At 41.4% G+C, this 70,753-nt stretch overlaps 6 protein-coding genes, 2 long non-coding RNA genes and 1 other non-coding gene across 12 annotated transcripts in view; 7 read left to right on the forward strand and 2 right to left on the reverse strand.

Moving 5' to 3' along the window:
• Positions 1–4,111: 4,111 nt before the first annotated feature.
• Positions 4,112–5,115, forward strand: LOC115668862 (transcription repressor OFP8). Its single transcript, XM_030590225.2, has one exon. The coding sequence runs from the start codon at positions 4,145–4,147 to the stop codon at positions 4,955–4,957; it is 813 nt and encodes a 270-aa protein (XP_030446085.2). The 5' UTR covers positions 4,112–4,144; the 3' UTR covers positions 4,958–5,115.
• A 9,766-nt stretch (positions 5,116–14,881) lies between these two features.
• Positions 14,882–16,176, forward strand: LOC115690457 (disease resistance protein RPV1-like; the record flags this gene model as incomplete). The annotated part of the gene is made up of 2 exons (XM_030616796.2): positions 14,882–15,240; positions 15,449–16,176. Coding segments are annotated over 2 exons (531 nt in total), but the record flags the coding sequence as incomplete, so codon positions are not given.
• A 1,507-nt stretch (positions 16,177–17,683) lies between these two features.
• LOC130137069 (uncharacterized) lies at positions 17,684–18,264 on the forward strand. The gene is made up of 2 exons (XR_008815734.1): positions 17,684–17,853; positions 18,039–18,264. It is a non-coding gene; the product is annotated as an uncharacterized LOC130137069 (long non-coding RNA).
• Positions 18,265–23,496: 5,232 nt separating this feature from the next.
• LOC115690469 (heat stress transcription factor C-1-like) lies at positions 23,497–25,206 on the reverse strand. 2 transcript variants are annotated; one of them, XM_056307729.1, is made up of 2 exons: positions 24,882–25,206; positions 23,497–24,382 (listed from the first exon to the last, which is right to left on the reverse strand). In XM_056307729.1, the coding sequence occupies exons 1-2, from the start codon at positions 25,086–25,088 to the stop codon at positions 23,666–23,668; spliced, it is 924 nt and encodes a 307-aa protein (XP_056163704.1). In that variant the 5' UTR covers positions 25,089–25,206; the 3' UTR covers positions 23,497–23,665. The 2 variants fall into 2 exon arrangements, with proteins under 2 accessions (XP_056163704.1, XP_030472667.2); XM_030616807.2 differs by having other exon boundaries at positions 23,497–24,508; positions 24,882–25,200.
• Positions 25,207–30,805: 5,599 nt separating this feature from the next.
• On the reverse strand, positions 30,806–35,974 carry LOC115690460 (kinesin-like protein KIN-13B). Of its 2 annotated transcripts, none has more exons than XM_030616798.2 (12): positions 35,731–35,974; positions 35,463–35,648; positions 34,060–34,245; positions 33,762–33,869; positions 33,504–33,581; positions 33,335–33,416; positions 33,018–33,177; positions 32,646–32,948; positions 32,028–32,246; positions 31,453–31,954; positions 31,302–31,367; positions 30,806–31,219 (listed from the first exon to the last, which is right to left on the reverse strand). In XM_030616798.2, the coding sequence occupies exons 1-12, from the start codon at positions 35,857–35,859 to the stop codon at positions 31,043–31,045; spliced, it is 2,196 nt and encodes a 731-aa protein (XP_030472658.1). In that variant the 5' UTR covers positions 35,860–35,974; the 3' UTR covers positions 30,806–31,042. The 2 variants fall into 2 exon arrangements, with proteins under 2 accessions (XP_030472658.1, XP_056163773.1); XM_056307798.1 differs by having other exon boundaries at positions 33,018–33,173; positions 33,331–33,416; positions 35,731–35,973.
• A 3,020-nt stretch (positions 35,975–38,994) lies between these two features.
• On the forward strand, positions 38,995–39,075 carry TRNAL-AAG (transfer RNA leucine (anticodon AAG)). Its single transcript has one exon. It is a non-coding gene; the product is annotated as a tRNA-Leu (tRNA).
• A 530-nt stretch (positions 39,076–39,605) lies between these two features.
• On the forward strand, positions 39,606–42,939 carry LOC115690420 (uncharacterized). Of its 2 annotated transcripts, XM_030616754.2 has the most exons (6): positions 39,606–39,843; positions 39,955–40,024; positions 40,131–40,236; positions 40,962–41,060; positions 41,146–41,280; positions 41,529–42,939. In XM_030616754.2, exons 1-6 carry the CDS (start codon positions 39,696–39,698, stop codon positions 42,696–42,698), a joined length of 1,728 nt encoding a protein of 575 aa, XP_030472614.2. In that variant the 5' UTR covers positions 39,606–39,695; the 3' UTR covers positions 42,699–42,939. The 2 variants fall into 2 exon arrangements, with proteins under 2 accessions (XP_030472614.2, XP_030472613.2); XM_030616753.2 differs by having other exon boundaries at positions 39,606–40,024.
• A 1,252-nt stretch (positions 42,940–44,191) lies between these two features.
• LOC115690481 (uncharacterized) lies at positions 44,192–49,967 on the forward strand. The gene is made up of 3 exons (XR_004006847.2): positions 44,192–45,342; positions 45,439–48,691; positions 48,915–49,967. It is a non-coding gene; the product is annotated as an uncharacterized LOC115690481 (long non-coding RNA).
• Positions 49,968–70,554: 20,587 nt separating this feature from the next.
• The window catches only part of LOC115690451 (uncharacterized), a 3,117-nt gene continuing 2,918 nt past the window's right edge, over positions 70,555–70,753 (forward strand). Inside the window, exon 1 of the mRNA XM_030616787.2 lies at positions 70,555–70,753. This exon is cut by the window's right edge and continues 413 nt beyond it. Within this exon, the coding sequence (XP_030472647.2) occupies positions 70,585–70,753 (169 nt within the window). The 5' untranslated portion in view covers positions 70,555–70,584.

The following is a 70,753-nucleotide window of genomic DNA, read 5'->3' on the forward strand; positions in this document are numbered from 1 at the left end:
TTATATCTTCCTTTTATATTAAATTAACCATGAAAGTAATCAAAGCTAATGGCGCATAAACAATCGATATACCCGGCTCATCATTTGAGATAAGCAAGCCATTAATGTATGACTGAACCATGGATGATTTGCTTGATAGACTGCTTTTCTATAGTACTAACTTAGATTTAGATGACTAATTAGTTATTGGGGAGTGTTTAATTTAGGACATTAATTTTGGCTTCTAGATGATAATAACATGACTAAGTCTATTTCGAGACCATATTAACTTGCGCATTACATTATAAAATAAAGCGGGTTGATTGCATATTAAAAATTCGGTCAAGCAAATTGGTTATGAAACCGAAACCTGTATTGACCTTTACTTCAAAAGAATATGGACATGGACGTGTCGGTCTAGATAAATAATAGTTCTAGCCGTGATTGATTCTGTTCGCAACGTTGGTACCGATATTTTTCTCCTATTTTCAACGAAACATCAAAAAGAATACTCGGGATGTGTATGTCGATGTAGACGGCACAGGAACCCTAGTTGATTAGCCTTTCAATACACCTGATGATTAGAGACAGAGAAAATAGGAGCCCGCTACCCTTGATGCTTTGAAGACTTTCCTTGGATCCTTGGTGTTCGGTTAGTAACCTCACTAAAAGGAATGTTAATGAGCTTATTTTTCCTCATCAGGACGTGAAGAGCGAATTCCTTAGGCTTAGGGAATACAGATAAAATAACAAGCAAATCACACATTTTCTCAAACCCCAATTTCCTTTTGTATCTTTTTCTTCCCCGGGTAGGGAATACTGTTAAGGAAAATTCCCAATAGTTTTTGAAGTTGACAAACTGCCCATGAGTGTTTTGTAAGTCGATAAATGCTTTGAAGTATTTTGATTCGGGAAGTTTTTTTTGGAAGAAAAGCATATGTCAATCTTGATCTAGTTCGTGTTCAGATTGTGAAAGAACTTCAAGCAAAAGAGATTCGGACTCGAGCGAGAAGTTCGGACTCGTAACGAGAAGTTCGGACTCGAACGAGAAAGTTCGGACGAGAATTTCTTCGAGGACGCAAATTCTTAAGATGCAGTGCGCTGAAATTATTGACTTGTACGCACTGAAATTATTCGGACGCTTGACGCTAAAATTATTCGGACTGATTCGAACGAAACATAACGGTAGTGATCTCGGTATGGATTTCACGAAGGAAAGTTTTGATTGTCTCAATCTAAGGCTATAATTGATTGACAATCAAACATTATGACAAGTATACATTACAACGGATAAAGCTCTACTTATGGAAACCAAGATTCGATTGTATGGGCGGCCGAGAATCGAGCGGGATTGATTTTATCAACCAACGGCTACTCAATCCATTTTATACAAATCTGTCCAAAGGTGAATATTGGAAGATGATCCTGCGAAGGCGTCCAACGGCTAGTTTGGAAGTGGAGGAGTATAAAGGAGATCAACGAGGAGCGGAGAAGGTAGAGAACGAAATCAAGAATCAACAAGTCCAAAGTTTGAGCATACTCCGATTCAATCTCTTGTCTTTCGTGAGCTTAAACGTGTAATCATTTGAGAGGTGTAGACAGGTGTTATAGTGTGTGTGCTTAGGTGTGAGATAGTGTGATCTATCGGCTTGGTATAAGCAGCACCAACTTCGGGAGAAGTGCTTGGGTTTAAGCGGCACAACTGCACAACTTAACAGAATCTCTCATTGATTTGATTAGTGGAATCCGGCCGGGTAAGCATGGCGTGGGAGAGTGGACGTAGGCTTGCTATAAGCCGAACCACTATAAACTTGTGTGCGGATTCTCTATCCCTTATCTCTTACTTTACATTCGCACATCAAGAGCCATGTCTATATAATACATGTCTTGAATCTGAATTTTATTCAGACTCTTCTGCGATTTATTTTGTTTCCGCATAAATTATTAAAACTTGTTTTAGATCACCTATTCACCCCCCTCTAGGTGATCCTTGCTAGCTACATCAAATACCTCATAGAAGTTTTACTTTCCAGTGATCTCGAGATCCGAACGAGAACGGAGATGAAGCCTTTTTAGGACATGCTTAGGTCCGATTGGCCTTTTAATACAGCTGATGATTAGAGACAGAAAAAACGGGAGCTCGTGACCCTTGAGACTTTGAAGACTTTATTAATTTGCACATCTATCTAAGACGATGCAAGGCAGGCATCATCTTCTCCAAGCTTTGATTGAAGAGTAGCTAGAAAAATACACCAGAAAGTAGACAAAAGAGCCCACAACAAAATAAGACATTAAACAATTTTACTTTGTAATTGGGAAATGGGCATTATGAGGATGAAAGTGATGTCTCTGATCCAAGATTCTCCTGTGCAAAAGGTCTCCTCCTACAGACGTTTTCTTTTCATTCGGGACAAGGAAGAAGACGACAAGAAGCTAGGGCAAACGAAAAAGATAAGTTGGTGGTCTCGCCATGGATCTTCATTACTCTTTCTTGTAAGTTGAAAGTAAACGCGCAGGGAAAAAGTTAATAAAGAAATTAGTGGAATATTGTATGATTGGGATGCTATAGAATGTATTTCTCATGTACTCTTAACGGGTTTAAGGGTTTAAAAGATTATAGCGATGTCCACATCTATGAATTAGTATCAAAATCAGAGATTTTCAATTCGATTTTTCACGTCTAATTTCACCTATCTATGGGGGATGAGTTTCATCCAAACTTTCCTACACATGTCGAGTGTGTTCGTTATCTTTTTGGGACTTTGAGCTTCTATCTAGCATAGCAAGAGGAATAGTCGAAGCAATAATAGTTTTCACCCTTCTCACTAATAAAGTGCCCTTTCTCTTTACATGACTCGACAAGATTCAGGCGTCGATAATCACGTTTATATAGTGTACGTACGTAGTGGCACCGTTGCCTACACCGTAGGTTTTATATAGGAAACCTGACAAATTTCCTAGAATCCCACTTAATGGCCCACCAAGTGGTCTCCTATAAATTAAACCTGTGGAGACTTGCTCCGTGGCCATCATTCCCACTTGGGAATAGGAAGGTTGGGAGTTTATAACTTCCCTCTTGCGAATAAGGGGTTATGGGTTTATGGAGTCTCCCGCCAAACTCCTCGTAGATGAACTCCTCGTAGATGACCTCCCCCGACCTCGCCCGAACCCTCGTAGATGAGCTCCAAAGTCGAAAAATATTCTTGGCGGACAATAAAAACGCAATAAATCAGAAACCCAAAAAAAAAGTGACAAAAAAAAAAAAAATTAAAATATTATTTAATTTGTTTACCAGAAACATCATCATTATAAAATCATCGAAATTCGGTCATTCAATGTCAAAATGACTAAATTGGCACAAAAACAAAGTTTAAACGTCAATTTAAAAGGTTTACTAGACAAAAAAATGTAGAATTTCAAAAGTTTAGAATTGGCATCAAAACCTTTTGTTTGATGCACTTTTCCCGTAGAATTTCTATTAGTTACCTCTTCAATATAAAGCATTTTTCGCACTTGCAGTCGCGAAAGAAAAAATATTCGTCATTTAACAAAATTAATACAATTGTCAAAATTAAAACACGAATACCCTAATTCACACAACTTAAAAGCATCGATAAATTCTACTCAAGTCATGGAAAACCCAGTTAACTCGAAAATCAAACTGGCAATCATCTCGTGACTAGCCAAAATTGAAATTTATTTAATATTTATAAGTATATTGAATTTGTTTGAATAAAATTATTTACCTCGCTACTCTTTTCTTTTCGTACAACTTCACTTTTTCATCGTGCTATCCAACTTTCGAATTTTTCTCCCTTGTTCGGTAATACTTTGAACATCATTAAATTTAGGTTAAAATACATGCGCAGTTACTAATTCGACTTTCATGGTATCTATAATCGGTAAAAATGTTCTCGAGAGTACAATACAAAAGAAATTGAGTTTTAAATTTAAGTAGTTATACAAAGTGTCAAAAAGTTCGCAAGCATAAAGTATACTTCCTTCTTGTTGGTTTCATTTTGTTTATTTTTTGCAAAAACTAATGTTTTGTCAAGATTTCTTTCTAAATCAGCATGGTCCACCCTCTCTTTATAAAATCCAGCAACCCAAAAAATAGAAGTCTTTCCTCTCCATCTCTCTCTCTCTCCGTCTCCCTCTCTAAACAATGAATTTGCGAGCGAAGAAGCTGCGGTTCTCGCGCATGTTCCGGCCCTCCTTCGCCGCCTCCTGCAGCTCGCGCACCATCGCCCAAGTCATCCACCGGTCCGTCCCCGTTCGCCGACCGCCCTCCTCGCCGCCCGATTCCACCCGGACCATCTTCAGCGACTCCGACACCGTCTCCCCCTCGACCTCGAACGACTCCCGGTTCCCGCGCCGAACCTCGTCCGAGCGGTATCCGCCGTCCGTCCTCAGGGACGACGACCACCTCGGCCGCCGGTGCCCTCCTTCGACGCCTATCACTCCATTTGTCAGACGACTACCCCGGCCGCCGGTGCCCTCCGTCGGAGAAATTAATAACAGAAGTCGAGTCGAACACACCGAGAAGAAGGCGACGAAGGAGGAGGAGAAAGAGAAGTGCCCGTACAGCTCGTCGACCACGTCGCGGGAGGACTGGTTCAGCAGCGACGACGAGAGCGACGCGCGCCTCTCCTCCTCCCGCTCCCTCTCGTCGGACTCCTCCGAGACCCGCCGCCGGCGCCGGCGCCGGAGAAGGAGCGGCGCGGCCGGGGCCGGGGCGCCGCGGCTGGCCGGCAGGGAAATCGAGGACAGCTTCGCGGTGGTGAAGCGGTCGAGTGACCCGCGGGGGGACTTCCGGCAGTCGATGGTGGAGATGATAGTGGAGAAGGAGATGTTCGGGGCGGAGGAGCTGCAGAAGCTGCTCGAGTGCTTCCTGGCGCTGAACTCGCACCACCACCACCGGGTGATCCTGCAGGTGTTCGCCGAGATATGGGAGGTGCTGTTCTCGAGCCGGTCGTGAGGCCTGCAATTTCTCTTTCGCATGTTTCGTTTGTCGGGTGCTGTCGTGTGTAGAGATATGTAGTTAGTGTCCCAACTTGCATTGACCCGATTGATCCAGCAGGATCATCATCGTAGTTTTGCTTGTATATTCCTATCATCATCTTTCCGATTCTCGTAGTTTTCGTGTTTTCATTTTCTTTTCGGCGGATGATTGGCCAAATTGGAAAGTTTCTCTTAGCTTTACCCATCGTCATCGTCGTCGACTCAAATGGTCTAAATCACGAGTTGCGATTCCCAGCGCACAATACCCAAGCACCTCTTAAATGAAAATTTTGGAAAAATTTCGAAAACTTATCTGACATTTCACCCAACGATCACTTACTAGAGGAACGTTAACGGCATTGGCAAAACTAGAGATACGTAAATGGTTATTGGGTCAAAAGAGAACTATACTTTCGTCATAATTCCGAACCAAGCTTAGCGTTCTATTGAAACGAAATGATTGACAAAACACTTACTTTTGTGATAACTTTCACATGCTTTACGCGCTTAAAAGATTCGAGATTTTGTACAAGAGATTTTTTTAGGTACTTTCCAAACGAGAGATTCCCATCCATACAATTCATTGGCTGCATCACCCTTTTAAGTCATAGAAAGAAGATTGGCACATTTTGTTAAATGACTTTGAGCAACCCTTAACAAGATAAACTTTCCCAAAAGGTCCTTTCAGAGACGTGGATCTTCCCATCTGGGTCGGTACCTTGTCCCCCTGTGTTAGCAATTGACATTGTTGATGCAGGAGATAAAAGAATGTCATGGGAGACTTTCAAAGTTCAAATCGAACTTAAGCATGCTATGGCTGGCAGCACACTAATTGCATTTTGCTTCCTCTCTTGTACCAACTCTAAACGAACAAAACACACACACATCTATATAATTATGTGCATAAATTTGTATGTATGTGTGTATATTTATATTGAAAAGTCAAGACAAATGAAAGTCTATTGAGGCGCAGTGAATATAGAAATAAGGGCACGTCCCAGCACCACCGAACCCTATGCAAGTGAAGACAAAAGCCTGCATGGTCTGACAAATGATTTAAACTGCTGTCTTCCCATCTTATTTAAAATGCATTCCTATGCTTAGGCCTTCCCCGACAAACTTATCAGCATTTGACACAAGATAATCCTAAGTATACAAATAAAGGAAGCAAATTCTCACCATGAGTCATTTACTATGAGTTGCGAGAGAACAAAAACCCTCGTTGAACTTCATATAAAAGGCCAATTAATCTATAGCTGGATTCCATTCGTATGGAGATTGGACACACACAATTTATTTAATTCTTTAGTATATGTCAATTTTAGTGTCGGCAGATATGAGATCTTCTCTTTCCGTTTGAGTGCAGATGAGATCCAATGATGGAAGCACAGCCTCTAAAATAAGTCGTTCGTGAATCACGGGATAGATAATTCAGATTACATATAGACCAAGAAAATAAAACATTTTGTGGGATCCATGCCGACTGTTTTGAAACTTTAAACTGATAGATGAAAACTTTGTTTAGAATTTAAGATATTATGATGCTCCCATGGAAGTATATAATAAGAGAAGCAAACAAGGTATGTGGAAAGATTAGAACTCGGAACCTCCTGCTCTAATACTATGTAAAAATCCAATGAGATCACGCTCAACTGTTTTAACAACTTAAATTGATAAATGAAGGCATGGTTTATGATTTAAATGTTCTAACACAAAACGGGTCAACGTAGCCTTTGGCTACAGACTCAATTATCTTACGCACGCGACAAAGGATCGGTTTGAATCTCTTTCCGTCTTTCGCAAGAACCGCTTACCGATTTTTTAAACCTAATTTGAGTTTCTCAATACGCTACCTCTACCTTCAGCTGTACCCAACATCGCCCCATTAATATATGCAGAACCCAATCACCGAACTGGTGCATCGTTGGGATCCAAAGCGTACCAGCTGCTACTAATTTTAGACGTAAATGTTATGCATCAAGACCTTATTTATTCAATACCAACATGTCGTACGGTTCCCAACTTCTTTTCTTAATATTTGTCTCCACAGTCCAGAATGGGGTACAGATTATGAGTAAAAACTATTGTTATGTCGACCCAAATGATCATTTTCGGCCGTCGGATCTTGATTCTTCTTCTTCCCTGGGGCTGAGAAAACCGTTGATTCGAGAAGGCGTCAACGACATGATTAGCGTAATGGATGGAGACAAGAGAACCAACTCTGAGTCTTTCTTGCGGCGTTGCGGGTGGAGCGAAGAGACAAAACGTGTTATCGTGGCGTGTTAGGTGCACCTCCGAGTTCGATAGCATTGCGAATTAAGTTAAGACCAAGCCGAACCGCCCTTGCCACCACCTGTTAAGGAAAATTCCCAATAGATTTTGAAGTTGACAAAACTGTCCATGAGTGTTTTGTAAGTCGATAAATGCTTTGAAGTATTTTGATTCGGGAAGTTGTTTTTGGAAGAAAAGCATATGTCAATCTTGATCTAGTTCGTGTTCGATTGTGAAAGAACTTCAAGCAAAGATTGACTCGAACGGAAGTTCGACTCGAACGAGAAAGTTCGGACGCGAATTTCTTGTTGGCGCTGAAATTATTCACGACGCCGAAATTATTCGAGCGCAGCTAAAATTATTTGAACGAAACATAACCTAGTGATCGGTATGGATTTCACGGAATGAAAGTTTTGATTGTCTAAATCTAAGGCTATAATTGATTGACAATCAAACATTACGACAAGTATACATTACAACGGATAAAGCTCTACTTATGGAAACCAAGATTCGATTGTATGGGCGACCGAGAATCGTGGGATTCGATTTTATCAACCAATGGCTACTCAATCCATTTTATACAAATCTGTCCAAAGGTGAATATTGGAAGATGATCCTCGAAGGTGTCCAACGGCTAGTTTGGAAGTGGAGGAGTATAAAAGAAGATCAACGAGAAGCGAGGAAGGTAGAGAACGAAATCAAGAATCAACAAGTCCAAAGTCCGAGCATACTCCGATTCAATCTCTTGTCTTTCGTGAGCTTAAACGTGTAATCATTTGAGAGGTGTAGACAGTGTTATAAGTGTGTGCTTAGGTGTGAGATAGTGTGATCTATCGACTTGGTATAAGCAAGACCGGCCGGGGAGAAGTGCTTGGGTTTAAGCGGACAACTTGTCGTAACTTCTCATTGATTTGATTAGTGGAATCCGGCAGGTAGGTGTAAGCGTGGGAGAGTGGACGTAGGCTTGCTTTATAAAGCCGAACCACTATAAACTTGTGTGCTGGATTCTCTATCCCTTATCTCTTACTTTTACATTCTCGACATCAAGAGCCTGGTCTATATAATTGTCTTGAATCGAATTTTATTCGACTCTTCTGCGATTTATTTTGTTTCCGCATAAATTATTGAAACTTGTTTTAGATCACCTATTCACCCCCCTCTAGGTGATCCTTGCTAGCTACATCACCACCCACCAGCATTTGAGCAAAGAGCAGCTTCGTGCTTGGTACCTTTATGAGGATCAGGCCAGACCTCCGTGATTTACCACCAGACACCAACATGGGGATGTCTTGTCGTGCTTGTAGGATGATCAATCAATCTGTCATGTGTATATGACTGACCTCTGGGTGCCTTATTGGATGTGTGAAGGCTATAATGTTGCCTAAGGCCATAACCCCAATTTTATGAATTCGAATAGGATAAAGTACGTTGGGTAACACTACAATGTTGCGAAGCCATGGAAGTGGCCGGAGACAGAGATGTGCCTGCCGAATTAGCGCTAGTGGTCGGATAGGTGGTTACTTGTAAAAGTAGAATGGTAAAATGAGGTGAATTTCAAGAAATAGTTCTTCATTGTGAATGAAATGTGAGATTTTATGGGATCATTGTCAATTGTTTTAAAAGTTTAAATTGTTTTATGAAGGTGTAGTTTGATATCCTAATATGAAAAAATTTCCTTTTATTTATTTAATTTCGCAATATACATCAATGATCTAGAACGAGGAACCTACCATTGGTAAGGTGTTTGAAGTACATCAATTTTTATTTGTGATAAGTGACAACATTGCAATTGAACTACATTAACCAAATTAATTAGTCAATAACATTAAGGGTGGGCATCAGTCCCGGAATAGGAATGAATTGGTTGGTTTAAGGCCGATTCCTGGTCTCGAAAATTTGGAACCAGCCTTGACTGATCCAATTTTTGGTTCAGGTCCTGCACCGTCGATTCTACTCAGGAACCTGGACCGAACCAGTCCAATACACAACCTGAGTTTAAGTTTCTCACATTCGGCTTTCTCGTTTTTCACTTTCTCACTTCAAATCTGGCTCTGTCTACTCTCTAGCATTTCAAATTTGGCTCCTCTCTCCAGAGGTGCCATTCGATCTTTCTCTCTCTTATTTTTGCTTGATTGTCTTAGATCCTCATAGTAGAGTTCTTTGTGCACATTGAAATCCAAGGCCCCGTTCCACTCCTCGAACCCCAGCTCGATGAAAGCATGCTTCGCCCTGGCGTCATCGATTCAGAGCATAGAGTTGTGGGTGGACAAAGCAGGCGACGAAGAGCTCACCAAAGCCTGGACCCTTGAGGTGGATCTCACAACGGTCCTTGCAAGTAGGGGTGTGCAATTGGACTAGGTTTACCCGAGAACCAAATCGGACCACTCGAAAAACAGGTCTGAGAACCAGTTCCATTTTTTGGGAACCGGTTGGAATCGGTTCGATTCTAGGTTCCAAGTGAAGACCCACCCTAGAACTGGACTAACCTGACTTGTTTTGAAACCGGTTTTTAGCTTGTGTTAAAAAAAAAACTTAAATCATACTATTACTATATTTTGGATTGTTGTTTTTGGTGGATAGTAATTTGTATTGCTCATCTTAGGGATTGTTGCTTTTGGCATATAGTGATTTTTACTATTGATTTTTAATTTGAACCGTTTTATTGTTACCCATATTATTTTGCTGGAAAAAATGAAACCGGGAAAAGGAACAAAAGAAAAACAAGTTCTTGTGTGCACCTGGAACCAAACCGGAAAAACATGTAGGTTCCAAAACAGGTTTCAGGGAAAACATGACAGGTTCCAAGTTCCAAAAATTAGGAACCCATTATAAGTTATAACAAGATAGGTTCCAGGTTCCAAGTTTAGAACCTACCCATCCTGGAACCGATCACCCCTACTTGCAAGAGAAGATACGGAGGCGATCGAACTAGAACTTGGTGACGAAATTGAGGCATTGGATCGCCAAATCTTGATCTGTGACGCCCTCTAAATCGTCGAGAATGTTGCGCAAGTAGTCTTAGATTCGCTTTGCCTTCGGCGAGCTAACATTCGAGTTGGCATAATCGAGATGTGGTTTGAGTCACAGGATTGGTTTCCAATTTTATGTGGAGAACCTATGCATCCGGAGAGCCAATCACCCCAAGATGACGTAGTTTATAATCCCACACAATAATTTGGCCTTGTACTATGAAGTATCTCAATTTCTATCCACACCCTTTATGCGTGAACGTATAGTTGGAGACCTCGATACTACAAAAACAACTGCTTTGTGCGGGCCTAAATGAAGTGACCTCTCTATTGTCAGGCCCAGGTTTCAGTCGGGAGACCATTTCTTCTCCACATGACCATTTCTTGTCCACATGAAAGATTGTTTCTTCCTATTCGGAGCAAAATATAGGAGGAGAGAGTGTAAACCCCAGGTAAAAAAATCAGAACTAAACCATGAATTTCGATTTCGATCCCTCAATTGTTCTATACTTTTTGCCCTTTCGCCCGAAAGTTCAGCCAAATTTTTAACGAATTGTGGACGTGGCGGACCCAAGGGTGCATTTTTACAATTGCAAAGCACAAATGTTTAATACGTTGAGTGATTAAAATCAAAATTTCGTGACTAGATTGCCGGTCCGCTAAAATTTAGAGCACGCCAAAGTGAATTCAAGTCCAAGCCCATTAATATATCCAGTTGGATCCACATTCACTCAAAAACTTAAGTTGTTAGATTAATACATGGTTTAATATTTAATCACTCTAACCCAGTGACCATATGTCGAGTTTACTTGTTTCAAGCTTTCAGTCCTACAAATAACCTTTACCCAATGGAGGATATAATGTGACCTTTAATATGTTATTATTAGGATATTTTCTTATATAATACTTATAATGCCACGAATTGATTTCCATTAAATATGTATGAGCAAATTCTTACAGGAAAAATTCGCATATGATTTCAGAACTAGCACTATTTCTCGGGCGATAATCTTCAAACTTGTCACTTATGCAATCAAGACCTTGAATTTGTAGAGCTTTCCAATCAGATCTCCCAATTTATAATGATGGAACGAAGGTTGATGTATCTGTCAACACCATCCAAAAGTTTTATGAACCCATGCCCTCATGAAAAAACCAATTCGAATCAAACATACTATAAAAATTCTAATTCAAACATAACTGAATCTAAATGTAGACGATGTTCATACTAATCACCCATTAATTAAAAGTATTATCAGAAGAAGATATAGCCCACAATAGAAAGAGTTCCACGAGGAAGACATGCATATATAATCATATTGTATCCGAACGTTAAAATGTCTATGTGAACAATGTCGAGTTTCAAGTGGTTATCGCCTAGAAGAGATCAACTTTCATGCATGGTTGTCCCAAGTCCTACGGTCTATTGATGTGACCGGAACTTATTAAGAACATTCAATAATGAGTACACACCAAGAGTCTATTCTCGGATAAGCCCTCCAACTAAGGGTGATCAATTCCATTGTAGATTAGGAATTGGAACCTACTCTGTCAGAGTCCGTATTTCAGTTTTTGGAATAGGAAATTGGCTTATTGTTTCTTTCCATTTCTTTTTTTATTTAGTTGCTCAACCATATGAAAATTGCCTATGCGGACATCCCAAATGGCCTTCTCATGTTGGAATGACATGGGGTGATCAGTTCCCCGCCCGGTCCGAACCGATCACACCAAGAAATTAGAAATTGGACCAAAAGAACTGATTCCTAATTTTTGGAACCGAGAATGGGACTGGAGGAACTGGTTGCAACTTAAGAAAGACCGAGGGTTAACGACGAAGACAGAGAGATGGAGTGAATGGCAACAAATGAAGAGGGACAGAGTGCAAGCGAGAGGGACGGGAAAGAACGAGAGGTAAAGGAATGATAGGAGAAACTGGAAAGAGGGGGTAGGGGTGTCAAAACCAAACAGTATACCCAAACCGGAACACAAACCGACCCGACCCGATCCGAAATTTTGGGTATTTTCGGGCCGAGTCAACTTCATGCTCGGGTATTAGCTAAGCAAATGGGTATCTCAATGGTTTCGGTTCGGTTCGTGTTTAGAACACGAACCGAATCGAAACACCTATATTTTTATTTTTATTTTTTATTTTTAGAATCGAAACACATTTCACTTTGTAGCACTGTCGTTCAACTTGTCCTTCTCCAGAACGTGAAATCGCCCGCCGTCGTCAACTTCGTCCTCCTCGGCGACTCTGCCTCCGTCCTCCTCATCTACTCTGCCGCCGTCATCCGGTCCAAAGAGCTCACAAGTCACCATAGTCCATCTCGAAGTGGTGTCACTAGATCAACGATTCAACCGGCAAAATTTCAAGTCTTCATCTGCGTTTGTGTCTTTGGTAGATAACTTGATAAGTACATCAAGCAAAGATGCATACTTGCATCAAATCCGATAACTTTCAAGCAAATGACGGGACAACATGATGTAATTCCCGGGCAAATCCATGACAGAATCGGTAAAAAGCATGGTTTCGGAGCATCCTGACCCGCATTAAGCAGAAACCAAAACGTGAGAACGGAGACGAGAGGTAATCAAAATCCCCGAATTCAGAGGCAATCGAGGGCGACGAAAATCGGGGATACATGGGAAGCGTCAATTTAGATAAAACAAACACCAACCTTCGAAACAATTGTAACATCGTCAAATATTAGCTTGAACCCAAAAAGACCCGAAATCGGACCTGGCCCGGCCCGACCCGATTTTTGCGTTTCGGGTCATGTTCGGTTCGGGTCAAGAGTCCACATATCATTTATGATTTGGGTCGAGTCGGGTAGCGTGGAGACTAGACCCAACCTGACCCATTGACACACCTAGGTGTAACTTAATCTTAATTTATAATAAAAATCTAAAACACGAACCCGAACCAACCCGACCCAAACCGGCCCAATCGTGCGGCTATATCATGTTCGGGTCTTGTTTCGGGTCGGGCCAAGCACACATATTCATTGTTTCGGATCGGGTTGAATATCATGAAAATCCGATCTGACCCGACCCATTGACACCCCTAAGGGGGGAAAGAGCCAAGAGGGAAGAGAGGGGAAAAAGCATGAGAGGGCAACTGGAAAGAGAGGGACGGGAGGGGAAGGAGACGAGAAGGAAGACTAAAGAGAGGGAAAGACTTGACTTGTGAGAGGGGAAAGGGAAAGTGGAAAGAGATGGAAAAGATTAAAGAGCATTAGGGTTTCTTTCTTTAAAGATTTTAAGAAATAATAATAATAATAACAATCACTTTGGTTCGGGTGGACACTTCCAACCCCGAAATTGGGAATTGGATCGAAAATCACCTGTTCAAAATTTATGAAATCAAGAACCAGACTGATATGCCTAGAACTGCCTAAAATCGACCGGTTTGGTCCGACTCGGGCAATTCCTCGTTCAGTGGAATCCCATTGCTCACCCCCTAGGAATGATCGATCCTATCAATTTTATTTTTTCAGCAGTACTCGATTTGTGGTTTCGCTTTGAGCCGGTTCGGCTCACAAAATTTTTTACTAGGAACCGAACCGGGATTTCATGTGAACCGGCTTAAAATGGGGCCCGGTAATGGGCCGTTCGGGCACAACACCCGACCCGTTGCGTGCTCCTAGGGTTTACCGGATCCTCTATTTAAAACCGTGGAGCGAGCTCGCTCGATGTCCGCCGTCTTCCTCTTCTCCGCATCCTCCCGAGATTTGCGATGGACTGTGCAAATCTCTGCGCTCTCTGTTCAGATGTTCTTTCCATTCTCTCCGACTGATTCGATGTGGGATCTTCGTCAAGATCAAACAGGTATGCGCCTCCCCTATTGCTCGGTGTTCTTTTCTTGAGTGTCCCTTTTGGTCGCCGCCGCCGCTGCCGGTTCCTCGTCGGCGGCCCCGAACCTCCAGCTACGGCGGCTGCCGCGACCTCAGATCCGAGGCCGCGAACTCTTAATCTGAATCTGAGGTCGGACGCCTCCGGTTAGTCAGGCTGCATCGGTGCGAAGGGGGGTGGAGGGCCGAAGGCGAGACGCCGGCGGCGGGCGGATGGTGCTGAGAGGCTGGCTGGCCGGCGACGATGGTGTTGATGTCGCGAAGGGAACGTAATAAGCTAATTAGATGCCATTCGCGTGGTGAGCTATCGTTGTCGTGCTAATGCTGTATTGAAATGGCCGAACAGGAATGTGGTCCAGTAGCACCATACATGTCTAGAAATGGAGAAAAATGTCATTAAGGGAAGTTTTTAAACATTTGAAATCATGGCGCAATTACCTAGCAAAAGGAGAACGAGATCATCCTGCAATCATGTCGTATATATTCAGTTTTAGTCGATCGAAACTTGTTCGAAAAAAGTAGAACCAGGTCCTACAGTTAGAATTTTAGTTGCCAGACAATGCCACATTACTTGATACAATGCATTGCACTCAATCTGATATAGTAGAGTATGGAACTTCTTGAAGGATTATCGTCGTCCCTTTTTGTCTAAGAGCGGAGCAAACCCAGTGGTAGTTTCTAAGGAGAAATTAAGGGCGGGGTCAGATAAAAGGAGAAATGCGTTGTCCAATATCCTTGCCTTGTTTTGTAGCCATCGTGCACTAATTCTTCTTGTCTCTGTGCTACATCTTGCAGAAGACGAGAACATGAATTCCTGGCTTGTCTAGTTGGTTGGTCTTTGAAGGCAAGCAGATTGACCCGGATAATCTCCAAGCTGTTAAAAAGAGTAACGTCTTGATCATTATTCTCTCTCGGAACTATGCTTCTAGCAGATGGTGTCTTGGTGAATTGGTTCCGATGATGGAGTGCAAGAATAGCAGAGGACATGTAGTCTTGCCTATACTTTACGAAGTGGAACCAAAGGATGTGAAGCACCAATTAGGGTTGTTGGGAGAGAGATTTTGGTCGCGTAAGAAGTGTGTTGATGAAAAGGTTGTGGATGAATGGGAGAAAGCGCTCACAGAAATTAGGTCCCTGAAAGGATGGGATTCCAAGAAAGATGTCGATAGGTATTGTTTTACTTGAACCTTCTTACTTTCTGTGCATTGACTATTTGCTTTTCGATATATTATAACACATGATAATATAGAGGTGAGAAGTAGACGACTTCAATAATCTGGGGCAATCTGTTCCAAAGTTAGTTTGTTGATGTGCTATAATGAGATTTACTATACAATTATTATTACCCTAAACTTGGTCTCCAATTCTATTTGGCAGATACGAAGGTGACTTGGTAAATTTGGTTGTCATAAAGGTTTTGATTGAGTTAAAGAAGGCATTTGAAGTGGTTTTTACCGACCACCGTATAGAGAATGTCATGATACTTGTATATCATAATTCTAGCACTACATTATGGGATGGGTGGTATTGGCAAGATAGCTTGTGCTAAGGTCATCTTCAACAAACTTGCTGATCAATATGATGGTTCATCTTACCATATTTAAGGGTAAGAAAGTCCTCATTCTTCTTGATGATGTGAATGATAACGATCACTTGAAGGTTTCAGTTGGAGATCATAAGTGGTTTGGGTTAGGAAGTAGGATTATCATTACTACGAGAAGCAATATTGTTCTTGATGACACTAGGTGGACTTCAAGTATAAACATGAGGTAGATGACTTCCCTTAGCTCTTGAGGTGATGGATTCAAATTTGGAAAAAAAGTTCTCATTATTCTTGATGACTTCCTTTAGCTCTCGAGGTTATGGGTTCAAATTTGGAAAAAAAGTCATCATTGTTCTTGATGACTTAACTTAGCTTTGAGGTTATGGGTTCAAATTTGAAAAAAAGTCCTCATTGTTCTTGATGATGTGGATGGTAATGATGAGTTGAAGCTTTGGGTGGAGATTATGAGTGTTGTGGTCTGGAAGTAAGATTATCATTGCCACTAGAATCAAGATTAGAAGCAAGATTGTTTATGATGACGTTGGGTGGGAAAGTTTGACAATTATGATGTCGTTGAGTGAGAAAGTTTGACAATTATGATGTCATTGAGTGGGAAAGTTTGACAACCCTTGTAAAACTCTATGGGAGAGTATTTAGAATCAACGTTGGGCGAATGCACTAAATTTGAACTAACTTCTCTCTAGTTGGAGCAATTTTGATGTTGTATTTGTATTGTTGAATGAAGGCCTCCACCATATTCTTCCATTTCTCGATCTTGTCAGGCCCTGGTCCAGTGAGGATTTCTAGAAAAGTTTGGATCAATAGAGGCAAAGTATGAATATTAGATAATGGATCGGTATTTGATCTTATTTAGCATGCATCTCTCCTCCAACTAAATTTGAGTTTCTCTCTCATGAAGTGGTATCCACTTCAGGATGGTGCCCTTTAGCTCTTGAGGTCATAGTTACAAATTTTGTTCGGAAAAAATATACTGTTTAGAAAGAAGTTGAAGATAAGCTACAAAGCATTAGATTATGAGCGATCAACCGAGAGATCTTGGTAGAGAAATTGTTCGTCGAGAAGATTACAACAAACCTCAAAGCCATAGCAGGGAGGTTGGTCTACTACAAACCCTTGAAAGTGCTAGAGAACAAGGTAACTGTTATCTCTGTCTTTCTTTTGCTTCACCGGTTTAAGTTATCTTTTTTCAAATGAATATTAATCTTTTTGATTAATGCAACTCTTAATGAAAAGAATGCTCGAACAGAAAGTAGGAGTTTTATCTTAGCAATTAACAGAATATAGTAAATTAGCAAGCGGATACTTGAATATTTGCGTTTTGCATCTTGCTTGACTGATATAAAAACTTTGGGTTCTTATAGTGGCACAATGACACTAAAGAGTATAATTAAGATTATTGGAATCTTTAATTTGTTCGGTGAACTTTCCCGGTTCGAAAAGACACCCAAAATCAGTTGTTTTTATAGTATTCAAACTTAACATTTACAAAATCACTTTTAAGAATGTTAAGAATTGATGGCCAGGCCATTGCTTGAATGGCATAAAGTGAATTTTGTTAGACATTTATTTGTGAATTTTGTTGGTAAATTACAAACATATTTTGAGTACTCAAAATTGAATTTGTATTCAAAACAGTTATCAGTAGTTGCTTGGGCAAGGGTGCTGGGTGGTCCCAGTCGGGAGAATTTATGTGGGCGAATTGTGATTTTTAAGTATCCAATTTATCTCGATCTCTTATATTTTTTAGATTCTAATATGAACTCCTATCATCTTTAGACCATATAAATTCGACTTTCTAACGGAATTCAAATCTCTAGAACTCTCTCTATGAGCATTCGGCTATAACTTCGTTTATTTAGCTAAAAAGAATTATACCTTCACTTACTCGGTCTTTATAAATAGTGATTCATGTTAACAGTAAGCAAAGTGATATTAATAAATTACCTGTTGGCTAGATAGAATATTTTTAATTTTGGTGATTACTTGTAGGGAACCGAAAGGAGGACAAAGGTGGCTCCGAGAGGTCAAGCTGGGACAAAACAGAAGGAACACTTTGTGAGAGAAGTGAGCATTGTGAGTTTGAGTTGGGTTGAAAGTGTTTTGAGGAGATATTCCAGCACAATTACTCGTTTGTCAATCCAAAATAGTTCAAAATGTGTTTGTCTCATACAATTGACAGAAAAGTCTTCTCTGCCGGCCAGTGAGGTTCTGAATTGAAGTCTTTCTTGCAGGCAGGGAAGTCTTCTCTATCAATTGATTGGCATGAACACATGGTGAACTATTTCAGCAAATACTTGATTGTCAATCCAAAATAGTTCACAATGTGTTTATATCATACAATTGACAGAAAAGTCTTCTCTACCAGCCAGTGAGGTTCTGAACTGAAGTCTTTCTTGCGGACAGGGAAGTCTTCGCTAGCAATTGATTGGCATGAACACATGGTCAACTATTTCGGATTTGCCGACTTAAGGGACAACAGAGTCGTTGTGCTAAGATTATCTCCGCGAAACACTTTTTGTCGCTGGTAATTGGTATCTATCATTTTCAAATTTGGAAACTAGAAACTGGATGTATGATACTAGACCTTTTCTAAGAGCCACTTCAAAGAATAAAATTGTCTTTTCTTTTCTTTGGTGGGCCTATTCATCTGTGTAATCTGTGCAGAAGTTTTCTAATGCCGCTGGATGCTAAACAAACGATCCAATGGCATCTTAAATTAGAGCCCTTTGAATTTAGCATGACACATGCTTATGCAATCAGCACCACCTGTGTAACTATTTTTTACGTAATTTACCTACCGAACTAAATCCCCTCTTCTCCTCATCACACTTTCACCATAATCCATCGTATTTGCATCCGAGTGAACCTGCATTTTCGAGCTTATTACCCGTAAACTGTAATCCCACGTTGCTTAAGTACATGGTTAAAACGAGTCTTGCATGCATGTAGTTTTTCTCCCACCTAATGGTTTAGGCTTTTAAATTTGAGCATCCTAACATGATAGCAGAGCACAGATCAGGGTTCAAATCCTAGCAATCCGCTGTCAAACTCAGCTCAAGGTGGGTTTACAACAGCCGGGCTTACATAAAATAGGTCTCGCGCCTATTTCACAAAAAAACCGAGATGAGTCGTACACTTGTAAGCGGTCAACTTATATGCGAGGGCGGGTATCACTTAAACGTTGTGATTACAATGCGCTTCATATGCATATAGTTTTCCTCCTGGCTTGAATTGTCATGTTTGGCATTCTAAGTTTCTGCGAAGGCATTATTAGGTCCACAACAGGTAGAGGCATCGATCACATAATGTAAGCATTGGGCTACAAACCTGCGTGTAAATTTCTTTCTTCTTTGTTTTTGGGCCTTGGACTTTGCTTCAGGAGCCGTACCATTTTGGTGTGGAACTTACCTGCATTTATCGTTAACTCAAAGTTCTCACATCATTATGAAAAACAAATCAAAGCGAGAATGATTATTTAGTGAATATACGGTGACTCGCTGACCATTGATCAAGAGTAAAAAATGATCATGATGCATCGTGTTATAAAAGATTATTAGGACGGAACAGACTCATCCAACAATGGATATAATAGCGCTTTATTTATGACGTCGCATGCGATAATATTCTCCGGCTTTAATCAGAGAAAATAGAAAAGGAGAGCGAAGGGAACTCGTCGTGGCCCTCGTGGTGGCTGCTCTTAAAGACTTATTCTACAAAAATATACACTTTATGATTATTTGCAAACACGACACCGTATACACCTATACATATAAGCATAAATATTCCTTAAAGACTCGCCCTCGAGTTGGAGCGTATATGTTTATATGTACCCAAGTAACTTGCACGAGGACCAGGAAGGGGGCTTTGATCATACGAGTTTCATTAACCCGATCCCAAGGCAAATGGGCCTCGGACCATAAGAGGTCCTGTAATAACTGAGGAGGATTAGTGAGCCAATTACGAGGAAGGGCCTTAACTCGATGAATTTCTCACGATCCAATCTGCGACTTGGTTGGCCTCTCTTAGATGGTGGACTACTTGAATATCTTGGTATTCGCCTAACAGAGCTTTGCATTCGGTGATAAGAGGAACCACATCACATGGTGGCGTTTCGTCCTTTGTGGGGTAGCTTATCAAAGACAAGCCATTGGGAATTGGAAATCGATCGTGCCGAATTGTGATGTTTAGACGTTGCATAAACTAGCAGCGTATGCTCGATCAATCCTTTGCTTAACAGCCCCAATCAATACATGAATTGGAGTTGAAGTGGTGCATTGCGTAATTCTGATGTTTTCTATCATCGACTTCATTCAACCTAAAAGAAGTATCCTAAAAAGTAGAGTATTTGCTAGATTTTGGAACTTCTGTCTTCTATCTTTTTTTTTCGAATTCTGTCTTCCATCTTGGGCGTTGGACTTTTCTTCATTAGCCGTACCAAAATTATAGGTGGAAAGATTAAGTTTTACACAAGTAACAAAAATCAAAGCGATCCTGTTTTGAACGATGATTATTTACTAAATTCATGGTGACTCGACTCATTATTTATTGATAATATATAATGATCATGACGCTCACGTCATAAAATAGTCTTACGATGGAACAAGCTCATAGAACGATGGATATATAGCGCTTCATTTATGAGGTCATTTGCGATAACATTTTATGACTTCATCAGAATACGGTATGACCCCATTTACGATATACTGATACAAAAGAATTTGATATCGCGATAATGAAAATCAATAACATATTCGAAAAATTACCATGATCTATCTACCAATCACGATACTTGGTCCGTGATTTAAGTCATGAACCTCTCTATTTTTCATTTGCATTGGACACACATAAGATCACGTTATCACACAGTTTGGTGAATTTTTCATTTATATGATGGGATAGCTAATTGAGAGATTATGTCAAACTCTCACTATTCACCAAGGTATAAATGTAAGACAAAAGAGAACAAAATGAGATTGAATGGTTGGGATTTTCCGAGCCCCTTTTCTAATTATAATATTCGCTGCAACTTATGAGATCGCTTGTTCCTCAAGACTCTCCTTCAAGTTGGAGCATACATGTTATATATGTCCCCAAGTTGTCACCAATATAACTCACATGAGGACCACAAAGGGAGTCGGCAAACAAGTCGACGAGTCGATCATTCCCGTTCACAAACGCTGTTGCAATTTCCCCCCAATAAAGTGACAATTGATCTCGATATATCTAGTTGTTCCTAGGAGACAAAGTTTTTCTCTAGCAAATACACGGTATCCAGTTGTAGATTGTTGTCTATTTAACGGAGAACCGGCCTAAACTGCATCTATATATCCGACGACACCATTATATCAATGATCAGAAATAGCATCCCCCTCATCTGGAGTTAGCTTCATGTCAGGGTCCAAAGGAGTATCAACTAGTCTTGACCCAAGCATGCTCATCTCTTCCGACAAATCCAAGGCATATTTTCTCTGACAAACATGTACCCCCTGTCGAGAACGCGCAACCTCGATCCAAGTAAAAAGTATCGCGACTGACCCAAATCCTCAGTTTAAAATTATCGACGCATACGTGCCTTCAACCGAGCAATGCCATTCGCATCATCTCTAGCAAATTCATCTACGTCTCTAATCCATCCAGTGGAGAATATTAATATATGCTTTTATACCAACTGCGTAACCTAATAAAAAAGAGGGTCCTTTTCAATCAAATTTATTTGGCATATATATATTTTTTTTGGTCAAATATTTGGCATATTGAAAAATGAACTCATGCTTAGCATAGTTCAAGAGGTGTCAAATAATCAAAATTAACAAAATGAAAAAGAAATGATTGCGGGCATGAATTATTGCCGCGACTCGACCAATAAATAGTTCGGAGACCAACTTGCCCTACAGACAAGTACCTAAATCACATCCATCTGACCGAATAGGATGCCGACACGTGTCCCACCAAAGGCTCGCACGTGGTCACGCGAGCCGAGGATTGGTCCCCCCTACTTCGGTCCTCCAATCCCAACATGAGTCACGTGCGTTGCACGGACACGTGTCTTGATTAACCCAAAAGAAGGTCGGGAGGGCCCCACACGGGCAGTGTCTCTTTCACGTTTACCTTAAGCCTGACCCGACCCAACGTGGAAGGAGGAGAGTAGGGTTTTTTTCTTTTTACCACGTTTACAAGTGATTTTCACAACCAAAATTTGTAAATTTTTAAAAGGAAAAGATCAATGATTTCGTCGTTTTAGTGCGATTATGTTTACACATCCTTATTCAATTTACCCACTTTTACTTAATTGGGCAAAGCTAGAATGCTATATCATCCTTCGCATTTTTTATGTGCAGTTAACGGCACTCTTCTTTTGCTGGTTGAAAAAGAAAACGAATGTCAGTGTGTGTTTGTTTCGTGCGAAAGCTATTTTTCGGGAAAATGCTTTCGGACTTTACATGTGTTTGAACATGGGAAAATGAATCAATCGGCGGAAAGTCTTTTCTCTTGAGCGAAACTCTTCGGTTAAAAAGCTAGAAAAGTGGGGGGAAATACTAAAAGAATACTAAATCTATTGCATTTGTGTCAATTCAATCATAAATATTTTAATTTGATCAAATTAATCCTAAACCTTTTGACAATTTGCCGATGCAGTCCATCCGACCAATTTTGACTGAAAATCGCTAACGTGAACGCCGATCGTTTTATGTGTCACTGTTAAACACTGACATTGACAACTCCTTAATATTTTTTTTGAATTTTTGAATTTTATTTATTTATTGTGACCGACGAGGGCCTATAAGCTCTCGTCAACCGTTGGTGAGGGTCGTGACCCTTGCCAAACCCTCTCCACCTATTGCCTGTGGCCGGTCTCCAACCATCGCCTATGACTAGCCACTGGCAAAAAAGAAAGAAAAAACATAAAAAGGAAAAGAAAGGGAAAAAAGAAAAAAATCAGAAAATTTTTAAAAATTTGTCCACATCATTGTCGGCCATGCCACTTAAGACGACCGACACCAAACAATTTGTTTTATAGGAAAACAATTTACCTAATAAAATATTTTTTAGCGACAAGGACTTTTCAGTGAAATAAACAGACCAAATTATTCTCTCGGAGCCAATTAGATTGAGTACTTATGAACTACCCTTGCATATAGAAATGCACATCCCCCCATTGGGATTCTCTCAATCTAGAGAGATTAACTGATTCAATTTACCCTCTCGATATCATTAAACTCACTATAAATGCTTCTGAAGTCCACTGCTAGTACATGTTCTTCAAAATAATGTGTCAACATGAAAGATCACTTCATTAATTAAATTCGGCAAATACTTTCATATGAATCTGCATAACACGAATTATCCACGTAGCAGTTCGTCACGATATATGAAGTTTTCATGAGCAAGCATGCAACATAATCTTTAAAACTGGCTAATTATGTTATTTTACAAACTTGATTAATTTGCTAAACGGCCTCTACACTCTCCCATGATAGTTTGAATGGACTTGCTTTTATCAAACTCGAACTAATTATTTTTTTTCGGGCCAGCAAAACATCTACTAATTGTTGAAATGATTATGCATGAGATGGTAGTTTAAATAAATAAAGAACGATTACACAATTTCGGACGTCGAAAATCATCAATAATCAAATTAACATGTCTGTAATTTTTTTCATTATATATCAATTCTGAAGTCAAAATAAAACAATGTTCGAAAAAATATGGTCATGTTTTGGAGGCCTACTAATGCTTTATTGATATGACATATTTACTGAGAATTTTATATTTGATTTCAATGGATCATTAAATGAATAAATCACTTCAGAAAATATCTTTTGATATAGTTAAAGACCATTCTAGCTGGAGAGATAACCAATTTCAAACCCTAAAACTTTAAACATGATAATGAATACATGAGTAGTTTGGATTTTTCTTTTTCTTTTTTGTTATCAAGAAAAATAACAAAAGGCTGGAAAAATAATAAATACGTAGGATAAATTATGGGAATTGACCTCCTAAGAAAAGAAAATATTTCTCATCGTCACTTAGTGGAAGAACAAAGAAAATGGATAAGGCGGCGGCGGTGGCCCCTCCCCTAATGGCACGGCCGCGTCTCCGATGTACCCCGACTCCCAACCACTATCGATGCCACCGCCAAATTCGCTCGAGCCAAGTTGATGGGGCAACACTGCCCCAGCTCCGTCATCTCCGCCACCTGCTCCGGCAGCCGGCGGAAGCGACCAATTAGCCATTTTAGGCTCGCATGCCACGCCAGCAACTCGACCCGCGCTCACGACCTCCCACCTCGGCACCCCTAGACTTGCATTAGCACCGTGCCAGTTGGGCACAATAATGTTGGTATCCTGCGGTGGCCGTAAATGGGTCCGCCTGTCATCCTTCTCTTCTTCATCCATGATAGAATTGGACATATCCGGTGCCCTAGAGAAGGAAGAAAACGACGATGGCGACGCCGACGGCGATGGCGATAAGTTAGAGGAAGAGGATGATTTCAACAATCTCCTCTTCTTCTCACACAGCAGTTGCCTCGTCCTATCTTTCTCAAGCATCATCCTTGGAATCAACTGTGGGTCCTCCACAATCTTGTGCAAGAACTCCATCATTTGGTGTGGCCTCCTCTCTGTGGCCTCTAGCCTCTTGCTCATGCCTTCAAGCTCCTGCTCCAATGTCCTTTGCTCTTGTCTCAACCTGCTTATCTCCATGGCCACGTCTTCATCTTCCACTTCTCCATTACTGTTCACAGTCTCCGGATGAGCAGTGTTTATGGGGTTATTCTTCCTCCTCGCTATCTTGCTCAAAAGATGAGTTTGGCCCCGGAGAAAGTGTTCATTGGCAAACTCCCACTTGTCCGGATCGACCTTCTTAAAACCCTAAATCGCGTAATCGGGTAAATGACCGATTAATGAACGACTATTCATTTACAGTAGACACGTTTCTAATTTAATGGAACATTTTCTTGCAAGAAACACACTGATAATGTACACAAACATGTATCTTGACCGCAAGAGACAGCTGATGAAGGATAATACGATTCATCATCGATATTTAGGTCAACCATTCAACCCGAAAATGATAAAACAATCAAGCACGCGATGTGCTTCACTCACTTCAACAACTAAATGGCAAGTCCTTATCAGAATTGCAAGCACGACCCAAAATCGATTCCGGCCGACATACAAACTAAAACTCAATCTAGCGACCGATAAATCTTGTCGTGTGACAGTTCGTCGAGCGAGCGCTTACATAGGTGTTAAGTTGGCGAACGAAGCTCGAGAAATTGCCGTGCTTGAAGTAAGCGGGCAAGATCCTGAGGGAGAACCCAAGAGGGTCCGTCACGATGAAGCTGTTGTTGGCCCTGCCCCACCTGACCAGATCGTCCGTCGTCGGGTCGCTGACCATGTGGTAGGTCTTCGCGACGAACGGCGCCACCGCGTTGTCCCCGCTCTCCATCTATCAAGCTGCCAAACACAACTAGAAACAAAAGAAGAAGAAGAAGAAGAAGAAAGGAAAATACGTTGTTTCAGTTGCTATGAATCAAGGCAAAGTTTTCTTTGAAACGGTGAAGCTCCGCTGGGAGTATTTATAGAGAGCAAAGATGCAGTCCCCAGTTGCTGCTGGAGGAGGAGGAGGAGGAGGAGATAACGGTGGCTCGGATCTGGACGGCTCTGATTTTGTCGCGATCACATAGGACCCACGTGGCGGGAACCCTTTTGCTCCCCCCCTTCCTTTATCAACGCCATCGTCACTGTCCAGCGCTCAGATATTTTGCATCTTGGAAAAACTTCCCCCACGCGCAGATTCTTACGTTTTGGAAGCCGTTCTAATATCAATACAAGAAAAGGATATTCTCCAAGTAACAGGTAAGTAATTAACCAATTTCGCAATCCCAATCAATAATTTATCAAGCTCATTAGTAATTTCGCTCCAAGAAAAAGCAACATCACCCTCATTTTTCTCCTAAACATCCTTCTTTCAGAGTACGGGAGTAGACTCAATTCGTTTGGTTAATTCTGCGAAAATATATGTTGGTAACATTGATTATCTATCGCAATGAACAGATACGAGGAAAGTTGTTCCATACCTGGAGGATTTTTTTGAATCACCCAACACTCGAAATATATTGCCCCAAAGTCCTTAATTTGTCCCCCACCAGAACATGTTAGAAAAACTATAACATCGGCAATGATAGGATGTTTGAGCCAATCTATGAGCATTCATTGCTATTTGGAGTAAAAGAGAAATGCGACTTTTGACGTGTCGCAAGGATCAAGATTCTTGGCACTGCACTAAGTTGGGTCACGGGGCTAATTAAATATTTGAAGCTAAGAAGATATTTTCTCAAAGTTAAGCTTTGTTTATTAAAAGTGCCCAATTTCTAATCAGGGGAAAAGGGATGAGGACAAAGAGGTGGCAATCTATGTATGGCTGCTTTCTTAGAGTGTTCTTATAGGACATCTTTAGGTGTAATTAACACTATCACATTGGTTTTTAGCAACAAAAATAAAAACACTTTCACATTGGTTTTTGGAAAACTTTTTGAAAAGGCACATATAGTTTGTCCTACGTTGACGCCAAACACCCATTATTCATATGACAATGAAAGGCAAAGAATAGAGAAGGAACGCGGTGCGAACGTGCTTCGTACTCGTTTTGAGAATGGCTAGGGTTTCGGAAGAATGTGCCACTCGTTCAATGAGAAATGGAAAGGAATATAAATAAATTACCTAAAGCCAAGTACCTGCTTTCGAGGTAGGAGGAAGAAGAGCATCGATTGGAGTTGGAGAGTTGGTGCCAAAAAAGAGGATTTCTCGTTTCTTTCATTCACTCAAAACTGTACACGAGACTTTCATCTCACACGACTCTTAAGTGATAAAATAAAAAATGACTCGTCTTCTTTCTTTTTCTATTACCTTTTTCGCGTATGTATAAGCCCATTCTCAAAAGTATTACTAATTCTCAACTTTTCGAGGAATCCTTCAGCAGTGGATGTAAATAACCGATTTGTTTAAAATCTTTTCGATCTTACTGAAAGAAACCCACATAAACACCATATAAGGAGATTGTGAATGTTCCACGTCGTATTGCTTATTTTGTGCGAGTTCACCCCATAATTTCTTTCATCATCGCTACACCTATTCGAACTCTACATCCACTAGTTGATTGTTATCAAAAGGTACCGGGCAAAATTAACTAAGTTTTCCTCGAATTCTCTTAGTACGTATGGGCGTACGTTTGACTAGACTTCATCTTGGCTAGATTTGAAAAAACCCAGAAACCATGTTCGTGATTTTCATTCCATCTATTCCCGAAACTTCTAATCACTTCTTACTTTTCCTTCAAAATTCTAGACAATAACACGACATTTCAAATGTCGAAAGTATTACGGCGGCCATGCTCATTGATGATTGCATGTTTTTATATATGTTAAGCAACCTAAAAATGAAAGACGAATTTCATTTTTGTTTTGGTAAAAATGAGGATGAAAGAACAAAAAAAAATTAAAAGGGTAGGCGTAGGAGGCACGCGCCTGTGAAGAGCGTGGGGTGGGGGGAGTACATGAAGATTAGATATGTTTTCGAAAGAGAGGTAAGTAGTAACCAATCAGAGAACGCAAAAGAGCGGGCCCCGAGCAGTGGCCCTAAGATTCGGGTTTGACATGGGAATCAGATTTGCTTTCTAGGGTCATGCCGACGTGTCGACGCGCCAATTTGCCACGTGGCAGTTCATTTTGGTCCTTTTTTTATCAGAGCGTGGCAGTTCATTTTGATTGGATATGGTCATGCACCAAAGCCGTTTTCTTTCAGTCACAATCTGAGATTTGGTCTAGGTGACACGGTAATTCATGAATCCCCCGAGTGTAAAGATTGGGGATCGAGTTATCGTGATTTCGATCTATCTGCTTTACAAAACGCTAGCAAAAGGCCGGGGGCCCGGATATTCACATGTGAGTTATCTTGTTTGAACTCGACATGCTCGATTTAGCTCGAAAAGATATGAATGATACGGAAAAAAGCACGGAAAACAAGGATGAAGGGTTATTTGGTTTGTCAGGAATATTTCGATGCTCATATTTCGAAATGAATAGTATGTCTGACATTGGGATTCACTTATGAAGTTGACAATCCGATTTATTTTCCCCTGACTTACGCTAAATCGACCATCTTAACTAGAATCGACGAGAAAATACCATTGAAATGATAAAATCAGGCGTATGATGATATCAGTTTACGTTTTCTTGAATTACATAAATCAAATAATTCATGTAAAGCTTACAAAATTGTGTCAGTTCTCTACTATAAAAAAAATTTTAAATTACTCGTCGATTTTTTCTTCCTCTTCTTCCAAATTGCGAACTCGAGTTGAGCCTTGCCCTTGCCCTCGAACCATCTTTTCTCCATGTTCATATTGTCATCTGCTCCGCAATCAAAAGGTCCATTGCACTTTTCTAATTACGTTCAACAGTGCAATTCTGCTGATGCCATTGTGCACATCATTCAAAAGGCCCACACAAAACTTCTGCTGTGCTAGAAAAAGGGTCTTTCCCCAGCACAAAATTCAATTATTTTCTCGCGACAAGTGTCTGGACACCACTGGTCCTTCATTCATTTTAATGACAACCCCAACTGTGCAAGTGTCTTCATCATGCACCCTGGAGAGAAGGCAGCGTTGCTTCTTTTGGCAACTTCAACAAGATTGTGATAATTTGAATCTCAATCTTTCGAGCTGAATTAAATTTGGTATGGTTGGGCAGCCAATGAGATTTGCTTGTGCAAGATTTGGCATGAGATCCTGACCCTATGTTCTTGTCCTTTTCCCACCAATCTAGAAAATGTGGAAGGGAGTGGAACTTTGCATTTGATTGGTTGAATTAGCTAATTAATTATTAGAATTTCATTTGGGGGTCTAGAGTTTGACGAACAACTCCCAAGCAAAATCTCCAAAAAAATTATTAAGAGATGGTCTGACTAATCATCTCTTGTTATCAGCCTGCTCGCCTCTCTGATTGGTCAGTCTTGCAAGATGAACAGTCACAGTCATTGTCAAGGTTAACCGACTTCAATTAGTGAGAGAGAGTTTGTCTCCGAGCTTAGATCCCAAGCTCCCTTTTGGTGAGGGCAACTGTGATGGGACAGAGATGATGGTGTCTTTCCTTTTCATAAATGTGTATGCACATAAAATAACAGAGGAAAGGTCAAATGCAGGTGGAAAAGGATCCGAGTTTGTGAAGGGGGAAATTAGATTTGAAAGAGACTTGAGACTTGAGACTTGAGACTTGAAGATTCATGGGTTTCTTAGCCGTGAAGATTATCCAATCTAATAAGAGAAGATTGCATTTGTTTTTTGTTTTATTATCGCCCACGGCGTGAATGATGCGTCACGTCTCCCAAACTTTGACAATTGCTCTTTCGAGGACGAGACTATCTTCGCATCTAGGGAATTTGGGATTTTTGTTTCGGATGTGGTCGCACGTCGTAGGGAACATCGAACAATTTTGGGTAAAAGTTTGAGTGTTAAGTTCCTTTTGAGTGGTTGAGTCCCTGGCCGATATGGTAGTTGGGTCCACCAAGATAGCGGTCTCGACTTATATATTAAGAGTTTGATTGGAACTTGTCCTCTTAACACCATAAATCACCCGTGAGATATACAGGTAATGTGACATCTTGAATTAACCCGCTGAGGTAATGTCCGCTTTGGTCCATCATATACCGAGCCTGACGGTTTTGTCCTTTGACGTACAAGTGGGCACCTTCTCGGAAGGTCACCTATCTTGAGAGTGCTCTCACCTGAGCACGCTTAATTTTGGAGTTCCAAAACTAAATATTGCCGTCACGTAAAAAAACGTCTTTTTGAGTTAATTCCAGTTTTCACATATATATCTCAAAATCGCTCTCCTCATATTCAATCTCTCCTCATATTCAATGCATGGTTCGGTTCATTCTTACCCCCTACACCATCCTAATAGCTTGTCATGAGCCGTTCTTTGTCTAGGCCCTCTGGCCCCAATGACCACTTTCTGCTCTAGTCGGACCGGGTCGTTACAGGTCCACTAGCTTTCACCTGATTCGTCCCCGAACCACACACCAATTAGAGGGGGTCTCGCTCTGATACCATATTGTAATATACCTTGATTAACTCATTGAGATATTGTTTGCTTTAGCTCGTTCCATACCGACCCTCACAGTTTTGTCCTTTAGCATACAAGTTGGTACCTTCCTAGGAGATCACTCATCCTAGAAGTGCTTCCACTTAAGCACGCTTAGTTCCAAAGCTAAGTATTGCCGTTACGTCAAAAGGTGTCGACTTGAGTTAATTCCAGTTGTCACACACACGCATATTTTAGAATCGCGCTCCCTCTATTCGGTATGTAATTTGGTTCATTCCTACCCTCTTCGCAATCCTAGATGTCTGTTAGGAGCCGCTCCTTATCCAAGCCCTCTGGCTCTGGCGACCACTCTCCGCCTTTATCGGACTGGGTCGTTAACACATAATACGTGCAAAATCGTCATTGGGACTATCATACTTGCCAACCATCAATTGTTGATATAAATAACGTCCTCGTCGGACTGGGTCGTTAATCATCATCGGGACCATCATACTTGCCGACCATCAATTGTTGACATCACTAGAATTGAAAAGGAGACTGTTGAGTTCAATTCCAATCCCATTACACTCTCTCACAACCCAGCAACAAATTCATTCAAGTAGGAGTTGCATCCATTCTTCCTTCTAAAGCGTATTTAGTACTTCTTTATCTGAACGTTTCATCTGTCCATATGCCGACACAAATCCATGCACTTTGGTTCACCTAACTTATAAATCAGGTAAGTCCCGCCGGCTTGCACGTGAGACCCACCAAATTTAATAGTTCAAATGAACTCGGGGTGTATGCACTCAATCCAATCGACAATTTCTACTCCAGATGACGCCGAACTTTATTACGCCAGATTTTTAATCCGTTCATGATTCGAGCTGAACCTCCACTAGCCTTGTCGTGCCGTGTCATTCGCTATCTTTTCCAGTTGTGTGTGGTTGGGACAACATTCACAGAATAGGAGTGGTTCTGCTGAATCCACAGATTTGTATGAATATATATTTTCTCGAGTTCAGTCTCACAAAAGAGATGAACTTCAGCTTATTCGAATGACATTATCATGCCCACAAAGAAATCACCCACAAACTCATCCATTCTATATTTCATTTTCATAGCAAATCAAAGGCACATAATTTACAGAATATGCGAATCAAGCTCCACGTAACTCGCAAGTTGTGACACAATTAAGTTACTAAAAGCACCATAAGGAAGCATAAGACAAAACCGCATACCGACCTCGGACGATGCACCCGACCTGAAACTAATAAACACATGCCAACCAGGACAACTAGCTGTCCTACTTCTGGTGAAGTCACACACCAGAAGATACCAAAACACCGCGTTCATTTAGACGCTTCTGAAATTGGGCCAGGCGCGTCTGTAATTGCAGAATCCCTGCAGCCTTTTCTGAAAGAATGCAACTTAGCTTAGATATGTAGTCATCCACAGGATTTCCTAGTTGATCGGCTTGAACGAGCAAGTTCATCTCCTGCATTAGAGCTTCGATGATAACAAATCTACATGCAGAGAACAAAAAGGAAGAGACGAATAAAAATAACGTAGGGACTCACCTCTCTAACAATCTCTATTGTCTGCTCCACTTGCTGCCGATGAGCTGTCACCAGATCTTCCTCTTCCTGGTATAAAACACAGCAACACTCCACTAAGTAATCGAGTGATGAATACAGTAAAATTGAAAGAGAATGGCTTCTATGAAATCACCTTCAGCAATGCACTTAGATCATCTTCCAAGTGAAGGTTGGTTGCGTCAAATTCTTGCACTTCCCTTCCTTCAAGCTGAATTTCTGCTCTCCGTTTCTCCTCAATATCCGAAATTTGAGATGTCTCTACCTTGTTGATAGACATCCTTGTTGGTTTCTCCAGCACATTGTACTCCGCAGAATAATCAGAATCTTTCAAAATTGGGTCCTGCAGAAATCCTTTCTGTTGTTTATAAGCACCTGAATACAGTGATTCTGCCACGTTTCCTTCACACCATCCGCCATCTGTACCATCCACATTGATGGGTGGAGAGGCTTCACGGTTCATCCGTTTGGGCCGAAGAAAATTTTTCTTTTCATTGGCAGTTTCATCCATGTTATTCTCAAAATTTGACTCGGCCGTTGAAAGTGAACTAAGGGGGAAAGTAGTAGAGTCTCTAATGTTCAAAGATGAAGACATCAGATCCTTTTTGGAACTGTTCCCTTTAGATAGACTCTTCACCCTGGAAAATTCATAAGAGTCAGATAATTCGAGAGACATTTCCCAAAATCCGTTCTTAAATGTCATTCAAGTACCTGTCAGCATATCTCAGAGTATTAAGAGTGTGTTCACATGATCCAGAGCTAGGTGAAATACATGATATCATCACCGTTCGTGAATCACCAACAAATGAATCTCTAAGAACTTCAGTCAGTTTACTCCCTCTAAATGGTATGTGACCCTGGTCGTTATCAAGAGCTCTGATGCATTCTTTCAGGGCGAGTAAGCTTTTGTTGATCTCAGCACCCTCCATTCTGGAGAAAAGTATTGAAGAAAAATTATAATTCAGTTGTTATTTTATTTTTACGATAAAGTTTTAATTAGTTCAGCAAGCTAGCTTTCTCTCCATGTTTCAACCAAGAGGAGAATAGCGCATCTTTGTAGCCCAGAGATCTTCAAAAAATCCTGGGCTCTAAGTTGCAAATAAATCATATTACTAGAAGGAAGCAAAGAAGGTTAATGCCACATCCAACCGCAGGTTCTTTTATATTGTTTGTTCATTGAAATGCTGAAATCATACTCAATATCATGACTCTTTTTTCTCAATGTACATTGCGGCATGGGGCTGAGAAAATGGAATGATTGCACCAAAGGACCTTAAACAAATCCCCTCTCAATTGTTAGGTTAACATATAAATCCAAGCAAAACGCACCTTGTCAGTTTGTCATTGTCAGTAGTATCTGCACCGCGTTCACTTCCTGCAAGGTCTATAAAAGAAAGTTTTCCAATGAGGCGTGCAGGCTTCGATTCCTTGCCATCAGCCGATCTTTTAATAGCAAGCTGAAGAATTGCATGTGACCGAGAGGACTCCTCATTTGCCCCAGTTGTGCCAGTACTTCTGGTAGCATTCCCTAACTCAATGAGCTCTCTGATTGTCTCAACATTTGACACTTTGTATTCTTGCAAACCAACAATGCACACTTGTTGTTTCCCATCCTCCCTCATGCAGAGTTTTCTGCAGAAGATAATATCTAATTACCTTAACTTTTGTCTCATTAAACTACAACAAAATGAAAGAGCATACCTCCGGTCATTGAGAAGGTCAAAAAGCTTCCCTCCATAGATCTCAAAGAAACTGACAAATAATTGAAAACCTTGGTTTTGGTATGTATGATGCATCAGCCGCAATATATCTTGAGATGCTTTAAGGGGCAGTGGTTGCATCGTATATGTTTTTCCACTTCCTAAAACAAATAAGATCGAGTTAATCTCATCAGTAGTAATAAACAGGACGAGAAACAATTGACAAGCCTGAAAGTCAAAAGAATGAATGAAAGAAAACAAACAGGAACAGAATGGTTATAAACAGTTCATTCACTTCAGAAGAGCAAAAGAACTTGCCTGTCTGCCCATATGCAAAGCATGTAGCCTTTGTTCGGTTAAAAATCAAAGGAACTATTGGCTGCACAGTTTCAGAGTACACCTATAGGGACATGAAATGGGCACAGAAAAATTAGGGGCCTATCCTGCAATCTCCATATATGAAGTCTTGCAATATAGATATACTCACTTCATCATTAGAAACACTCTCATTTAGCACAGCGTCAAAGACAAATTCATGTTTCTCCACATATTCTGTCAAGTCAACCTGCACGAAGAGAAGTGTGCTAAAATTAAAATATAATCAGCTCCTCAACTGCATAAGAGACCATATACTGTATTTCTGCCATGGGTAGAGGGTTAGAGCTAACTGCTCAACAATCCAAAGCACAAAAAGAAAAAGAGTAGTGAGAAGAAGCTTTAATCAATACAATGAGCCGAAACTTACCTTAAGTTTAGTTTCATGAACTGTGAGAGAACTCGAATTTGGTTCTATTGTAATAATATCTTGCTCTTTCTTTGCTATTTCTTTTCGATTAAGTGGCCTCTTGCGTACCTGCACGCGAAGAATAATTATTGCGTGTTGGAACAGATGAGTAAAGTAAATAATCAGATGAAAGGTTCCAAATCTCTCTTTACATCTATGCTATATGCATATGAAGACTTGGGAAACAAAATAAAACAGATCAACACACTAGATTGATATTGTGTAATATAGGTCCAGATGGTATCAATAAGAGGCATACCACAACTTTGATCTTGGCAACATTATTGACCCTTTCTTTGTCTGCTACGAAGCTCCTGAGAAGGTTGTTCTCAGGAAGAATATGGTCGTTAAGTTTGTCAAAAGAAACATGAGGCTCAGAGACAAAACTTCCGCCACGAACAGTTTGATGAAGTGAGGAGTACTCATCATATAGGTTGGAGGAGACCTAACAGTAAAACACATGGGAAAGACAGTGAAACATCCGGGTGAAAGTGCCATCCAAGCTAACACAAATTCGCCCATTAAAGATCAACATTCAAGAAATGTAGAGGTCAAAAATGGCAAGTGGAAGCATTGTCTTGAGCGTGTAGCACAACAGAGCAAAATTGAAACTTGAGTTGCTAGACAATCATAATCCAGAACCAACATCAGAATTTTCTCATTTATCTCACCTCCTGAAGGCAAGATAATAGACGCTTCAATTGTGAAAAAGGAGATAACACGAAAAGGAAGAGATCAAAATTTATGAGGATATAGCCTCACATCTATTTCTCCTAAAGCCTCACAGTAGGATTAAATACCATAAAAATTCTATGAAAGAAATGTCTTCTTCCACTATGTTTTCTTCCCGACCTGAAAAAGACATGCTGGCTGTGTGTACTCTGTGAAGAACGGAAGGATATCAAATCTAGAACGACAATTCTCCATTCTCTAGAAATATGGTTGGCAAAGGAGATTAACCATTATTAAAGCTGCATTTACGTGGTTACTCAATCTGTCCAGACAATTTCCTCATGTAGATTTCACGTGATGAGGAGGATGAAGGACAACCAAAACATAAAGAGGAAGCATGCAGCAGAGAGCACATATCCACAGGCAAAAGATTTAAAAAAAAAATAAAAGAAAAAACAGAGTCCTCCTGCTGCGATATACATATCGTTGTCTTACGAGAATGTAGTGGGTGCAGAACGAAGTACTCCTATGAAGCCTTCAGACTTTGAGTAGTAACTCTCATCTCAATAATTACACTCAATAAATAATTCACGACATCCCCAGAAGGTCTATTATTGACTACTGGGACAGTAACATCATCTATGCATTCCCCATATAAACAAGAAAACACGTACGATCCTGACTGAACTCAACCGCAAGTTCTAGTTCGTATCGCAATGCGTGGTCCTGCATAAATACAACTCGCTACACTACCAGCACATGATCGATATCGCCATAAGATGCCCTGATTGTACTGTCCGGCTCTCCAGAACAGAGCCCCAAGCAGGCAAATCATCAAGAAACGTATGCAACCGCGCATGGCGAATGATACAATCCCAATAGAACCCGAAACAAAAAGCACCCGCGATCCGATCACTGGGTAACGACGCCGAAGAAACCGAAAAGATGCGGACTTCGGGGCGATGCTCTAAACAAGAAGGCGCGCATCACCTGAGGCAACAGCTCGGTATCAAAAGAATGGAGATCCAGCAATCCGGAGCCGAGCAGGCCGTGGGACGTTTGATCATCCTCGTTCCTCCTCAAGCTCGAGGACCTCGAGTACACCGGGGGCGTCCCGGGGTTCGACGACAGCAAGCTCCTGCTCGACCGCGAGCCCCGAGCTCCGACTCCAAAATCCTGCACAGCACAGAGCTTTCCTCATTGCCTCGACGGGACACAGAGAGAGTGGGAAATGCGAGAAAGAGAGGGGAAGCGAGACCTGGCTGAGGTTAGCGGACTGGAGCCACTTGCCGTGGAGGGAGGAGTCGAGGAAGTTGTCGGAGTACTGGCGGTGGTGGTGCGCCGCCGTGGAGCCGGACCGCGACATCTGCCTGCCGACGGCGTTCATCTCCTCCTCCTCCTCCTCCGGTCGCCGACCAGCCGCCGATCGGATCAAGCTTCGACCTCCCTCTCTCTCTCTCTCTCTCTGGAAAATCGCCGGCCGTCGACGGGAGTGAAAATGCGAGAGAGGGAGAGGGAGAGAGTGGTGGCGGTTGTTGTTGCGGTCTTGCACGAGAAGAGAGAGATCGAGAGAGAGAGACTTTTATGAACTGATTTTGAAACGAAACGCCCGGGGTGGGGGGTGAGATTCTTCGCTTGACCCTCGTGTCGTGTACATGTGCTAGGCTACGCGCCCTCGAGATTTTTCGAACCACCTTTTTTTATTCGGTTTTGGAATTCCGGGGCCTATCGCCGGCCCGGCGGCGGCAGCTCGCCCGTCGCCCCACCCACCCGCGAATCGGGAGCCCCCGGGTCGATTTTCTCGACCGGTGCGGATTTATAGCGCCATCGAGGTGCGTAATAGCTATCGAGTTTGAGAAATTTAGAATCAGTTCATGGAGTAAATTCTTATTTGGGAGAAATGCTGGCTACATATGAAGCTTACTACCGAGTCAACTCGACATCGTACATTTTCTGGAGCTCGCGAATCGATCGCTCGGGACCAAATGGATGTTGAACTTGCTCGAGCAAAGGTTTTTCGACGGACATGAGCTCGACTTAATACAAAACTTAGTTCCAATGTTAAAGATGCGAGAAAATAGTAGAATGATGTTCACGTGCGTGCGTATATAATAGGGGTGAGCATGGATCCGGAGAAGAACCAGGAACTGGATCAAATCGGCCATCGGAACCGATCTGGTTCCAACTTCTTGCAGTCACTAGTCCGATTCTCGATCTGTGCCGGTCAGTTTCCGGTTCCTAGGTAAAAACCGGATGGGGAGCCAACAAATTGTGGTTATATGTTTTAAACTTTTTATGGATTGTTGCTATTGCGTTCACTTTCACTTTACTTAACTAAAAATGAAACAAAAAAAAAATAAAACAAAATGAAACAAAAGAAAAAGAAATTGGCCACTTTTTTAGTAGACTCTAGAATCAATTGATAGAGTAGGTTCCAAGGTATGTAGAGTAAGTTTTAGGTTTAAAAAGCAAAGAACCGGTTCCAACATGGTCGATCTAGGTTCCATCTAGAACATATCCTAAAATTTGGACCGACCCTAAAACCGCTTACACTTAATATTCAAGGGATCTTCCATGTAGAAGTGCTAGAACTTATAAAAACGTGACCCACTTTGATTTTGCTTAAATTGGCAAGCTGTTCAATGATGGTATCTTCAAGTCGGAGCTCAATCCAAATATCCCCTCCAACCACTCGAGTTCTAATTGTTTAATATACTGAATAGGTGATGTGGCTTCTTGAGGAATTTGTAGTGATTTTTTTCCCTCGAACTCACATTTTACCGCTTTTCACCAAACCCAAATTTACTATAATCATCGAGAAAATATCTAAAAAAATTATATATATTTTTTATTTTACGCCGCAGATATATAATTAAATTAGGCAGAGATGCATAGGAAGATGCTGCTGCCTGTTGCTTTATTAACACGTGAGTTATAATGTAACATGAATTGCAAACCTTTGATGAGCAGAACAGAACTATAAGAAACTAAAAATTTGATTAAGTTGATACATAAATATTGAAAATTTGATTTTTAATGAGTCCGAAACATTCGCTTGCAATTCTGAATATTATATTTAGACCTTCAATCGAATCGTTAGAGAATACTCGAGTACCGAACCAAGTATAATTGACGTTCGAATAAGATTTGCTCCTTTGACAAGTTGATCCATGCGGGACTCATGACATCTGATCTCATTTGATCCTCAAAAGTAACTTGAAACATTCTATCATGAAGTAGATAAATAGATGAGCGTGACATTTATGTAAAATAATTAATAGCACTCATACGGTTATTATCGTCTTGGGCTTGAGTAAAAACGCCTTGAGTGAATTAGAAGAAATAAAATAATTAAGAGCACTCATATGGCTTTTAATAATTTCACATATAATCCGAGGATCTTTACAGATGTTAATATTTAATTTTATTTAGGGTTAATACCACAAAAAATCCAAAATCAGTACACTTGAGATAAATTTATCACAAATTAATTTTTTGATCACTAAAAACCCCAAACTGGTATACCCGCCACAAATTTATCCTAAATTAATTTTGTGACCACCAAAAACTCAAAACTGGTACATTTATAATAAATTTACCCCCTCGTTAAATTATATTAATACCACGAAAAATCACAAACTGATAAATTTATGACAAATAGAGGGGTAAAATTCTAAATTGGCACACTTGTCAACTGCTACGGGTCATCTAACTCAGCAATTTAAAGGTAAAATTTAACGAAAACTAACATAGGATAAATTTATCATAGGTATATCAGTTTATAATTTTTTTTGTGATATTAATCATTTTATTTATTTCAATACGGACATTTTTTTATGTGCAGCGCTGCGAGTGCGAGAGGGGAGCGGTCACGCCTTGTTGGGTTGGCGAAGGGCAGAAAGTCATCGGGGCTGGTCCCTCCCTGTTCTGTTCCCGGTGGCCCACTCCAGTGCGTTGCGGATCTGGTCATGATGGTGGTCGCGACGCCCGGATCGCCGTCCGTTCGGCGCCCATCCGACGGACCGCGTTCCCCCCCGCATCCGACAACTGTCATTCTCTTTGACCGGACAACGAAAGGTGATGGGTCAACGTACGGAAAAGGATTAATTAAAGAAAGGGGCCAGGTGATCAACGCTGCTCTCGATTTCAAAGAGAGATGATTACGGTGGGGGAAAAGGAGGACCATTTCGAAATTGAATTTGCCCCCCCACGCCCCACACTAACTTTAGTCTCCCCTAGCTTTACGGATGGGGTCGGGTCGAGTTTCCGGACCCGTGGGGCTATTGGCGAGGTAACGCGCGGAATCGATTCCTTTACGCCGTGACCGTCGGCTAATTGGGGTTTTTTAGCATCTCGATTGATTAGTCGGGCTGAGTCCTTGGCATTTGGAGCTCGGAAGAAGATGCACGATCAAATACTAAAAATCTTCAATGACGGATTTTCGACGGCAAAGGGTCTGGAATTCATCAAATTCCATGATTTTTTTAATAAGTATATTTGGGGTTGCACTGATGACAACAAGGTTGAGATGGCCGAGTTGGTCTAAGGCGCCAGATTAAGGTTCTGGTCCGAAAGGGCGTGGGTTCAAATCCCACTCTCAACACTATCTTGCTTTTTTCAACTTTTTAATAATCTCTTTAGATTAAAGAAATGGAATATACCACCACAAACCCAAAAATATGATTCAACTTTTAAATTTCTTTTTAGATTAAAGAAATGGAATATACCATCACAAACCCAAAAAAATGTCTGCCGATGCCCAAATTTTTTTTTGTGATAAAAAGTTAAAAAATCAATATCTAAACTTTTTCTATACCACCAAAACTCTTAAAGGAGGAACTCATCTTCTCAATTCAAGAATGCAAATAAATTTCCGTGGACCAATCATCTTCAGCGACCCAAACTCCGTGAAAGTCCATAAAACTAATTAGCGAAAAATTATTTCACTCAAATAACACATCCATTCGACCCAGAAAAAGAGAAAAAAAAACCAAACATACCCGCTATTGTCTTAAACGGATATGGTTTATGATTTTCAGTGGTATTAACTATATGAAAAATAAAATAAAACTCAACAATCGCATCTTGAATTTTGCTTCTTCCCGCGCACTACTTACGATTTTCCGGTCTCTCTCTCTCTCTCTATCTATCGCGCACACAGACACGCAGAGTCACAGGTAGAAGAAGAAGGAAGAAGAAGAAGAAGAAGAAGAAGGAAGGGAGATGGCGCAAGCAGCGAGGCTGAGCCTCCGGATGCAGAAGGAGCTGAAGCTCCTCCTCGCCGACCCTCCTCCCCGCGCTTCCTTCCCCTTCCTCTCCCCGACCTCCTCCTCCGACCACCACCTCTCCTCCCTCTCCACCATCCTCGCCCGTAAGCCCCACCCCCGCGCCTCTTCCCCTCTTGCCGCCCTTCATTTTTCTGTTGTTTTGCCCACTGTATCAACGCTGATCGTGCCGGGTTGTTGTTGTTGTTGGTTTCCAGAAATCGAAGGCCCCGAAGGGTCGGTGTACGCCGACGGCGTCTTCAAGATCAAGATCCAGATTCCCGAGCGGTGCGTTTTCAGTTTTCTATGGTTTCGTTTTCGTTTCTGAGATGGAAAAAAAAGGGATTTTGGTGGTTGGTTGAGTTTGATTCGGGGGGGCTTTGTGGAATCGCAGCTACCCATTTCAGCCTCCGGGCGTGACCTTTCAGACGCCGATCTACCACCCCAACATCGACACCGGAGGCAGGATCTGCCTCGACATTCTCAACCTTCCGCCGAAAGTGAGTCCCTTTTTGGATTGTGCACAAGGACAGCCCAGGGTTTCTTGTTCGAATTGCTTTTGCTGCGATCTGTAGTTCGTGTGTTCCGTCACGTTTCGAATAGATTTTTCCCGCGTTCAACCATTGCTGGTTTTACAAGTAACTGTGTTTGGGGGAGTTGCTTTCTGGGCAGATGCTATATCTTTTGCCGTTGCTCATTAAGGTCGATCCAGACAGGTGCATATTTGAGTTTGCCAGCCTGAATTGGCTTTTCATTTAGTGCAAATTGACTATCTTTCGAACGCATTTCCTTTTCGTATAGATAGTAAAAATGGGGTTTGCAAATTAGCCCTTAAATTTAGCGCCTCATAGTATTCTTCTTGTGCCGATGAACTTGTCATTCTGTTAACTGATCGTTCTTCGCGCTGACTGCAATGTTGCATGTCGTGTTAATTCCAATATTTTGTTTGGATATTCACTATTTGTAGTTAGATCATTGTCTCAGACAAGAATCTGTTACAGGTGCACGGCATAGCACACTTTCTGTACTGAAAAGTCATCTATGCTAACAGTCTTTTGCAATTTGTTATGTACCCATTCAACTGCCAATGCTACTATGTAGCAGTGGCTGGCACAGAGTTACTGCCGTCAAGGATTTACATTGCTGATGGTTGGCATTGAGTTTGTAGGAATGTGTGTTGTATATTGAAATCCTTACTAATACGCTCGTCCTGGTAACCAAACAGGGGGCATGGCAACCATCACTGAACATTTCAACTGTATTAACAAGTATTGGGTTGTTACTCAGTGAGCCAAATCCAGATGATGGTCTTATGTGTGACGCGGTGAGTAAATCTGCTAACAACGTTGGCTGGTTCACCCTATAGGATGAAGTACCTTGAAGCTTGACATATTTGCGTGAATGTGCAGAGCAGGGAATACAAGTATAACAGACAAGCTTTTGATGAGAAGGCAAGATACATGACTCAGAAATATGCCAAGGCTGGAGCTAGTGGAAGTATCTGTGACAATCCATCCATGGAACTAAATTCCAGTCCAAGCTCGGTATCACAAACCTTCAACTTGCTGTCATGGTTGCATTATAAGATATAAGTGTTTTTATAATGAAACCACCTTCTATCTGGGGCATTGGCTGGATTCATACTGTTTTTGCATGTTCTTAGATGTTTTTATGGCTCTAAACAGAAAGAGAAAAACTTCGGGGTTGAATTTGAATTTGCAGCATCGTACTTGGTCAAATTGCTTCTTTATTTATTGACTTATCTTGGCACTTCATTAAATTCGTGCTGCAGATGGAAGGTGACCGGAGTATGAAGGAAACTCAAGATAGAGTCAATGAATTTGAACCTGTCAAAAAGAACCTAAGTGGATTCACTAGGAAGCTCTCATTGATATGCTCAAGCTCAAACCAGAGAAAAGATGGTGATGGGGAAGTGAATGATAAGTGTAATCCCTGGGAGTCTGCCTCTAATAATGAGAACTGTTTGGATGTTGACAAAACAAGAGATGAGCAAGCCGTCCGAGAAGGAAGCAATCACCAAACTCCGGATGGAATGGGCCTGATCCCATTGTTAGCACTACGAGAAGATGTACTCCGGGACAATCACGACCGTGACAAGGAGGGTGTGGCGCCTCACTACCAGTCATTAAGCCCTCATTCGCTTCTTAGGACTTCAGATTCTTTTGTGGTGCAGTCTCAGAAGCATCTAGATCAATCTAATACTTCAGAAAAGGAGATTGTGGATTGTACTTTGGAGAAGCCATTTAGTGAGCAAATGCATCCATCCACAGCTTCAGGTTCGTGCCAGTTAGTCAGTGGTATCGAAGCAGAGATGCTCAAGATGCCTCGGTTATTGCCCTCAATTGTCCTTGATAATTCATTAAAAGGTTCTACTGAAATGCCTCGAAAAGGTAGGCAAGCTGAAGTGGACTCACAGAATGATTTGAGTGGCGATAATTGTGATGGCTCTGCCGGTACGAAACGTAAGAAGCTGTGCCTTGGTGGGAGGCAGCTTTCTCTCGGACTCAAGGGCTCATACCAGAAAGGAGACGCAGAAGCTAAAGAGAATTTTGGTCCAACTGGCAAAGTAGAGCTTTCAGGACCCCATGACCCTTCTATGAAAAGTGTAGCAGGGCAGAAGTCATCGTTAGGTCCTCTAGCTCAACCGCGGGAGAGTGACAAGCGTAATAGTCAGTTCTCTTGCTCTACGGCTGTCTCTAAAGACTGTTTCGACTCAAAGCCCGTGAAGCCAGACCATGGTCGAAGAATGAAGCGGTTAGGTCGAGATCGAAATGTGAAATATGCCGAGGAAATTAACGAGAAGGGGCCAAAAGAATTGCCCACACCAGATTCAGTGATCGTGTTGGATAGCGAAGATAGCGAGGATGAAGGGAAAGCATCATTGATGGGTAAATCCGTGTTAGCACGAAAGCGCATTGCCAAAGCTAAACTCAGGGCATAGCAAGCTGCATGGTTCTTACGCAGGACAGTGACCCGTCGTTGTTTCTTGTGTTCTGATGGTAGTCTGGAAAGTTTTGACAGGCTAAGAGGCCGCTACACTACAGAGACTAAAAAAGGATTTAGGCTTTACTACAGAAGAGGCACAGAAGGAGAAATGTATGTTTATATATGTCGGAACAGAGTCTATGACTACTATTTGCACCATCTCTGATGCTAGTTGCTAATTCAGAATAGTTCTCATCCGCTGTCAGTGTCAAACTGTTGCATGCTAATCGTGGATTAACCTTGATACTGAAGACAATGATATCAAATCTGGCAATCCCACAAACAAGGCTCATGAAATTCAAGATAGATATGTTGTCCCACAGACACGACCCTTCCTTGACCTTAACAAGGGATTGTTTTTAGTCTCTAGAAATCACGAATCTATTCTATAAATATCTCAAGTTTAAGGAGTGCTCTGATCTGTCCATAGATTGGCAAGTGGAGAGCATACTCATGTAATCAATTCACTTCACCAAGCTAACAGTGTCGCTCGACATCTGATGACACCAGACTTTAATGGAGAGAGAAGGGGAAGTGTTTAGAAAGACAGAGGAAACGTGTATGCTATACAGATCTTATCCAAACTCGGTATTATTTTGCAACCGCAGGACAATAAAAGACGAAAGCAATCCATTACTCACATGCATCTTCATAAGATGCTCTGACAAAGCACAGAAGCACACTGGCACATACTTTGGCTGAAACTGGCATATTTATTTCGAGAGTACAATAATGCACAACGAGAGATCCGAAATATCTCGAGGGAACATGTCCATGATTGTTCCCCATCAGAGAGCACCCACAGCATTTCCATGGTTTCGGGTCTGAAGCAAGTTGTAGCCTTTTTATGTCAGCTAATAGCTTATACACTCCTAGACCAGCTAATGCGATTTTAAAAATCCTCCCTTTGAGCTTCAGTGATGGAGTTCCCATACTCTTCTCGACTCTTTCCATGAGCTGAACCATCTGAATTGGTCACGGCCCAAAAAGTTACCGGGCTTGACGATCTGCAGTTTTTGAGGGGCCTTAATACCCTGAAAAACTCGTTTGGGTCTCAATTTTATCATAAATTTTTTTTTCTTATTAAAGATTCTCAACTTTAGGTGCAATTTCAATTCTACCATAAACTTTATTTTATCTCATAAAAATCTCTTAACTTTAGGTTTGGTCCCAATTATACCCTAAACTTTTTTTGTTATATAAAAAACTCCAGTTTTAGGTTCAGTTCCAATTTTACCTTAATTTTTTTATCTCATAAAAAATCACCAACTTTTACTTGAAATAAAATTACCCCTAGTAATCCTTCCATCCAAAATCGCTCTTAGTGATCTTATATGGCATTTCCATTCCAACTTTACGATAATTTTTCCCCAAATTCCAAATTCAAGAAGATATCTTTTGGAGATGAAATTCCATATTAGCGCAAACAACATTTTCTTGGATATGAAATTTGGGTAAAAACGAGAGCAATTAGGGCAGGTTTTCTTCGATTGTTCTTGCTCATGAGAGAGTCTTCTTTTCATCTCGCTCGGGAATCTTCGATTTTGTGCTCGGTATTCAATCTCTTGTGCTCGGGAGTGTTCCATCTCTTGCGGTCATTGAGCTCGAGGCACTCGAGACACTCGGGACGCATGAACAGCTCATGCTCGGGAGCCGGTGGGGGTTAACGGGATAGATTCGAGACTCGAGTAAACCGATTTTTTGATTTGAGATGATTTGGCGCCGGATGCGGGAGCGAGGGAGTTGGTCTGGTGAGTCTCTGGGGTCTCGCCCGTCTTCTCTTCAGTCGCATGTGTGTAGTCGAGGGGCCGCGCTCTCCCGCACAGGGAGGTCTAATGGCGTCGACGTGCCTCCCTGCGTCCGCGGCACCCTCTCCTCCTTCGTCGCCTTCGACTTCCCTTTCGCGACGCCCGCCGTCTCGGCTCCCGCGGATGCCCTGTTCACCGGCGTCGGGGCCGGGTTTTCCGCGCGCGGATCGCGGCGGTCGGAGGAGCAGCAGCGGCAGCAGAAGAGCGCGCGGGCTTGGCTCCGGAGGAAGAGAAAGTTGAGCACGCCCCTCTCCATTCGGATAGCCTATGGGTAATTCTCCACCGTAAATGGTATGGCTGTTGCTCTAGAAGTGGCTCGAGCTGGTGAAGTTGGATCCGTGTTAGGATAGTTTCGAGAAGAGAAATGTGGGTGAAGGTGGAATCAGAAGCCTGGGAAGAAGGGCACAGTTGGGATTGTTCCGGCCGTGATTCATGGAAGAATAGGGCCAAAGCCGTAGGTTAGTGCTGCTTCTTTTTACAGAACTTGGTCCCTGGAAAGGACTTGATCTTGTTTAGTTTTAGTGAAATTGGTCTTATCTGAGGATCGAACTGGCAAAAGTATGTATTTTGCATCGACAGATGATGCCGGGTTCAATCAAAACTTATTGGAATTTGATTCCTAGTGTACGTAGGTCAGCCTCATGCTCAAAGGAATACCGCATTAGTGCCCTGCTGTCGGGAAGGAGGAAGATCATTATCTGCGCTGCCGAAATTCTTTTTAAGCTTACATATGCTGATTCCGGGGAAACATCAGTTGCAGCAGATTGGCGACCGAACCTGAACTTTCATTCAGTTAGGAATTTTTTGTTTCTCCGATAATACTCTAGTGAATTTGCTTCTGATGTTTTGTGATTAGCATCATAAGCAGTATGCTTATAAACATTACAGGAGTGCTTCCCTCGGTTTAGTCCCACGAAGACACCGTTGCCACCACCATTGCCATAGGATCCGGCAGAGGAGGATGAAGAAGAAGAAGGGGAGAATCCTGAGAAGGAAGGGAGGGACTCGCCTGAGAAGCAGTAAGCAGAAGACTCCTCGGTGATCAAACGTTGCTCCACCTTTGGACATTCTTTGCAAGCGATTGCTCAGTATGTCCATTACAAGTAGGTTCGATCTATCCTGCCTACTCAAATACAATGAAAACTGAGAATCTCGAAACACGTTTAGAAATTTCGGTGGATTTTTAGATTCTAGTGTAGGATATTGATTTGTGTACTTCTCAATGTAGTACTGCGATCAATGGACAGTATATCTACTAACTGAGACCTGACCCATGTTTTCATGCATCACTTAATGAGGAACTTCATGATCCCGTTAAAAACTATCAAATTGCAAAAAATTCACAAATATTGCATAGTCGTAGCTCTGTGCCTAGTTGTAATTAGAGGGAGTCACACTGGATATAGCTCAACTTATTCAGGAATGGGAATTATCGGTAGGCCTCATATCATTATAAACAAAATATTTGTCAAGAAAGGAACTGTAAGAATACTAATCTGAAGTATCACGGACTATTTCTATCTCGCTTCCATTATTGTTATAGATACATCATTGATGGAATAAAGATTCGACTTCCCGCTGGATGATTCTCCAGATTCACTTTTGCCTATGCAGTATGCTGCTTGTTTTGGATCTGGTAGGAAAACGTTATCATTTGTAATCATTGAAATAACATCAGACATGGTCGGTCTATCTGTGGCACCCTCTTGAACACAGAGAAGACCAACGTGGATGATTCTGATCAGTTCATTCTTCGGGCACAAGGAACCGAGAGATGGATCCATCAGCTCCAAAATGTCACCTTGACTCCATAGGTCCCATGTCTGCAATAAGTTCAATATTCATAAAAAATGTCAGAATTTGCATCAAATTTGTGAGTGGAATAATCTGATATGTCTGAAGTTTGAACCACATACCTGCTCTATGAGGCCAACAAGAGTAGATGATGTGAAAACAGTATTTTTCCTGCCAGTAACAATCTCCAGAAGTAGAACTCCGAAACTGAAGACATCAGACTTCACCGAGAATATTCCTTTCATGGCATACTCGGGAGACATGTAACCACTGCACATTGTTACCCACCATAACAGGAAAATGTCAGACATGTAAGAACTGTTTACAAGACAAATTTTGAGAGAACTGTGCAAGGTTGCTTAGAGATACTGTGCTTACTATGTTCCGACTACCCTATTGGTGTTAGCTCTGGATTCATTCTGCCCAAAAATCCTGGCCATCCCGAAATCTGATATCTTGGGGTTCATATCATCGTCGAGTAATATGTTGCTTGCTTTTAAATCTCTATGTATCACTTTCAGTCTTGAATATTTGTGGAGATAAAGAAGCCCTTGTGCGACACCTTCGATTATACTCAGGCGCTTATTCCAGTCCAGCAATTTCCTTTTCACTGGATCTGTCATTTTTATATTAAAAAATACAATTGGCAGTCGACAAAAGAATTATTTACGGCAATGGACATCCACTACGAATAACTATTTGAGAACCCAAATTGACCGATCTATCTACTCACCGAAGAGAAACGTGTCCAAGCTTTTGTTTGGCATGTATTCATAGATCAGCATCTTCTCTTCCCCTTGAATGCAGCAACCCAGTAGCTTAACCAGATTTGTGTGTTGAAGCTCAGCGATCAATGTAATTTCATTCACGAACTCCTCCAGCCCTTGTCCTGAATTTCTTGAGAGCCTTTTCACTGCAATTTGTCGTCCATCCAGCAGGATGCCCTATGTATGGTAAACCTGTCAGCACTCGCTGACCATCTATCAGATGGCATTTGGAATCATAGAATAGAGTCTTTTACCTTGTAAACTGGTCCAAAACCTCCCTGTCCCAGCTTGTTAGCAGGTGCAAAGTAATCTGTCGCGGCATCTACCTCAGAAAAGCTATACTGCTGAAAGTCGCTGCGACTCGTTTTACTCCGTTTCAGACCGAATTTCTTAGAGGGCATCATCTGTTGGTTTAGCAATGCATGGTTCTGCTTTGTTTCTGACTCTTCTGCAGATAAAACAGAGAGTATTTAGACTTGTACTCTATGTACCCTACCTGGTGAATATCGTCAAAACAATCTAAAGTCCCGACCATTGTCTTGCAGAAGCATCAGCTTTCTCTTCCTTAAGTATAGAAGATAACCCGATATTAGCACAGCCGCAGCTATGACAGTGGCTGTGAGTAACCATACCCACCACTTGTTTTTCCTTTTGCTCATTGAACCTCCTTCAGCTGGAATCCATAGCAAATGAGAATTACTTTAATGAAAGTCGTTCTACGTGCAATACATTGCGGATAGCTGTATTTAGTCCTATCATGCCCCATTTCACATTTTGCAAGCTGCTGTAACAGGGGGCTCTCAGTTTGTAACTTTGTCGCAATTAGGGTTTTGCATTTAAGTACTAGTTAGAGATCTGACCCTTCAGAAGTAAAGAGCAAAACACAAGGCTAGAGTATATTACAATATGCACAGTGTATTTAGATCTTTTACATACCATTGTCAGCAGTCGAGGTAAGCACGTAGAGAACATCAAAGTTATCATTTGGAATATATGTTCCTCCCCTGTTCCAAAACTCACATCCAGTTCCATCAGTAAAAAGACTCCCAAAAGCTATGCAAGAGCAATTGTTCCAGCACATGGAATGGCAATCACTCAGGGTCAAGCTTGAATTATGGTCAGAATAGAGCAATTCCCCTTTATTATAGTAGCCTCTCTGTTGCACAAACAGCTCCGAGCCATTCCTACAAGCCGACGGCTTTTGATCTACACACACAGCACCCGAGTAATTCCCATTCGAGTTGCACGAACTGGTACTTGAGTAGAGCCAATTAGTACCATCCTTGGCCAGAGTAGACCGTACTATTTGACCCCACAGATTAATTTCCCACCTTGTGATGGTGGAATTGTTCTTCAAAGAGAAAGTGAAGTACTTCTCGTTTTCATCCGACACAAAGCTGAACTCATATGCTGTCTCGTCTCGGGTCAGCTCAGGTGCCATCTGAAAGCCTCCATTTTCCCATGCTCCACTGGTCCAATATATCTCCTCGCGGTGCCAAATCACTAGCTGGTTGGCGCTTCCAGGATCCATGCCTAGACGGAAAGCTCCTGGACCTGGGTCCCGGTCGCTTAGCCATGAGGTGAGTGTCCAGTTAGTCCCGGCTTTTATGTCTAAACCCAGTTTCATTCCTGGAAGTAGAGTGCTCGATGGATGATCAAAACTTTGCCACAAAACCCTTCCCACTGTTCCATCAGAATTCACCTCCCTCAATAGCAAATTCCCGGTATCGAGCAAAGTGAGCGTCACGTTAGTTGTGACCGGATCATTGGAACTCACCACAATCGTCTGGCCACCGTTTGCAGTTATCTTCAACCTTCCATCATTGTCCAAGTTCAGAACTCCAGACGAATTGAAAATAGGGTTGTTTGGATTCGCCACCCAGACAGCTTCGGGATTATGAGGTAGTTTGCTGTACCAGATTCCCAAGTATCGGTAACTCGAGGAGCCTGGGCTGAAGAAGCCTAGTTTGAACGTACCTTTTGGAGCAAGAAGGTGTTCCCAGTCCTTCAGCTGTTGGCCCTGCATCAGCTGGAATACAATTTCTGCTCTGGAGGTGAACGAGAACAAGAGAACAAGGAGGAGGGTTTCGAGTTTCGCCATCTTCTTCTGCAAGAAAGATGACTATTGATATCTTGCAGGAGTTCTTTGCTTTAGGCTCTCATCTGGTGCAAGAATGCGAAATTGTCTTGGACAAGAGGCAAAGACAATGGCCTAGGAGTTTTCTTATTGGGGCTATTGCAAGATCTTTTTTCTGTATCTTCTCTTGTTAGACTAATCTACACATATCTTTTGTAAATTTGGTGCTCAAATTTCCAACGTGGGGACACCTGAAAAGTCATACTATAGTACATTAGGTGCTTAAAAATTCTTTAGTGGTTTGACTTTTCTCCCCATTAACACCCTTTCTGATTAGGATATCATTTAGTGTCATCCTCACACTTTAAACGATGAAATCAAAACTGTAGACATCGTACGTGCGTTTACTTTGAAAAACAGGAGCATGAGGGGCCCTGCAAAGTATTCTAGAAGATTGCATGTTCATCTACTTATTGCAGTAATGCGTATAGACAGAATCCAGTGGTTGCAGCTGAATTAGTGGACTCATTCTTGCACGGTTGTCTTTTGATGATCCAACTTGAGATTAAAAGATGGGATATTCCAAGATTATGAGAAAAAACACGTCTTTTTTTTATTAATAAAATTAATGTGAGATTAATTATTTTTTGCTGCTCTTTTGCATCATTTTGTTGGTGTGGAGGACTAGCTAGGACTGTAGGACTGGGGATTGTATATAATGGGTTGTAACTTGCAAGCAGACAGGATTGACCTAATCAAAATGTTGCCTTTTCTTCTTCTATGCAAGTCCAAAGTGCATCCTTAACTTGACTGAGTAGTCTTCAGATGATGCAGTATACTGGAGGTAAAAGTTGACTTCTTCTGGCCTGTTAGGCTAGTATATATTTGGTTTGATCCCTTGGTCAATGTTAACAGATCAGTTTGATGTATGCAATGACTAACGGTGTATACTTTCAGGGAATTATTTCTGAGAATACAACTATCTCGAAGTTTTAGCAACTTGATGAAGATGTAAATAGTCCCCGAGAACTTGCCCGAAACATGCCTGTTTCTATTTTAAAGCAGTTGCATTGGCTTCATGCTTTTCGTTCTCGTATTAGTTTTGGATCATCTTAGTTCATGTCCAAAAGTATGTGTAATTCCGTGAGAAAATCACTAGCCCTAGATGCACCGACATCTGCTTGGTTTTTCAAAGTAGCTTTCACTATAGGACAGGAATGGGTTTGCTCCTAAGAGAGATCCGTGTGAAACCCTTATGACCAATGATTATGATTAATCTCCCCGCAATTATTGGCCCACTTTTTTTGGGTTTTGTTAGCCATTATCATTACGTGATGAAGAGATGTCCCGAGGAGAATTCCGATCAAGATTTGGAGGAAATGTGTGGAAAAGAGAGGAGCCGCCAGAGAGAACGAAGCATTTTCAAGTTGTCCGCTTTTTTTGAAAACTAGTGCCAAAATGTGAAAACTTGTGCGTCTGCTGATCCTCTTCTGGTGGAGAAGAATCTTGGTTTTAGTTCAACCTTCCAAATCATGTGAAAGATTCACACCATAACTGGTGGGAAATGTGAACTGACACATAACATGTTTACATGCTCTATGATGTACTCCAACATGTTTTTTCTTCGTACAGCGGTCAGGTAGTATTCTAGGCCGAACTAAGTTCACACCGTGGCATGTTTGGCCACAGAGAAGCATTCCAGTTCAAAGTGATTTATTGGGTTGGAATTGAACTTGATAGAGAAATCTTCACTATGCTGTTCAAAAGAGGACATGGAACATTAATGTGTCCCTACTCAAACTTTCTCAGTCCCTTTTGGACACCTTGATTTAATCGAGGCAAGTACTTGCATAAAGAACAAGACCTGGTCAGCGCTTTGAAAATTCCTGAGCAGGTGAAATGAAGCTTTTAATAAACGATGAGCACTGTTGAAGTATCAATAGGAAGTGCTGTGTGTATGACAAAATGACTTGGCTTGATGCAAGATCACTCATTATGGGAGGGCCGGGCTACTCAGATTCTTAAACCTTGGCAGACAGCCGTGACTTGAGCTTTGCACATGCAATGAGTTACCTTGGGCCTTGAGGCCTCAGCCTCTTGATAACTTTTCACTCCATGGATCAGGATATCCCAGGTTCTCGTCTTGTTCCGCTCATAAACCACTTGCTATTGAGAAGGTACTCAGTACAAATGGTTGTTAATAGTTTGTTTTTAACAAACAAAGAGCAGTCTTGTCTTACATAGAAAAGATGTGAGTGTGTGGATCAATATATTAGCATGAAATTTTTATAGCCTTACAATTGAAGACCACGAGCTAAGTGGCCAATATACAATACATGTGTGCGGGTGGGCGAATAATTGTGCGATTTTAGCTCGATTATTAGGCGTGGTTAGCACTTTTACGGTGGCGGCGAACTAACAACAATGTGCTTCATGGGGTTGGACCAATCAGTGTGGTTGGCATGCTTGACCAAGTCGGTCGGGTTGACGAAGACGTCGTGGTAGAGGCGCATGATGAAGATATGCCCACCCTTGCCCTATTTGTAGAGGAACCCATCCAACTTCTTACCCTTTGGCCCATCTCCTGTGGTAGTGATAGTTAGCAACTGCTTCTTTCCTCTCACTCCATTGTTGTTGCTATTTTTTTGATAAGCATTGTTGTTTTGAATATCATTTGGAAGCTTGAGTCTCTTGATCTGCTTGTTATGAGAGATGTTCTCAAGTATGATGGCTGACTTCCCAGAGATAGCCTTCGCAGTAGGCTTTCCCGTTCGAATTTGATTGGTGAAATTAGTTGATAGTTTGGTTGTAAAACAAACAAAGAGATCCTGTCCCACAGAGAAAAGATTTAAGTGATTGGGCCAATATATAAGTGTGGAAGTCTTCTAGCTTTACAGTTGAATATCATAAGCTAAGTGGCCAACATACAATACCCGCGTGTGAGTGCATGAATAATTGCGCGATTATTAGGCACAGTTAGCACTTTGCACGACGGCGGTGAATCGACGTTGATGTGCTTCATGGGATCGGACCAAACAAGGTGGTTGGCGTACTTGACAAAGTCGGTTGGGCTGTGGAAGACGTCGTGGCAGAGGCACATGATGAAGATATGGTCGCTGTTGTCGTACTTGTTGAGGAACCCGTCCACTTTTTTGACCTTAGGCCCATCTCCTGTGGTGGTCACAACCAGCAAATGTCACTCCCCTCAGTCTATTATCGTTGCTATTTTTCTGATGAGCATTATTTTTTTGAACAGCGGTTGGAAGCCTAGGTCTTTTGATCTGCTCGTCCCGAGAGATGTTCTCAATCATGATAGCCGACTTCCCATAGTTCACCTTCGTAGGGTAGGCTTTTGCGTCTGAGTTTGGTTGGTGAGATGTGTTGATAGTTTGTTTGTAAAACAAACAAAGATGTGTCTTGTGCCACATAGAAAAGATGTAAGTTTGCGGGCCAATATATAATTGCGGAAGTTTTCTAGCTTTACAATTGAAGACCGAGGGCTAAGTGGCCAATATATAGTACATGCTTGTGGGGGCATTGCGTGATTTTGGTGCGATTATTAGGCGCACTTAGAACTCTACATGACGGCGGCGAACCGACGACAATGTGCTTCATGGGGTTGGACTAATCAGCATGGTTAGCATACTTGATGAAGTCTGTTGGTCTAAGGAAGACGCTTCGGCAAAAGCACACAATGAAGATGCGGCCAATCCTGCCGTACAAGTAGAGGACACTTTCGCCTTCTTGCCCTCTAGCCCATCTCCTGTGATAGTCACAGTCAGCAACTGCTTCATTCCTCTCACTCCATTGTCGTTGCTATTTTTCTGATGAGCATTGCTATTTTGAACAACATTTGGAAGCCTAGGTCTCTTGATATACTCGTTGTGAGAGATGTTCTCAATCATGACAGTTAACTTCCCATTGATCGCCTTCCTAATGTAAGCTTTTGTGTTCGAGTTTGGTTCATAAGACGTGTTGATAATTTATTTATAAAACAAGCAAAGAGCTGTCTTGTCCTACATAGAAAAGAAGTGAGTGTGTGGGTCAATATACAAGAGTGGAAGTCTTCTAACCTTACAATTGAAGACCATGGGCTAAGTGGAAGTCTTCTGGCCTTACAATTGAAGACCATGGGCTAAGTGGCCAAAATATACGTGAATAATGTCGCGATTATTAGGCGCACTTAGCATTTTGCATGGCGGCGACGACAGTGTACTTGTTGGAGATGGACCAATCATTGTGGTTGGCGTGCTCGATGAAGTCAGTTGAACTGAGGAAGATGCCATGGCTGAGGCACATGAAGATGTGGCCACCCTGCCGTACTTGTAGAGGAACCTGTTCGCCTTCTTGCCCTCTAGTGTATCTCCTTTGGTGGTCATAGTCAGTAACCTAAGTCAAAACTGTTGCATGTGACTATGTGAAGGCTGTCCTTCATGATAAAACTGTATTTCTTTACTTTTACTCATCTTCATATGATGAATTATGTGTTTTCTACTGTACGTTAAATTCTGGTATTCTGCTCTGTCTAGCTATAATACACTATGCACAATGGCTAGTTTTTTTTCCCTCAAACATGAGGATACTACAAAGCATACTGGACCTATCAAATCATCTTGTTCCGCTGTAGGAACCTCCATTTGCATTGTTGTTCCATTGTACTGTAGTTATAATAGTTGAAGAGTGAGATTGCTTCCCTAATTCTGAATTTTTTCCCTTTTTTTCTTTCTTTTTTTTTTTTCTCTTTTTTCCTTATTTCCGGTCTCTGGCTTTTTTTGACGAGGGCTAGCCTTTTTTCTTTCTTTGTTTGGGATTTGACGCATTTCTCACTCTTCTTCTGACGTCCTTTTTGGCCTGTACTTTAAGTGTCCTAAGCATTATTATGCAAAGAGACAAAGTTTCTTTATTAGGGTTGAAGAGAAGAAAGTCAAACATAGCGTGCAAACCACATTGATGTGCAAACCACATTGATTGGTCCATCCCAATGAGGCACATTGCCATTAGTTCGCCACTGCCGTGCAAAGTGCTAAGTGTGCTTACTAATCGTGTTCAATTTGAGCAATTATTTGCACACATGTTGGTACAATATATTGGTGACTTAGTCCATTGTCTTCAATTGTAAGGTTAAAAGACTTCCAAACTTATATATTGGCCCACATACTGACGTCTTTTCAATGTGGGACAAGACACCTCCTTGTTTGTATTACCAACAAACTATCAACATATCTCACCAACCAAACTCGGACGCAAAAGCTTACGCTTTGAAGGCGACCTATGGAAAGTCAGCTATCATGATTGAGAACATCTTTCACAATAAGTAGATTAAGAGACCTAGGTTTCCAAATGCGATTCAAAACAGCAATGCTCACAAAAACAACAACAACAACAATGGAGTGAAAGGAATAAAGCGGTTGCTAACTGTGACAGGGGCAAGAAGGTGGACGGGCTCATTTACACGTACTGCAAAGGCTAACACATCTTCGTCGTGTGCCTCTACCATGGCATCTTCTTCTACCAACTTTGTCAAGCACGTCTACCACACTGATTGGTCCAACCTCATGACGCAAATCGCGGTCAGTTCGCCGCCGGTGTGCAAAGTGTTAAGTTCCCCTAATAATTGCTCCAAATCACGCAATTATTTGTACACTGCATGCGGGTACAATATTGGCATCTTAGCCCATGGTCTTAAATTGTAAGGCTAGAATATTTTGATAATTATATATTGGCTAACAAACTCACATTTTTTCTCTGTGGGACAAGACACCTCTTAGTTTGTTTTACAACAAAACTATCATAACATCTCACCAACCAAACTTGAATGCGAAAGCCTACACTGTGAAGGCGATCTTTGTGAAATCATCCTTCATGATTGAAAATATGTCTCATGAGGAACAAATCAAGAGACCTAGGCTTCTAAATGCTGTTCAAAATAGCAATGCTCATGAGAAAAATAGCAACGATAATGGAGTGAGAGGAATGAAGCAGTTGCTGATTGTGACCACAATAGGAAATGGGCCAGAGGGCAAAAAGACAGAAAGGTTCCTATGCAAATACGGCAAGGGCGGTCACATCTTCATCGTGTCCCTTTGCCATGCTATCTTCCTCAGCTTAACTAACTTTGTCAAGCACGCCAACTACATTGATTGGTCTAACCCTATGATGCACATCGTCGTCAATTTGCCACCACCGTGCAAATTGCTAAGTGCACCTAATAATCGCACACCGCACACGAGTAGAGCATATTGGCCACTTGACCCATGGTCTTCAATTGTAAAGCTGGAAGACTTTCACACTTATATACTAGCCTACACACTAACATCTTTTCTATGTGGGACATGACACCTTATTGTTTGCTTTATAAACAAACTATTGACATGTCTCACCAACCAAACTCGGACGCAAAAGCCTACACTACGAAGGCATTCTGTGGGAAGTCATCCATCATGATTGAGAACATCTCTCATGACGAGCAGATCAAGAGACCTAGGCTTACAAATGTTGTTCAAAACAGCAATGCTCATCAGAAAAATAGCAATGACAATGGAGTAAGAGAAATGAAGTAGTTGCTGATTGTGACCACCAGAGGAGATGGGCCAGAGGGTAAGAAGGCGGATGGGTTCCTCTACAACTATGGCAAGGGCGGCCTCATCTTCATCCTATGCCTCTGCCACGACGTCTTCCTTAGCCCAATCGACTTCGTCAAAGCATGCCAACCACATTGATTGGTCCAACCCTATGAGGCACATTAATATTAAAATAGAGTAATTATTTGTGCACCCACATGCGGGTGCAATATAATGGCCACTTAGTCCATTGTCTTCAATTGTAAGGCTAGAAGATTTTGGTACTTATATATTGGCCCACACAAGCACATCTTTTCAATGTTGTACAATACACCTCTTTGTTTGTATTAGAAACAAACTATCAACACATCTCACCAATCAAAATCGGAAGCGAAAGCCTATGCTGCGAAGGCGACTTATGGAATGTCAGCCATCATGATTGTGAACATCTCTCACGACAAGAAGATCAAGATACCTAGGGTTCCAAATGTAGTTCAAAATAGAAATGCTCATAAAATAATTGCAATGACAATGGAGTGAGAGGAATGAAGCAATTGCTGACTGTGGCCACCATATGATAGGCCAGGGGGCAAGAAGGCGGACGGGTTCCTCTACAGGTATGGCAAATGCGGCCATATTTTCATCATGTGCCTTGCCACGGCGTCTTCCTAAGCCCGACTGTCTTCAATTGTTAGGCACATTGCTATCAGTTCACCACCGTCGTGCAAAGTGCTGAGTGTGCCTAATAATCACGTCAAAATCTAGCAATTATTGCGCGCGCACACAGATGGGGTACAATATATTGGCCACTTAAGTCCATTGTCTTCAATTGTAAGGTTAGAAGACTTTGGCACTTATATATTGGCCCACACACTCACATTTTTTCTATTTGGGACAAGACACCACTTTGTTTGTTTTACAAACAATTTATCAACACATTCCACCAACCAAACGTGAAAGCCTACGCTTTGAAGGTGACCTTTGGGAAGTCAGCCATCATGATTGAAATCATCTCTCACGACAAGCAGATCAAGATATCTATGTTTCCAAATGTGTTTAAAAACAACAATGGTCAGAAAAAAAATAGCAATGACAATGGCACGAGAAGAATGAAGCAATTGCTGACTATGACCACCACCGGAGATCGGCCAGAGGGCAAGAAAGTGGATGAGTTCCTCTAAAAGTACAACAAGGCGGACATATCTTCATTGTGTGCCTCCACCACGGCGTCATCTTTAGTCCAATTGACTTCGTCAAGCATGTCCACCACACTGATTAGTCCAACCTCATGAAACACATTGTGGTCAGTTCGCTGCCGTTATGCAAAATGCAAAGTGCACCTAATAATTGTTAATTTGAAGCACTCTACATCATAAATCGAATTCGCCAGCAGCATTAAAAAGAATGAGTACCCTAAAGCAGAATCTTTCACTCAAATAATAGAATAAAACCGAGCAATGTGATTGGTGTTACTTGGTTAACAGCTGCGATTGCAAGAGCGAGTTGCGAGAGAGAGGCATGACACTTGTGAGTTTGAGCGAGACTGTGAGAGGGAGGCAAGGTTGACTGTGAGGGAGGGCCGGAAGCGAGGCTCGACTGTGAATTTGTGACAAATAAGGCAACTGTGAGTCTATGACAGAGTTGAAGGCGTGAGAGTGAGATGAGGCTAGGGTTTCTTTTTTTTTTTTCTTTCTTTTTTGAGGACCACGAGTAAATTGCAAAAGGCGTGAAAGATTTTCGCTTTCACTAAAAGTGAGCTGAAATTTAAAAATATATAAATCGGTCTAATAAGAGTGGCCGGTTCCAAGTTGAAACAATGAACCGGACCGGTATTCATCGATTCTAGTAAATTGGAACCAGGAACCGGACCAAGTCCCCATGGGAACCGCCGATTCGGTCTGGTTTCGAGCGGTCCGGGCAATTCCCAATTGCTTTACACATCCCTAATTGCTTCATTCCTCTTTCTCCCTTGTCGTGCTATTTTTCTGGTGAGTATTGCTGTTTTGAATAACATTTCGAAGCCTGGGTCTCTTGATCAACTCGTCATAAGAGGTGTTCTCAATCATGATGGCCGAAATCCCATAGATTGCCTTTTTAACATAGGCTTTCGCGTTCGAGTTTGGTTGGTGAGATGTGTTGATATTTTATTTATAAAATAAACAAAGAGGTATCTTGTCCCACACAGAAAAAATGTGAGTGTGTGAGCTAATATATAAGTGTGGAAGTCTTCTAGCTTGTCAATTGAAGACCATGGGCTAAGTGGCCAATATAGAGTACCAGTGTGCAGGTGTGTGAATAATTCGATTTTGGTGCGATTATTAGGCGCACTTAGCACTTTGCACGGCGGTGATTAATTGAAGGCGATGTGCTTCATGGGGCCGGACCAATCAGTGTGGTTGGCATGCTTGACAAAGTTGGTCGGTTTGAGGAAGACACCATGGCAGAAACACACGATGAAGATGTGGCTGCCCTTGTTGTACTTGTAGAGGAGCCTGTCCACCTTCTTCCCCTTTGGTCCATCTTGTGTGGTGGTAACAGTCAGCAACTGCTTCATTCCTCTCACCCCATTGTTGTTACTAATTTTTTGATGAGCATTGCTGTTTTGAACAGCATTTGGAAGCCTAAGTCTCTTGATCTGCTCGTATTGAGAGATGTTCTCAATCATGAATGATTTTCCATAAATCGCCTTTGCAGCTGAGGCTTTTACGTTTGAGTTTGGTTGGTGAGATATCTCGATAGTCTATTTGTAAAACAAATAAAAAGGTGTCTTGTCCCACATAGAAAAGATGTGAGTGTGTGGACCAATTTATAAGTGTGGAAGTCTTCTAACCTTACAATTGAAGACCATAGGCTAAATGGCCAATAAATAGTATCCGCGTGCAGGTGTGCGAATAATTGCCCGATTTTGGCGTGATTGTTAGGCACACTTAACACTTTGCTCGGCAGCGGCAAATTAATGGCGATGCGCTCATGGGGTTGGACCAATTAGTGTAGTTGGCATGCTTGACGAAGTCGGTTGGGCTGAGGAAGACACTGTGGCAAAGGCACGCGATGAAGATGTGGCTGCCCTTGCTGTACTTATACAATAACCCATCCACTTTCTTGCCCTCTGGCTCATCACTTGTGGTGATCACGGTCAGTAACTACTTCATTCCTCTCACTCCATTGTTGTTGCTATTTTTCTGATAAGCATTGCTGTTTTGAGCAACATTTAGAAGCTTACCTCTCTTGATCTGCTCGTCGTTAGAGATGTTCTCAATCATGATGGTTGACTTCCTATAGATTGCCTTCAAAGTGTATGCTTTCGCGTCCGAGTTTGGTTGATGCGATGTGTTGATAGTTTGTTTGCTTACAAACAAAAAGGTGTCTTATCCCATATAGAAAAAATGTGAATGTGTGGACCAATATATCAGTGTGGAAGTCTTTTAACCTTACAATTGAAGACCATTGACCAAGTGGCCAATATATAGTACCCGCATGCGGATGCACGATTTTAGTGCGATTATTAGGTGCACTTAGCACTTTGTACGGCGACGGCGAACTGACGGCAATGTACTTCATGGGATTAGACCAATCAATGTGGTTGGCGTGTTTGACGAAGTTGGTCGGGCTGAGGAAGACGCTGTGGCAGAGGCACACGATGAAGATGTGGCCGCCCTTGCCGTACTTGTAGAGGTTCGACCAAATCGCAGTCTACCCATGAACCAATTGCTTCGATTCTCTTTTCTAGGTCGAGAGTCGATAACAAGTCTGTGAAAGATATGCCTTTTCAAAATTTAAAAGCAAAGTTAGTTAAGATCCACATTGGCATTATGATTGACTTGTTACACCACACTGGCAATATATAAGTGTGGAAGTCTTTTAGCCTTACAATTGAAGACCATTGGCCAAGTGGCCAATATACAGTACCCGTGTGCGGGTGCGAGATTTTAGTACGATTATTAGGTGCACTTAGCACTTTGTACGGCGACAGCGAACTGACGGCGATGTGTTTCATGGGGTTGGACCAATCAGTGTGGTTGGCGTGCTTGACGAAGTTGGTCGGGCTGAGGAAGACACTGTGGCAGAGGCACACGATAAAGATGTGGCCGCCCTTGCCGTACTTGTAGAGGTTCAACCAATTCGCAGTCTACCCATGGACCAATTGCTTCGATTCTCTTTTCTAGGTCGAGAGTTAATAACAAGTCTGTGAAAGATATGCCTTTTCAAAATTTAAAAGCAAAGTTAGTTAAGATCCACACTGGCATTATGATCGACTTATTACACCACACTGGCAATATATAAGTGTGGAAGTCTTTTAGCCTTACAATTGAAGACCATTGGCCAAGTGGCCAATATAGAGTACCTGTGTGCGAGTGCGCGATTTTAGTACGATTATTAGGTGCACTCAACACTTTGTAAGGCGACGGCTAATTGACGGCGATGTGCTTCATGGGATTGGACCAATCAGTGTGGTTAGCGTGCTTGACGAAGTTGGTTGGGTTGAGGAAGACACTGTGGCAGAGGCACACGATAAAAATGTGGCCGCCCTTGCCGTACTCGTAGAGGTTCGATCAAATCGCAGTCTACCCATGAACCAATTGCTTTGATTCTCTTTTCTAGGTCGAGAGTCAATAACAAGTCTGTGAAAGATATGCCTTTTCAAAATTTAAAAGCAAAGTTAGTTAAGATCCACACTGGCATTATGATTGACTTGTTACACCACGTAAATTGCACAATTGTTGCATAAACTACTTTCTATCAGGTTGTGCGCGCACCGGACGCTGAAGCTCGAAGTCATATTTGCAATAATTTTAGATTAGGGAGTTAGCGAATCAACTAGGCCATGGGAATCAAGAGAGAGACTTGCCTTGTCTGTTTAGTGCGACTCTTGTAAGGGATATAGCATGGCCTTTGGGGTCCATATGAAGAGGCTTAGAAGATCCATTGTATTGCATGTTCAGAAGCTCCTGCTACCATTACAGATGATTCTTTACTAGCATAGTTGATTGCTTGAGACAGAGCTTCATGATATTTTAATGCGAGAATCACTAACCTCTGCGCGTGTCCGCTATCGTTTGCATTGCTAGATTGCTAGGGTTTCCAGGACATCGACCTGTGCAATGAATCTTCAAACCTTTCCATTTCATTTTTTTTTTTTCAAGACATGCAGGCTTTAACAGAGTCCACAGTTATCTGTCCAGAGATTCATGCGTCTTATAGTGACGAAGCAGGTGCTCTTTTGTTGCTTTTCATGGCGTCTAAACATGTGGAAAGAGGCATCACATGATGAGCGGAAGAGCTTCAGCTAATGGTTGTCTGATAACATGGCATAAAATTCTGTTCATGGAGCTCACATGGCTCGAGATCTAACGACGAATGAATATGTAACTGATGAATTTGATATAATTTTTGGGCTCGAAAGAGAATTGGGATCAGATCCATTTGGCATTATGTAAAGTGGATGAAAATCAAGAGAGAGAGAATCTGCGACGAGCGCAATGAGCCCCATGAACCCCCCCACATGAGAACCTCATCTCTTCTTGTAGCCACTCACGTCATCATGTGCCCGAATTAATTAAACGTGACAGTAAAATCAATCAATCATATTATTCGCATAGCATCCGGTTCAAGTAATTTCTGAGATCATATATTCTCATAGATCGATTTCTTCACGTGTCACTGTCACTGTCACGTGATATATGATTCTCGTGTACAATAATTTCACACACACACATATATAAATATATATAAAATAGACTTAAGTCAATTGACTATAAACCTAGTAAGATGAATTGGGCTATCCTTATATATCTTCAAAGGTTGTTAATTAATTATGCATATTTCAATTAGGGAAGAAGCCACAAAAAACCCCAAACTATGCCCACCGTGATATATTTATCCAAAAAATTTTCTTGTGACATAAAAAATCCCAAACTTGTATCCATGTGACACATTTACCCTCTGTCAAGGTTCCGTTAAATGATTTTTCAGTCAAAACAACGTCATTTTTATTTCACTCAAGTTACGTGGGTGTCATGTCAATACTGTTTGCTTTCTAAAGTCTATATAAGCAGATTTTTAGCGGTTTTTTATTGACAAAATTTTGACAAAGGGTAAATGTGTCACATAAATACAAGTTTAGGGTAAATGTGTCACAGTGGGCATAGTTTAAAGTTTTTGGTGGCTTTTGCCCTTCAATTATATCTTAAATCATATATATATATATTATGTATTTTCTTATTCTCTTTGTAGACCCACTTCCTTAAATTTATAGATTAATTAGTTATTTTGATTTGTGACGAACTAACGTTCGACACCCCAAATAATATGAACTTTGAAAATAAAAATGAAAAAAGTTAAAAAGTCGCATTCAACTTTTCCTTCACGATTAGGTTTTAGCTGGAGGCTAGAACCTACACATACATGGCCATGACCACATATATGGTCAGTAACACTATGGACAAACCCATATATAGACTAAAATAATACCCACTCCATTCGAATTCTCTCTTCTGACCTCACCCATTGCATATTTATCATCCCAAAGTCCCCATATCTTCACCATCTCTCTCTCTCTCTCTCTCTCTCTCTCTCTCCTTATTATCATCTTCATACCAAAGGTTTTGAACTTGGTGTTCATTGGTTCCAGCTACCCTCCAATGGCCTCCAAGCAGAGCATCAGCATAAGCACTTCCCCCAAAGGAGAGGCCACGGCCGCGCCGTCGAGCTCGCCGAAGGGCCAGTGCTTGTGCTCGCCCACGACGCACCAAGGCTCGTTCCGGTGCCGCTTTCACCGGTCAAGGTCCTCGGCTTGGATAAAGCGGTCGAACTCGATGCCCACGTCCGATAACAGGACTAGCTTATCCGTCAGCTCCCTCTCTCCCAAGTCTGTTGATTCTGCGTCAACCTCATGAGGGTGCTGTATGAGTATGATGATGTGCTTGTCAGCTTCTGAAAGATTTAGCCCTTTCATGATTTGTGATCTATGCAATCTTTTCTTTGTGAGCTTGACTTTATATGCAATATGAGGAGACCCTAAAGGTTTCATCAGCAATTCGATTGTCTGTTCAGATTTTGGGTATAGCTACTTTTTCTGACCAATCAATAGGATGCAACTGGTGAGGGTTTATCTGGAAACTTTCAAACTCTTTAGTCCAAGACAAAAATGGATGAATACTAAATGAGAATCACATGAGTACCTGTTTGAAGTTCATTCAAGAGCTCTTCAGTTTTTATCAAGTTCCAAGAATGTCTGAGAATGTTAGAATATTATCTCACAATATTTATTTATATTTAGGCTGCATACTAATAGCTTAAGATTTTTGATATCAATTTAAAAAAGAAATATTGTTCTAATGGCTTTAATCATCGGGGAAAGAACGATCGACTCTTAATTTACCAAATGAAGTAGATAATAAATATGTGAAAGATTTATTATATGGCTAACTAAGGTAAAAAAGATTCGAAAATCCAACTTGATATCAATCATCCTATCTACATGGAATTATATTATGATGTTCAGTGGCGATTTTATTTTTACCTTTTTTGGAGATTCTTATTCCCATGAATGGTGGATCCAATCAGTTTATGAAATATATTCTCGAGTTCTATGGACCAAAAAGTCCAGTTCTTTTGCGATGAGGTTTGAATGGCAAAGGCGATTCCAAGACATTATATTTCTTGAAATTTGGAGAGAGGGTGAGAGGGAGAGAGAGAGAGAGTGATGGGATATTTTTTGCTCTTTGAAAGAGAATGGGAATCAGTGGGTGAGCCGTGGGCCTCTGAGAACGACCATAAGGGGCAAAGAATCGATGGCCATAATGGATGGCTCGGTCCCCACTTTACTTGGATCACCCACCCTGTCAGTTTCTCCATGCTCAAAAGTCTCCCTTGGCATTTCTAACTTTGCAAATATCAATATGAGTTGACAAACGCGATCAGTATTGGCAGTCCCATCAGTCAAAATGTTCGAATTGAGCCATAACTATCATGCTTGCTGCACAAGGAAAATTCATGCTATGGACTCATTGAGATTTCTTAAGATCGAAAATCGATCGGGAGATTCGAAATTATGTCCGAGGAGGCTCCAAATCAATTGAAAATATGTTATAACCAACTCGGCCGACCAATTTGATGGTTTTGCAAAAATCGAGATGCTTTTTTACATTCACCTCGGGAATATTCCTTTTTCTTTTATCTTGTGTTCAAAATGACTAACATGTGTCAATTTTTTTTCCTTTTGATCGCATGTCCAACCAATCAAGGTATGCCAATTTTTTTTCTTTATCTTGTTTTTTGAAATGACCAACCAAGGTATGTTTTTGATCACATGTCCAAATTTCAAGACATACATAACATTGAAGAAGAAACATCAATATGAACACTTGAATTGTACAAGAACAGCAATGTTCTGTTTATACTTATGTATGTGTAATTCCTACGAGCGTATCACTTGGGCGAAGTTGGCCGCACATGACCACTCGTTAGTGTGTGATGTGCGACCGTGGAGGCCTAGATTTCGGATATCCCAACTATCATTACGACACAATGCCTATCAATAATGATCATACTTTCATATTTGATTAAGAATTAATAATATTCAGTGATCAAATTCTAGTTATTAAAGTACAACTTTATATTTCAATTTTCAACACTTGAACATATGAATACTAAAATTCTTTGTTTGAACTTTTAATGCCTATTTTTCAATTTCATCAAACTAGCCATCATATATAATTTAAAGGCGTGTTTAGGACACTTAAAATAAGGAAAAAATTACCAAAACAGTCCTAAATCTATTGCAATTGTACAAATTTAGTCTTAAATATTTTTTTTGTGCCAATTCAGTTCTAAACCTTTTGTATTTATGCCAATTCAGTCCATCCAGCCAATTTTGGTTTGCCGGCACTGATGTGATAATTTTTTAATATATATTTTATTTTTTTGAATTTTTATTTATTTTTTCTCTCTTTTTTTTGTCCTATCTACTTCCTTGGCCGGTCGCCGGCCTGCCAAAGGCCGGTGAGGCTTGCCCTCGTTGGCACTGGCGAGGCTCACCCTCGCCGTCGGTGGGCGAGTCTGCCCAGATCTGACAAGACCTTGCTTAGCAACAACGAGGATGCCCAAATCTGGTGAGACCTCACTGTCGGTGGGCGAGGTCGAGCTCGCCCGGCCATGGTGAGGCTCACCCTCACCGTCGGTGGGCGAGGTTGAGCCTCATAATGGTTGGGCGAGGTCTCGCCAGATCTGGGCGGCTTCACTGTCGCTGGGCAAGGTCGAGTTCGTCCAGCCATGGTGAGGCTCACCCTCGCCAGATCTGGGTGGCCTCGCTCTTGCTGAGCGAGGTCAAGCTCGCTCGGCCATGGCGAGGCTAGCCCTCGCCCACCCAGTGATAGGGAGGCCGCCTAGATTTGGCGAGACCTCGTGTTGCTAGGTGAGGTTGAGCTCGCCCGGCCACGGCGAGGCTCAACCTCCCCCACCAGTGGCAAGGCTTGCCCTCGCCGGTGGCCGGCGAGTTCAACCTCGCCAGCCTCAGCCTTTGGCCGGTCTAGTGACCGGGGAAGAAGATAGGAAAAAAAAAAGAAAGAGAGAAAAATTTTAAAAAATACATTTAAAAATTGACACGTCAGCATTGGCCAGACGATCGGCACCGGCTGGCCAAAATTGACTGGATGAATTGAATTTGCACAAATACAAAAGATTTGGGACTGAATTGGCACAAAAAAAGGTTTATGATTGAATTGACACAATTACAATAGGTTTATAACTGTTTTGGTAATTTTTCCAAAAAAAAGTAAGAGCAAAAGTATTTTTCACTTTTATCACCAAAATTTAAGATATTCAAATTGTAAAAACTTATGTTTTCATATGTGAATCTAAATGTCAATATTTAAGTATTGTGAAATTTCCAATTAAAAAAAAACAAAGCAGGTAAGTTGCAAGTTTTCGATTGAACAAGTGAGAACAAAAAGCCAATTCAAACATGCTCTAAGGTAATAATTAGCTGTGCGAAATAACTAGATTGTGCAAACTTAAATGGCCAATACTATTTCACTGATGAAGATCATTCCATGGCAAATGCCATTAGAACTTTTCTTTTCTTTCGAATTTTGATAATCATTTATGTGTATGACAAATTGGGAAAAACGCTATGCATCATATTGTACATTTTCTTGGAAATCCAGGTTTTCTCCGATAAATATTGGCAAAATTTTCTATATCATTGTAAATCTAAACTTGAAATAGAGAACACTTGGAAAGTTACGTGTCAGGAGTGGAGCTTGGTCACAACAAGTGGTTGGATAATATGTCGCATGCGTCATAAATAGTGTCTTGCATTTGGTTGTGATTTTTTTTTTCCCGAAGGAATTAGATCTACACAAAAAAATGTATAATGTCTTTCAAGATATGGCATGTAAGACTGTGACTTTATTTTAATTTGTCAATCGTTATGAGAAGCAAGCTGAAAAAATGCACAACACTGAAGTTGTTGAAGGAAAAGTGTTAGAAAAATCTTGAACCTTTAGCATTGGTGCCAATTTAGTCATAAATCTTTTTTTTTTTACCAATTGAGTCCTAAATCTTTTATCTTTGTTTCAATTTAGTCTTTCCAGCCAATTTTGGCCGGATTTTACTGACGTGGATGCCGGCTAGCCATCGGCACTAACGTGAAAACTTTTCATAATTTTTTAATATTTTTTGAATTATTTATTTATTTATTTTTCTTTTTTCCTCCCCTTCCTCCTTCCTCCAGCCGGTTGCCGGACTGGCGACTGGCCAGAGGCCCTCGCCGGATGGCTGCAAGGGCGGCCTCGCAGTGGGCAAGCGAGGCTTGACCCTCGCCAGATCCGGTGAGGTCGGCCCTCGCCTAGCGAGGGTGAGCCTCGCTAGTGGTCGGCGAGGTCAACCTCGTCGGCCTTTAGCCTTTGGCCTGTCGCCGGACCGACGACTGGCTGGAGGAAGGAGGGAAGGGAGGAAAAAAAAAGAATAGAAAAAAATTAAAAAAAATAAAAATTCGAAAAAAATATTCAAATATTATTAAAAGTTGTTCACGTCAGCGCCGGTGGCCGGCCGCCACCCCGCCAGCGTCCACGTCAGTAAAATCCGATCAAAATTTGCCGAAAGGACTGAATTGGCATAAAAACAAAAGGTTTAGGACTGAATTGGTACAAAAAAAAAGATTTAGTATTAAATTAACACAAATGCTAAAGGTTTATGACTTTTTTTACACTTTTCCTAAGTTGTTGATGATTTTGAGTGTGCTCAAGGAAAGCCACAAATTATGGTTGAAAACAATGGAATTTTGAAACGTGTTGCCAATGCATATACTCATGTCATTTATAGGAATTCCTAGGCTTAGTTCTTGCATTTTTTTAACATGTTCCTAGATTAGAAAATGATGGGCTGTTACACACTTATATCGTGGGAACCAAAGCATTTTGTCCATTTTAGTCCAAGTGATTCTACCATTACATGTAGATGCAAGTAATTTGAAATGCAAGGATGATTGTGCATGCATATTTTATGCATCTTAACACATCTTCTAAATGTTACAAGCATTCCATCACAATACATTCTATAGAGGTGGACATAAGTTGCAAAACAATGCACTTATTGTGATGATGTGGCACAAAGCTCTCATGCTATGCGGTTAAGTAAAAAACATTGCGTTTGAAGATGTTGATGCTGTTGGCCACTTCTAATCATGATGTCAGAAGAGCTTTGCAACTACAACCTTGCGGTGTCTTCGCTGCCAAATCACAAATAAATGCAATCTTTAATAGGTGAAGATCATGTGGTTTCTTCGCACGTGTTAAACCGTGCTCAACCTTCGCAATGGTCGCAATGAATCGGAGTGCCCAACCCACTGTGCTCAATGAAGCTCTTATGAAATGAAAATGGAAGGACAAAGCTTTACTCTAATGGAGTTCCTTCTAAAACGAAAATGGAAGAACAAAGGTTTTCTCTAAAAGAAACGTAAAAGATGGATTGTGAATGGAGAAACACGTATGGGTGGACATTTTAATTTGGAAAAATGACATAAATGGTCCCTGAATTTTGGCCCAATATATAATATGGTCCATGAACTTTTAATTTGTTCAATGTGATCTCTCAACTTTAGGCCAATGTGTAATGTGATCCCTAAATTTTTTATTTGGTCAATGTGATCCCTAAAATTTTGGTACATATTTAATTTAGTCCCTTGACTATATAAAAATGTTCAATGTTGCCTAAACTTTGGCCCATGTGCGATGTGGTCCATGAACTTTTAATTTGTTCAATATAGTCCTTGAAGTTTAGCTCAATGTGCAATGTGATTCTTAAATTTTTAATTCTTTAATGTGGTCTCTCAACTTTTGGTACATGAAAATGTTTAACAACAAAAGTTCAGGGACCGCATTAAATAAATTAAAAAATTAGGAATCACATTGTATATTGGGTTAAAGTTCAGGGACCATATTGAACAAATTTAAAGTTCATGGACCACATTGCATATTGGGTTAAAGTTTAAAGACCATTTGTGTCATTAACCCTTAAAATTTTCCAATGCGCATTGATAGTAGGGATGATTGTTTCCAGGGTGAGCGGTTCCCACCCTGGAACCGAACTGGGAACCGGTCACTAAGGATCGGTTCCGAAAAATTGAAACCAGGGACTGTTCGTTGGTTCCATGGACCTACTCGGGAACTGGACAGCCGATCGAGTCTAGTTCTCGAGTGGATTTATGGAACCGGTCCCACCAAGCTTCACGCACTTAATGGCTTGTTTTTCAGCTAGCCAAAGTAAAGCCAAAAACAAAGAACTTCCCTGTTCTTTAACTGCAAGATCACTAAAAAGTCTGCCTTGGTCTCATATTGAAAGTGGACAAACGAAATCCATAGCCAAAGAAAAGCAAAAAACAAAGATAAAGTTCCATGCCCAGTTCTTTAAAATACGAGAACGTTGAGGCGAAAGAAATTCATGGAACAAACAGAGATTTGCTATCTCACACTCCGATAAGGCATATATTGTACAAATTAGACCAAACCAAACCCAAGTACGTGGAACAAACTCATCCGGTACAGTATGTTAGACAACTTTACAATGACATAACAATCACAACAAGATTTGCCACAAAGTTCACAACTTGAGAAGCTTGTGAATTACAAATGCATCTGTAATCTACATTATATATCACGGGGGAGTTTACCACAAGTTTGCAAGAGTAAGCAAGCAAATAAAGTAAATAAACTTCTCAACTGAGAATAAATGAACACAAATCTCCCATTGTCAGGAATAAAAAGAGCAAGCAACTTTCTCAAGCTTTGAGAGCTCTTAAACTCCAAAGTTCCAACCTCCTGAAAACAAAAAAACAATAAGTATAAATGATCATTCAACATTAGTTTTATCGTCTTCAACTAGGAGGAGGACAAGAACCAGATATCTTATTTGTGTTGAATGCCTCTTCAAAGTCGTCTTCACAACCTCCATGTTCTAGTGATTCTGATTTCATTGTCAGCGTTGTCGCATCATATGATTTCTGCACTTCCATTGACATGTTAATAGATCACCTGCTCGAATCATGCAACACGCCATCAATGGAGGATATTCGTCGTTGAAGAAACTAATATCCCCTGATGTGCACTCTCCATTAGTTTCTTCAAATGACTTTATTTAAGTTGTCCTGTTGAAGAAACTAATATCCCTTGATGTGCACTCTTCATTTTGAAAAACAGGGCATACAACCACTTCACCAAAGATCATCGCATGATCGTTTTACACAAAGGACAATAGACACAAGCTTAGTACAAAGAACATCACAGATACACTTTACCCCACCATCAATCATCTCCGACCATCACTGAGTATATACCATCACTTGCCGGCTACCACACATACATGACCAGGACACTTCGTGCGTAAACAAAATTTAGAGAGAAAAGGAGACAAAACAGAGAAAGAGAGTATAAAAAGACACAGCATACAAACTACAATTTGAATCACTCGATTCGAACTAGGGAGATTCGCAGGCCATGAGACAAATTGCATATCATACATTAAACAAACAAACAACTTACGGGTTAGGGATTTTGAGCTTTAATTTTTCTAGAGTTTTTGAGCTAGACCGACCATAATGAGGTTTCCATGCAGCCCAAACCCAAAGAGTTTCCTCTCAAACATGTGCAAAGAACACTTGACTTTCCTCTCAGTACCTCGAACAGTGAGTAGATTGAAGATTAGATTCTAACTTACAGCAGATGGAGGTGACCGAGAGCGAGAGAGGGAGGCAACGAACAGCCAGAGGAGCGTCCACGAGGTGATGGAAGTTGAGAGTCGAGGCCGTGAGTCGAGAGATGGAGAGACCGAGGGAGTTGCTTGAGAGAGTTGAGACGAGAGAGACCGAGATGAGAGTGAGATGAGACGAGCATATATATATAAGAAAAATGAACGCCTGGTCCGGTCCGGGTTAACGGGCGGTCGGTTTCACACTTGGAACTGAAAACCGCATAAGAATCCACCGGTTCTAATAAATTGGAATTGAGAACTAGACCGATTCCTTAGGAACCACCAATTTTAGGATGGATCGGCCTAGTTTCGAGCGGTTCTCAATTTTTTTTGCACACCCCTAATTGACTCTACCTTTGAATGGAAGATCGTCGGATTTTCAATTTGCTTTTGCTTTAATTCTTTTTCTCCTGCCACGTGTCAAGTTCTATTTTTCTGACGTGGCGCTTTCCCTAGCCCTTTCCGTCAATCGGAGTGCAACAGCTGGGCCGCGCCCATGTGGCGTGTACGGCAAAAAGGAGTCGTATGGCCGCACCCGATAAAAACCCCCGAATCGACGACAACCCGTCCATTCATCGCCGATCCAAACATGTCCTCCAAGCACTCCACCGCCGCCGCCGCCGCCGCCTTTCCCTACACTCCTCTCCCTCCTCCTCCGCCCGACGCCGCCGCCGTCGTCATCGTCCTCCCTCCTTACCCCCGCCACCGCGGCCTCCGCCTCCGCCTCCGCCGCTGCCTCTGCTTCTCCGCCGCCCTCC

Source organism: Syzygium oleosum, unplaced genomic scaffold (genome assembly GCF_021117445.2).
Source record: "Syzygium oleosum isolate NSW1041296 unplaced genomic scaffold, Sole_v2.1 Sole_v2.59, whole genome shotgun sequence".
Lineage (NCBI taxonomy): Eukaryota > Viridiplantae > Streptophyta > Magnoliopsida > Myrtales > Myrtaceae > Syzygium > Syzygium oleosum.

Excerpts from the sequence above, each read along its gene's own strand:
- LOC115668862 (XM_030590225.2), top strand. The coding sequence starts at position 4,145 with ATGAATTTGCGAGCGAAGAAGCTGCGGTTCTCGCGCATGTTCCGGCCC.
- LOC115690469 (XM_030616807.2), bottom strand. The coding sequence starts at position 25,088 with ATGGAGAGCGGGGACAACGCGGTGGCGCCGTTCGTCGCGAAGACCTAC. Across the intron at positions 24,509-24,881 it reads TTCGCCAACTTAACACCTAT|GGTTTTAAGAAGGTCGATCC; the intron begins GTAAGCGCTCGC and ends TACGCGATTTAG.
- LOC115690460 (XM_030616798.2), bottom strand. The coding sequence starts at position 35,859 with ATGAACGCCGTCGGCAGGCAGATGTCGCGGTCCGGCTCCACGGCGGCG. Across the intron at positions 33,178-33,334 it reads CTTTGCATATGGGCAGACAG|GAAGTGGAAAAACATATACG; the intron begins GCAAGTTCTTTT and ends TATTTGTTTTAG. Across the intron at positions 31,368-31,452 it reads ATCTAAGTGCATTGCTGAAG|GAAGAGGAAGATCTGGTGAC; the intron begins GTGATTTCATAG and ends GTTTTATACCAG.
- LOC115690420 (XM_030616753.2), top strand. The coding sequence starts at position 39,696 with ATGGCGCAAGCAGCGAGGCTGAGCCTCCGGATGCAGAAGGAGCTGAAG. Across the intron at positions 40,025-40,130 it reads AAGATCCAGATTCCCGAGCG|CTACCCATTTCAGCCTCCGG; the intron begins GTGCGTTTTCAG and ends GTGGAATCGCAG. Across the intron at positions 41,281-41,528 it reads TAAATTCCAGTCCAAGCTCG|ATGGAAGGTGACCGGAGTAT; the intron begins GTATCACAAACC and ends TTCGTGCTGCAG.